The sequence below is a fragment of the Lepidochelys olivacea genome, assembly GCF_965140295.1.
Source record: "Lepidochelys olivacea isolate rLepOli2 genome assembly, chromosome: 3".
Lineage (NCBI taxonomy): Eukaryota > Metazoa > Chordata > Testudines > Cheloniidae > Lepidochelys > Lepidochelys olivacea.
This window is the reverse complement of record NC_140413.1, coordinates 186,504,460-186,565,407: the sequence shown is the minus strand read 5'-3', so window position 1 is coordinate 186,565,407 and position 60,948 is coordinate 186,504,460. Positions and strand designations below refer to the sequence as shown.

General features: G+C 42.4%; 2 protein-coding genes across 11 annotated transcripts; one reads left to right on the top strand and one right to left on the bottom strand.

Annotated features, from left to right (window-relative positions):
* Positions 1-220: 220 nt before the first annotated feature.
* RPS27A (ribosomal protein S27a) lies at positions 221-6,602 on the bottom strand. Of its 2 annotated transcripts, none has more exons than XM_084622499.1 (6): positions 6,484-6,602; positions 6,345-6,406; positions 5,152-5,206; positions 4,097-4,182; positions 959-1,090; positions 221-407 (listed from the first exon to the last, which is right to left on the bottom strand). In XM_084622499.1, exons 2-6 carry the CDS (start codon positions 6,390-6,392, stop codon positions 258-260), a joined length of 471 nt encoding a protein of 156 aa, XP_084478625.1. In that variant the 5' UTR covers positions 6,393-6,406; positions 6,484-6,602; the 3' UTR covers positions 221-257. The 2 variants fall into 2 exon arrangements, with proteins under 2 accessions (XP_084478625.1, XP_084478626.1); XM_084622500.1 differs by having other exon boundaries at positions 6,491-6,595.
* An 81-nt stretch (positions 6,603-6,683) lies between these two features.
* Positions 6,684-40,465, top strand: CLHC1 (clathrin heavy chain linker domain containing 1). 9 transcript variants are annotated; one of them, XM_084622493.1, is made up of 12 exons: positions 6,807-6,900; positions 8,429-8,699; positions 15,981-16,168; positions 17,787-17,917; positions 19,025-19,226; positions 20,186-20,301; positions 21,747-21,834; positions 23,820-23,926; positions 26,074-26,248; positions 28,242-28,444; positions 38,855-39,034; positions 40,001-40,465. In XM_084622493.1, exons 2-12 carry the CDS (start codon positions 8,517-8,519, stop codon positions 40,195-40,197), a joined length of 1,770 nt encoding a protein of 589 aa, XP_084478619.1. In that variant the 5' UTR covers positions 6,807-6,900; positions 8,429-8,516; the 3' UTR covers positions 40,198-40,465. The 9 variants fall into 9 exon arrangements, with proteins under 9 accessions (XP_084478622.1, XP_084478619.1, XP_084478617.1 ...); XM_084622491.1 differs by having other exon boundaries at positions 6,809-7,116; XM_084622492.1 differs by having other exon boundaries at positions 6,811-6,931.
* Positions 40,466-60,948: the final 20,483 nt, after the last annotated feature.

The window sequence follows — 60,948 nt, the reverse complement described above, 5'->3', positions numbered from 1 at the left end:
TTTGTTTGACCCTTTAACATTGTCCCCCATAATTATTTGAGTTTCTGGACCTTGTGGATCCTCCCCTAAGGCCCCTGGGGGAGGGTCCTTTAGCAAGGGGTGGGCACAACCCAACAGGACCTCAGTACACTGATTTGAGGGAATATATCTCCTGAAATAGTGCTCCTGAAGAAGGAGGGATGAGGTAGGTCACCAGAAGGAAAATAAATGTACAGCGCTGCAAAATCTGAGGGTTTTTTTTATTAACACAGATACATTTACTTGTCTTCTGGTTTGTTGAAGCAGTATGTCAGGCAGCACTTGCCACAGTAATGTCTGTCAAAGTGACTGGCCATGAAGACTCCAGCCCCACATTCCTCAGAGGGGCACTCTCGGCGCAGGCGACTGATTTTACCATTCTCATCCACCTGTAAAAGGAAAGGCTCCATAAGTAATGTTGTATCTTTCTAGACACACCTTGCCTCAAAAGTGCCACTAATCCCTCAATGGGAAGCCACGGAAGAATGGTTTATTAATTAGAGAGATCACAACTAAGTCTGTTGTAGACATATGATTTACCATTCCAGGCATCAGTTTTCACCAGTGCAATCAACTTCCAGGTGAGGCTGCAAGTTTACAAACTCAAACTTTTCTGACCAAAATTAGAAGCATTTGATTACACTGGCCATTTTCTCTTCATATTTACAAAATTTATGTTTGTGAATAGGAACAGGTTCATAAAGCAGCCCCAAAAAAAGCTTTGAGGAAGTTTATTGCTCTTACAAGTTCTGCGTTTTCTCCAGTTACTCAAATGTGCAGATGTAAAGAAAATCACCTGGAAACTAGAGCTTATGGATTCAATAAACAAACATCAAGGGATGTACTAAATACCTACATGCTTATTACTGGTGATGCTATAGCTCAAACTCCCCCTTCTATCAAGGAGTCAAGTTTACTCAATTCTTTTAGTTACTCTTACCTTGTAATATTTAAGTACAGCAAGCTTAACCTTCTTTCTCTTATGCTTGTTCTTCTTGGGGGTAGTGTAAGACTTCTTCTTTCTTTTCTTAGCACCACCACGAAGTCTCAGCACAAGGTGAAGAGTTGATTCCTGTTAGAAAAACAAAGATAATATAGTATAGGGGTGGGCAAACTTTTTGGCCCGAGGGCCACATTGGGGTTGCAAAACTATATGGAGGGCTGGGTAGGGAAGGCTGTGCCTCCCCAAACAGCCTGTCCCCCTCCCACTTCCCACCCCCCCCAGAACCCCCAACCCATGCAACCCCCCCTTCTCCTTGTCCCCTAACTGCTCCCTTCTGGGACCCCACACTCCTAACTGCCCCCCCCCAGGACCCCAACCCCCCCTGCTCCCTGTCCCCAACTGCCCTGACCCCCAGCCACACCCCCGCTCCCTGACAGCCCCCCCCTATCCAACAGCCCCTGCTCCCTGACCGCCTCCCCCCACCCAACCTCTGCCCCATCCAACCACCCCCTGCTCCCTGTCTGCCCCCTGGGACCTCCTGCCCCTTATCCAACCCCGCCGCTCCCCGCCCCCATACCATGAAATCAGAGTGGAAGGAGCTTGCAGCCGCATGTCCCAGCCGGAGCCAGTCATGCCACCCAGGGTGCTGGCCGCATGGTGAGGTGAGGCTGCGGGGGAGGGGGGACAGCGGGGGAGGGGCTGGGGGCTCAGGAGCCAGGCAAGATGGTTCCATGGGCCAAATGAGACAACTTGATTCCAAAACATGCAGGCTAGTAAACAGTAGCAGCCTTCAAGCAGAGACTTTTCTTCTTCTTTTTTTTTTTACACTACACATACAGTGATCTGTATTACCAGCACATCTCAAGTCCAATCACTAAGTACTAGTGCTTAGTATAGAGAAATTCTGAGCAGTGTTAAGTGAGCAATGAGTTTGCAGTTGAACAAGCTGCAGAAGTCCTCTTGCACATGCTCTCATAAGAGACTAGATGATTGCAGTGTTTTGTTTCACTTATTCAGTGACTTAATTCCCAAAAAAACAATTGTCAATACACTCATCTGGAAATGCTGCCATAGATCTGTTACAATATGCCCATACTTCTGTGTTTAGATCAAGTTACTAAGCTTAACTAACGTCCTCCAGCTTCTCTGGGAGAATACTGTGCTCATCTTTGCACTCATAAGCTTCCCCTTCCTATACCAGCAGTTGGCCCATATGCCATGGTTCTTCACCACATCATTGCAGTCTTACCATGCTCTCAGGAAATAGGTGTGATGTTGCACTCCATATGCTTTATGAAAATATGCTTGGAGCGTGAGTATATTGTAACTGGAATATGCTTTATACAAAAGGTATCTTGTAAGGTATCATTACAAAGCTTATAATCTACTCAGTATTATTCTTGTATCTAAAACTAGAAATATGAAGTTAACTCCGAGGTCCTATGGCAAAGTGTGGGCCATTAATGGTGGTTTAGAATTTTGACAATTGGCTGTAAATGGCTCTGTTTACTTGTAAGCCTTCCTGTGTTCCTGTGAGTCAGGCCGGAAAGAATGGAGGCTTGGAGTCTCACAAGACATGTGACCATGTCACCTGGTACTGGAATCCATCTTAAACCTGGTGCTTTTCCATTTAGGAGGAGGGGTGAAAACCCAGAAAGACAAAAGATTCCCACCTTGTGCCAAAGCCATAAAAGGGGGTGGAACAGAACAAAGGGGGCTGCAGTCATGAGAAATTCCCTAGTTACCGCCTGAGTTGGAACTAACAAGAACTGTACTAGGGGAAAAGGATTGGGCCCAGACTAAGGAGGAGTCTAGTCTGTGAAAGAAGCGGGGAGGGATAGCTCAGTGGTTTGAGCATTGGCCGGCTAAACCCAGGGTTGTGAATTCAATCCTTGAGGGGGCCATTTAGGGTTCTGGGGCAGAAACTGGGGATTGGTCCTGCTTTGAGCAGGGGGTTGCACCTCCTGAAGTCCCTTCCAACCCTGATATTCTATGAAAGAAGCTTATTGGAACATCTCTGAAGGTGAGACTTACCTGTATTCACTTTCTTTATGTATTAAGAAAGACATGCATATTTTGTTTTATTTTACTTGGAAACTTACTTTGTTCTGTCTGTTATTACTTGAAACCACTTAAACCCTATACTTAATAAAATCACTTTTTTTTATCATGTAACCCTGAGTAAGTAATTAGTACCTGGGGGAAGCAAACAGCTGTGCATCTCTATCAGTGTTACAGAGGGCGGACAATTTGCGTTTACTCCGTATAAGCTTTATACAGAGTAAAACAGATTTATTTGGGGATTTGGATCCCATTGGGAACTTGGTGTCTGGGTGCTGGAGACAGGAGTACTTGCTGAGCTGTTTTCAGTTAAGTCTGAAGCTTTGGGGGCATGGTTCAGACCCTGGGTCTGTGTTGCAGCAGGCTAGCGTGTCTGGCTCAAAAAGACAGGGTTCTGGAGTCCCAAGCTGACAAAGAAAACAGGCTCAGAGGTAGTTTCAGCATGTCAGGTGACAGTCCAAAGGGGGTCTTTGTGACCAAACCCGTCACAGTAGGGTTGCACACCCTTGGAGCTTCTGCAATTCTCCATTATACTTAGGGCCCTACCAAATTCGTGGCCATGAAAAATGTGTCATTGAACACAAAATCTGGTCTTGTGTGTGCTTTTACACCCATACTACACCGATTGTATGGGGGAAACTAGCATTTCTCAAATTGAGGGTCCTGATCCAAAATGCACTGCTGCCTTCAGAGCAGGGCGGCCGGACAGTGGTGGAGGCTGACTGAGTGCCCACCTCTGCAGGCAGCAGCTCCGACTTCAGAGCTGGGCTCCTGGCCAGCAGCCACCGCTCTCCAGCTGCCCAGCAGTGAAGGCAGCATTGCCGCCAGCAGCACAGAAGTAAGGGTGGCAATACAGCAAACCCCACCCCCACAATAGCCTTGTGACTCCCCACCCCAACTACTCCTTTTTGGGTCAGGACCACTGCAATTACAACACTGTGACATTTCCGATTCAAATAGCTGAAATCATGAAATTTACGATTTAAAAAATTCTGTGACTGAAATTGATCAAAATGGACCATGAATTTGGTAGGGCCATAATTATACCATATGCAGTCTCTGAAAGATACGCACCTTTTGAATATTGTAGTCAGACAGTGTGCGTCCATCTTCCAACTGCTTGCCAGCAAAAATAAGTCGTTGTTGATCAGGAGGAATTCCTAAGGAAAAGTGAATCAAGATTAAATAAAAAAATCTACTCAAATTTCCTATAAGAGTAGAGTCAAAAGCAATGCTCACTACAGAAATAAAATTTACAGAACATAGACAGCAGGACATGAAGATACACTTACAAAACTTTTCTGTAAGTGAAATTTAATTTTGATACTAGTGATCATAGAACAGGGGTGGGCAAACTTTTTGGCCCAACATTGGCGTTGCGAAACTGTATGGAAGGCTGGGTAGGGAAGGCTGTGCCTCTCCAAACAGCCTGGCCCCCGCCGGCTCCGAACTATCCAACCCCCCCGCTCCTTGTCCCCCGACTGCCCCCTCCCAGGCCCCCTGCCCCTAACCACCCCCCAGGACCTCACCCCCATCCTACCCCCTGACTGCCCTGCCCCCAGATGGGCCCCCCAGAATTCCTATGCCTATCCAACCCCCACTGCTCCACATCCACATCCCCTGGGACCACACCCCCATCCAACCCCCCTCCCCCGCTCCCTATCCACACCCCTGCCCCCCGACAGTCCCCCCCCCGAGGCTCCCACAGTTATCCATCGCCCCCCTGTTCCCCATCTCTTGACTGTCGCCCCCCCAAACCTCCGCCCCATCCAACCAGCCCCTGCTCCCTGTCTGCCCCCGGGACCCCTTGCCCCTCATCCCCATGCTGCTCGGAGCAGCAGGAGCTCGCAGCCCCACCGCCCAACAGGAGCAGTGGCTCAGAGCGCTGGTGGCGTGGCACACTGAGGCTGTGGGGGAGGGAGAACAGTAGGGGAGGGGCTGGGGACTAGCCTCCTTAGCCAGGAGCTCAGGGGCCGGGCAGGACAGTCCCACAGGCCGTAGTTTGCCCACCTCTGTCATAGAAAATACTCTCCGATTTTTGGGAAATGATATTTGAGGTAAGTTACTCTTTATCTAAAGGAGAATGATCAGAGTAGGGAACACAGGAGTCCAAAGAGTATTGAACTTACCTTCCTTATCCTGGATCTTGGCCTTCACATTTTCTATAGTATCCGAAGGCTCAACCTATTATTAAAAAAAGTGGAAAACCACTGTTAAAACTCTGAAATATAATTATATTAGCTATACAGGTCTATGAAATTTTTTCAGTGAAAGCTACAAGCCAGATTTTCTAAGAGGCATCAAACCAATCTTATTTCTTTGCAGTAATATTGTCATTTGCACAGTGACGTACAAAAACAGACACCAAATTCAAATTGTGGACTCAAATTTTAAGTCTTTCAAGCAACAGATAAAAATGCCTAGGGAGGTGGTGGAATCTCCTTCCTTAGAAGTTTTTAAGGTCAGGCTTGACAAAGCCTTGGCTGGGATGATTTAATTGGGGATGGGTCCTGCTTTTGAGCAGGGGGTTGGACTAGATGACCTCCTGAGGTCCCTTCCAACCCTGATATTCTATGATTCTATGAACGCCTTACAAGTTTGTAAATTAATGGGGCTTTATTATATTTTCAGTGCATTTAGTTTATACATTTGACACTGTGCCTAATCAATGTCTCCTATTTGTGTAGGTCTTTCAGAAAGCAAAGGGAAGCATTTGGCAGAACAGGGAAGTGGGATTACAGAATTACAAAAACACGTAATCAAGGGCAGGCTTAGTGTCTTAAACAGTGAAGTCATTTTTATGCATTGGCTGGATCTTGAATGTTTCCATTTCAACAGTACTCTTTACTCACCAACTATAGAGGAGGCGGATTATATATAAGGCCCCCTCCCCGCGGGAGATATTTAGGGGGTCCTGGTGGGCTTTCCCATTCTGCGCCTCTTTGTGCATACTGCTTCGAACTGTCCCAAAAGAGAGGCCGCCTCACAAGAGGTTTGAAAAAACAAAGCCACCCTTGCCCGAGGACTGTGCCGAGCCCTGGCTGGCAGCGGCGAGAGGCGCCCGGGCCGCGCGTGGCAGCGTTCGGTGGGGAGAACTCGGCCCTCTGCCCCCCCCCCCCCAGTATCCGCGTCCCCTACAGACGGACACTGGCCGTGTGCGCCCAGGGGCCCCCATCCCCACACAGGGCGCCTACACATGGGGAGGGCGCATGGTCCCTCCGACCCCTGCACCGGGCGCCTATAGATGCGGAGCAAGGGTGCATACCGCCCCACGCATAGGGCGCCTACTGCTAGGGGAGGGTGCGGCCCCTGGCGCACTCACCTCGAGGGTGATGGTTTTCCCGGTCAGGGTCTTCACGAAGATCTGCATGGCGCGGCCGGCACCTGCGGGCAGAGAGAGTGCGGTGAGAGGAGCACGCGGTAAGGGGAGCGGAATAGGTGGGGGAGAAGCGAACACTCACCACCGACCTGCTCGCGGAATGGCGGATGCCGGAAAGAGAGCCCTGTTCGGCCCGCACGGGGTTTCCAGCCTAGGGAGAGGAGGGGACTCCAGGCCGGCGCGCCGCTCCGCGCATGCGTTGGGGCGAGACTACAACTCCCAGCATGCACCGCCGGTACAAGACACACCAGGACCGCCTGGGGATTGTGCTTTCCATGTTGGCATGAAGGGGGTCGTATGAACGGGCTGATGGAAGTTGTAGTCAAAAGTTGGGTGCGTAAGAGGGGACGAAACTACATTTTCCACAATGCACCTGACTGAACTCCTCCCTCCCCCACGCTCCATTAGAGCGCAGTGACCGGTAACGGGCGCTGCGGCTGGTCGGGGTGTGAGCCGGCTGAAGTGCCGCCGCGGCCTGAGTGGCGTCTGCAGCGGCGTGGTGCGTCCCGCTGTAGCGGACCAGCCGGAGAGTGGGTCGGCTCGTGCTGCGATTCGGCCCTGGCCCTGGCCCAAAAACCTGGCGTGGGCCCGACTCCTCCCCGCCAGCGTTGGTCGCGGGCTCCCCTTTGGTTTCCACGGCGGCGGGCCCGTGGCGGGGAGCCCTTAGCTGCGCCCCACTGAGCCCTGCTCCTGTGCAGGGGCTGGGGGTAAAGCAGTAAGGAGCAGCGAGGTCGGGTTGTGGGGTGATGCGGGCACTGCCCGTCAGCAAAACAGAAGTGGGGTTGCTGCGGTCGAGCAAACCTGGGGCCCTCAACGAGAGTAGCAGGAAAACATGGCTGGCCTAGAGCACAGTCAGTTCGGCTAGTGCGGCACTTCTGGGAAACTACATAGAGGTGTTCGGAAATAGATGCAGGGGATTGGACTAGTTGACTTAGCAGCTCTCTTGCAGAGTACTTGGATAATGTGTTCTTTTACTCATTGCTTCACTTGATTTGTTTGGTCAAGTAAAATTAATGTATAAATTCAGAAAATGCTTATTTTCTCCAGTTCCCTCTTTCCTTCCACCACTCCACATGTAGATATCAACCATGCAGACTACTCTAGTTGGACAGGTTTCAGAGTAACAGCCGTGTTAGTCTGTATTCGCAAAAAGAAAAGGAGTACTTGTGGCACCTTAGAGACTAACCAATTTATTAGAGCATAAGCTTTCGTGAGCTACAGCTCACTTCATCAGATGCATATCGTGGAAACTGCAGCAGACTTTATATATACACAGAGAATATGAAACAATACCTCCTCCCACCCCACTGTCCTGCTGGTAATAGCTTATCTAAAGTGATCATCAGGTGGGCCATTTCCAGCACAAATCCAGGTTTTCTCACCCTCCACCCTCAACCTCCATCCAGGTGTGCTGGAAATGGCCCACCTGATGATCACTTTAGATAAGCTATTACCAGCAGGACAGTGGGGTGGGAGGAGGTATTGTTTCATATTCTCTGTGTATATATAAAGTCTGCTGCAGTTTCCACGATATGCATCTGATGAAGTGAGCTGTAGCTCACGAAAGCTTATGCTCTAATAAATTGGTTAGTCTCTAAGGTGCCACAAGTACTCCTTTTCTAGTTGGACAGACACATGTTGCCAGGTGCAGTCTCAGAAGACACTGGGGCTCCATGGGTCTGGAGAGCCGCCAGTGTGGAGCAACTTGCAGACTCAGGGTCTTTTGTAGCACAACAGAGATGACTTCCAACCACCCCTCTGATTAGTGAAAAATGGCTAGATTTGGCAGTGATGATAGGGAAATGGTTACAGATCACATAGGAAAGAAACCTAGAACAGATGTTCACAAGATGCAATAGTTTATGTGCAAATGGTAAGAAAATTTTGTCTTTTTTATTAATGAAACATTTGATGATAAGCATTAATAAAGTGCTATAGTAGATGAAGAATAGCACCTCTTGACACATGAATATGAGTTGGTGTCTCATTTATACTACATTATTTTAACAGTCTCATGTTTTGTTTAGGTTTACACTGAAGCATTTACTTCTGTTGAAGAAAAGAGGGAACCGGGCTTAAATTTTCTATAAGAAATGAAAGTGTTGCTTTTCAACCATGTCCACCCATAATATTGGAGTGAGCAGACATTCAGTTCTCCCTCCCATTGTTCCTGACAGTAATAAGAAATTTTTGGACAGTATACAAAGATACATCATTACAGAGATTGAAAAAGTGGGTTGTACAGAACAAGGACCAGCTGAGGAGTATTACATTATATACAGAAATGTTTTTGACAAGGTAACAAAGCACTATAGGAAAATATTTTCTTTGTAAACAAGCAGTGGAAAGGGCTGTCAATCTTAGATGCACTGATAAACAGGAAGTGATGTGTGTCTTTTTTTAAAATGAGACTTTAGATTCAAATCCTCAAAGGTATTTGGCCTAGTCGATGAAATTAATAGATGTTAGGATTCTAAATACCTTTGAGAAGCTGGGCCTTAGTGCTCACAAGAGGTTGGCTTGACAGCCCTGAAGACTGAATAAGTGTCTTCATCCGTAAGACAGGTACAGCACTGGAAGCAGCAGTATAAGCTTCCTCACCAATGTACTTCATCTCTGACCTGGAAATACCGGGTTTAGGGGTGAAAGGGTAGCACTGTCTCCATGGGCATACAAGGCCAGATTCTCCCCCATGTTAGGGCGATTTTGTGCTGCTCTGGTATTTCAGAGCTGCGCTAAAACCAGCATAGACTACAATTATGCATGGATTACATTGTATGATTTCTCTATGCTATACAGTCTTTACAGTGTCTTCTATACCACATCCTTCCTTGCCATTGGCCCAAGGGGTATCACTGAGGGAAGAAGATGGGGCTAGGGAAGGGTGGATAAAAATCAATGATTTAAAAAAAAAAATTCTAAAAGGGCCAATGAAAACAAAAATGGTAAATTGTAAACAAATTTCTTTGCCTACCATTACAAACAAATTACTGAAAGAACTTAAAATAGTGAATATTTAAAAATCACTTCGCAGCATTTTTACTGTTTTTTGTATCGCACTCATTTTGAATCATGAAAATCATTTTCACTTTTGTTTATAATCAGTTTTTCTTTCAGATTTTTGGTGTTGCAACATTTGGATTTAAAAAACTTGAAATGAATGTTTGGGAGAGAGCTGCAATACATCTACATACATATTAATATGTCTTGTAAATCTAAAGTAAATTTTCTATACAGTTGAGTAACCGTCTTATACACAGTAAATTCATCAGTAACAAAGTTTCTATTTGTATAATGAAAATGCTCAAAAATTGCTTTTTTTGTACTTTCAGACAGGGATAAAGTAGTTGTTGGAACTTGTTCATTACCTTCTTTGTAGCTAAAAGCCTATATTGTGAGAGCACAGCACTGATGAATGTGTCTGCCAAAGCTGTGGGTGCAGCTGAATTGGCCGCATGGGGTATGTGGATGACTTCACAGGCTTCCAGTGTGTTCTGTGAATTTTCCTGTAAGAAAGACACTGCAGCTGTCTGCAAGCACAATGTAACTGGACCAGGTTTTCCAATTTCAGCATCATCCCTCGGTTCATTTCTTCACTGTGAATAGAAAAGATACAATGAAATCAGGGTGGATTTGATTTAAATCAAATTGATTTAAAAAATCTGATTTTTTTAAAAAAAAATCAGTGATATGTATCCACCCTGCTTTTTGACATTTCATAAAACTTGTCTTATGTCATTCCAAATTGAATCAATTATCATCCAATCACACTTCTAGAGAGCTATACAATGAATTTACTAGTTTGAAAAATGTCAGTTATATAGACTGAAGATTAAAAGAAAATATATCTACAGCAAGTCCCCAAATATCAGGGTGGATAAAAATCAATGACTTAAAAAATAAAAATCCAATTTTTTATATTTAAATCAGATTTTTTTCATCAAAAATCATCTAAAGATAGTTTTGATTAAGATACACTGTAGCTCAAAGATATCTCATCATGAAATAGGGATTATAAATTCTAATTCTATAGTATGAGACAATATATTCATGTAATGTTTAAGAAAAGTTTTGTAAGTAAGTTCCAATAGTTCATGGATTAGGGACCCAATCTTATGGGCCTCCATGGGCTTTTGTATAGATTATTTAGGTAATCTTTCTATCTACCCAATGGGACTTAGTGCTCAGTCTATATGATACCATCAGAGATGCTTAGTTTTGCCGTTCTTGATTTGTGTCTCCAGAGATAACATATTAGTTAACAGCAAAAATGTTTTACAATAAATAAATAATATATGGAGGTGACAAATAACAGACCTCAACCCTATTGTCCCTCTGCATATTTGTGTACACAGAGTCAATCCCTTACCTCTCTCTAAAAGTGCAAAGTTTCAGAAAGTTCTATGAATAGAAGATTGTTGGGGGTGGAATAGATCTGCACAAGGAGAAGAAGTCTGGAGATAAATGTGAGAAGGGAGGGACAGGCAGTAGAAACAAAAGTGAAACTTTTTGAGCAGCATATTCCAGAAGTCTTGAGGTCTTTCTGAGTATAGCCTTCGTTGATTTGAGATCTACCAATTCTGTTCTCTCACTAGAAGGGAAAGCCTATCATGGCAGCAGGCCGTAAAAGACCCAGTTTGGGAATATTTTAATGAAGTTCCTCTGCCTGTGGGTAAGACAGGCAGGTATGCAAAATGCAAACAGTGCAACAAAGAAATGCAAGGCCTAGTTGCTCAAATGAAACAACATCATGAAAAGTGTTCCTTCTCAAGAGGAAGTTGCGTTGAAGATTATGAAAGGAACATGTCTGAACATGCAGGATCTTCAGGTTGGTAAACTTTTTTATTTCATGCTACTTTCTTAAGGACTGCCTGTCCTCCTTCTGGACTATTCTTGAATTCTCATGTTTGAGCAAAAAATATAGTTGTTAGTTACTCTCTGGTACTATCATTTTAGATGCAGTTGTGATAAAAAATAAATGTGATAAAAATAGCTGAAATAGGCAGATCTTCCTTTTACAATTTCACCTTTAAATTAGTACTTAGTGTCAGTGAATGAAATTAATAATACGAAATGAGCAGTATGGTAATAATAACTGCATTGTCTTATTTTTTTAGGAGAATCCATCCTCAACATACAGGATTCTGCAGATTATCTACCTTCAAGATCACCATTATGTTCTATAGTTTCAGAGTTATCTGCCAATGATAATGTTTCAGTCACATCATGTATGTCACATAGCAACAGTATATCACCTGTAGCAAAAAAAAATCTCCATAATCCAGAAACAACCATAGATATCTTTGTGATAAGAACCAGCAGATTACGAAAAGAGGTAATTGATGGAAAAATTGCTCGGTTTGTATATGCAACAAATTCTCCTTGCCGTATGATTGAGAACCCACACTTCATTAGCATGGTTCAGTCATTCTGGCCAGGATACAGTCCAACCAACGAGCAGATGTCGCAGGCAAATTGCTGGGTAAAGTGTATGAAAGAAATCGAGCAGTGTGCAAAAGGTCTAGAGGGTAGAATTGTTAACCTGAGTCTTGATGGGGGAGCAAAGTCCACAATAATCCTGTTGTATGTACTTGTGTGACGAGAAGAAGGGAACGTCTTCAGGAAATACGCACACACAGCAGCATACTTACAAGAAGTAGAAGTAAAAGCTATAACAAACTGAAAAAAAAAATTCAAATGTCTAGTATGCAGCTTGGTCACAGACAATGCTGCAAATGTATCCAAAATGAGAAGAAATGATTTAGAAGAGTGAAGAGAGTCCCAAGCTAATAACATATGGTTGCAGTGCTCATTTGATGCGCCTCCTAGCCAAAGATTTCAGTGTTCCAGAAATAAAGGCTAATGTTGTTGAAATTGCAAAATACTTCCCTAACCACCATTTTGCAGCGGCTGCTTTGAAAAAAGTGGGAGGAACCAAGCTAACTCCCACAAGACATGCGATGGAACTCAGTAGTGGACTGTCTTGAGCTGTATATCAAGAACTGATGACAGTTTGTGAACAAAATCATGAAAACATAGATGGCACTGTCACAGCCAAAGTTCTCAACATTGGGCTTAAGAGAAATGTTGAACACATGCTGAGTACCCTGAAACCTGTTTCTGTAGCCTTGAACAAAATGCAGGGAAATAACTGTTTTATTGCTGTTGCCATTGAAATTTGGAAGGAACTGAGTGAGATCTGAAAAAGAAAAAAGTGCAATGACAGAGTTTAAATTACAGGCATTAAAAAAACAAATGGGACCAGCACTATCTCCAGCTCATTTTCTTGGAAATATTCTCAATACTTGGTACTAGGGTCAAACCTTAACTGCTGAAGAAGAGTAGTTGGCTACGACATGGACATCCAGCAATCATCCCTCCATGATGCCAACTGTAATAAACTTCAGAGCTAAAGGTGAAGCATTCAAGAAATATAAGTTTGATGTTTTAAAGAAAGTCTCTCCAGTGAACTGGTGGAGGTCACTTCAAGCACTTGGATTCAGAGATTGTTGAAGTGATGATCTCACTTTTAACTGTAGTAGCTTCTGCCGGTGTAGAAATATTATTTTCTTCCTTTTTGGACTAATTCATTCCAAATTGAGAAATCGTTTAGGACCTGAAAAAGCAGGAAAGCTTGTTTTTTCTTTTCCAGATTATGAACAAACAGGAAAATGAAGATGACGATGAATGAGTTAGCTGCAAAAGCCAATATTTTAAGTTTCTCATGTTGACCTGGCTGACATAGTTTGATTTTTTTTTAATTCATCTAACTGTTTTAGTTAAAAACAATTTTAAACAAAAACAAACCTGATTTGAAAAAACTTGAATGTCTAACTAAATTAAAAAATTAATATGCTTGTTTTGTTAAAATATGTTTGGCGTTGAAGAAAAAAATCCAGAATACATAATGTTTTTAGTTAAATAAAACAATTTAAATGTCTGTCTGGTGATGTTCTCCTCCTAATACAGCATGGCAAGAAAATCCTCCAAATATTAATGATTAACCTGTTGAATTGGGGATAGTTCACCTCCCAATGACTTCATAAATATCTGCTTCAGTTATTTTTGGTAAATGAAATAACCAAACAATCATTCCTCTTCTGATGTAGCTGTAAAACTAATCTGAAAAGTTTTCAAAATCACTTTCAAATGTATAGTGTGTACCTTCTAAAAATGAAACCTACATCAATCTCTGAGTTATGAAGAATATGTATTAAGGTTATAACAACCAATGAGAATGCACTTTTATGTAGAAATCCATGATCAAATTGAGTCTTCCTGACGAGTGATTTAAATCAAATCCACCCTGGCTAGGGGGTGTCTGTGATCTCTGGCTGCCATAACTGCCCCTTGGGACTGTTGACAGCTGGTGTAAGTTAAAGCAGCTCTAACTTTTGGTGGGAGATCAGACTGTTGCTTACTTGTTTTAGGATTAATGCGACTTTGCGCTTCCGTCCCTCTAGTTGCATTGAGTACTCTGACTGGAGCCCAGGATCAGGCTATAATGTCTGGCCTTTTATCGGAGAGCCATAACAAATGCTCTCCTTTTGTTGGTGGTTTTGTGATGTAGACATCTAGGAACTAGAGTGAGACCACCAAGTCACTTCACTGCACAGCCATTATAAAATACATTAGAATTGGAATAGCCTACCATTAGAACAATTTGGGGCAATGACACTCATAGAAAGTCTTTAAATACCAGCACAGGTATGCTCCTTCTTTTGCCCTGAACGTTGTCCCTTATGTCAAGATGTGGCAAGATAATGAATTTCCTCAAAGCTTCACACAAACGCTTCTACTTTTTAACATTTCTTCATCAGAGGTTCCATTCCTTATTTCTGAAGGCTTTTTACTTTGATGTTTTTGTATTGAATAGTTCTCCCCTCAAGTAAATGGAGTTTGACTGCTCTGTGAGGGAGCTACTCAGTGAGCTGGCAATTTAAAACCAGCTGATACTCCCCATTGACCAATCCCCAACAGGAAGTTGGGGATTCTTCCTGCTTTGAGCAGGGGATTGGAGGTCCCTTCCAACCCTGATATTCTATGGCTATATTCCATTTTAAAGGTATTTAAAATGCATTAAACCAGTTGATCTGATGTCCATTAATACTACATAAATTGACTCAGTATTCACAGGAAAAATCTTGGCCTCTGCTTTATTCCTGTAAATATCCATTTGACTTTATAAATCAAAATCTATAGTGGCACCCAGCTGATTGGCTACACTGAAAATTAGTTTGTTGATTCCATTATATACTCCCTTCTTGAACTTGGCCATTTTAATTGCAGACAGAACCTGAGACGTAAAGTCTCAGAAGGGTTGATATTTTTCCCCCCTTGCAAACTTTCAAACTGAAAGATCTTAATAACGTACAGTAAATGTCTGAGAAATAAAGGTCTGGTGTTAAACTCCTAATTCCATTTTCTCATGTAAACAGAACTAACTTGTTTTCTATCTTCCACCTTAATTAGATTGGTCTCGTGAGCACTAACCCCCCCACTTGGTAAGGCCACTCCTATCTGTTCCATGTGCAGTGTATATGTGTATATATATATACACACTGCTTACTGTATTTTTCACTCCATGCATCTGATGAAGTAGGTTTTAGCGCACAAAAGCTTATTCCCAAATAAATTAGTTAGTCTCTAAGGTGCCATAAGCACTCCTGTTTGTTTTCGCTGATACAGGCTAACACAGCTACCACTCTGAAACTTGTTTCTTGAAGAGTCCTCTGCTCTGTCAGTGAGGAGCTCTCCCATTTTTTCTCCACTTTCATATCTCTCATATGTCATGCTCACAGTTATGGGGACTCTTCTAGCTGAGGAGGACTGGATATAACACCTTTTGGAGCCCATCAATGCTGCTCTTTAATAAGGTTGAGGATCCTGAAAGCCTTCCACTGTGTCCTAAGGGATTCTCTCTGTATTGTGCTTTGCTTTTTTCAGCTGCCAAGAGAGGTGTAATGTACAGGAATCAAAACTGGGACTTCTGCATACCTAATTTTACATGCATGTAAAATCAGTTTTTGCATCCTTTGCATGCATGAGTAAGGGCTGCAGGATTAACCCCCCCCTCCCCCAAATTGTGAGTTTGAGCTAATGCTTTATACTATTTAAAAAAAACATTGGCATAGCCTGGTCCCTTCCTCCTTAACCTTTCCAGAACTATAAGTGCTCTGAAGGCATCAGGCTTAGTACCTATTGAGGAAAGCATCTCATGTTGCTGAAAAGTGGTTCTTCTAGCTGCATAAAGACTAGTGTTCACATGTCCTGAAAATTATCCCTTAACTTCAATAATATCTGAGATTATTTAAACTGAAAGAAGTGTGGAGTTCATTTGTCACCACTTTATAGTTTGTGCGCTTTCATCAGCTTGGGCAATGAAAACAGACTTTGTCAGTTTTATGTTCTGCTTCTGATGCATTAGCACAGTGCTGCAGTTTGAAGTGTGCACTGTGTCCAGTTGTTTCTATTTACTCTGACTGTTGTGTTGTTTGGAGATTTGCTGGGAGTCAGGAGGGGTGTTCTATTAACCACGTCAGTATATCGCATTGTAGATGGAAAAACATGTCTTCACAGATAATAGAGCATGTTACTGTGTACAAGAACATTCTGACTTCAATCAAACAGGAGTATGATGCATTTATTGAAGCGATAAAAAAGGGCCAAAGGAATGCATTTTATCTTCATGGAAAATTGAAAGTTCTAGCATTTGAGCCTACAACTCTAATATGTTATAGAAAAAGAACAATCCAACTTGAAGACAAGTAAGACCACCTCTAATATATTGTGTAAAGCAACATGTGTGATACTAACTCTGGTGTGTAAATAATTTAAAATGTAGCTAGTTTATCACAGTTGTGATTTTTAAAAATTAGTTTTATTCTTTTATTATTCATTAGGTAGAAGTTCCAAAATGGCTGTGTAATTGTTAAAAGAATAGTTTCACTTTTGTATTTCCAGGCCTGATTCTGCAATTCTTGTGGAGATTTGGCCCCCATAAGTACTGCAGGATCAGGCTCTTGAGTTAAACACATATAGTTTCCCCATTTGTAAAATAAAGACAGTATAACTTCCAAGTGAAGGTTCATTGTCAAAATGTATTATATTAGGATACTTTGTTTAATATGAGAAGTATAAAACAGAGGAAGAATTATTCACTTTCCCTCAGTCTGCTATGTGGCTTTCTTTACTGTCCTGTACTTTACTGGTGTCATATAGTTGTATGTATGTGATAAGATTATCAGAAGGTGCATGCCCATATGCTCAGGGTTTAGCTGATCGCCATATTTGGGGTCGGGAAGGATTTTCCTCCAGGGCAGATTGGAACAGGCCCTGGAGGTTGTTCGCCTTCCTCTGTAGCATGGGGCACGGGTCACTTGCTGGAGGATTCTCTACTCCTTGAAGTCTTTAAACCACGATTTGAGGACTTCAATAGCTCAGACATAGATGAGAGGTTTTTTGCAGGCGTGGTGGGTGAAATTCTGTGGCCTGCGTTGTGCAGGAGCTCAGACTAGATGATCATAATGGTCCCTTCTGACCTAAATATCTATGAATCTATGCCTCTAGTCCAGGGGTTCTCAGGACAACTTTTTTGGTGACCTTAGAGTACGGCCACCAACTCTTGCTGGCAGCCACTCTCACACTTTTCCCTAAAATACTTAATTAGCTTTAGGAAAAACAAATAAATATGCACATAGACATGTCCAAAACATTATTTATTGATTGCTAGCTAGAAATCACTTTTCAGAACAGACTATTAACAAACGTGAGTATCACTTTTCACAGTAGACATACTCAGCCCTGCCAAGCCAGGGGACAAATTAAGCCCTGGATGGGGAGCTGGGAGAGGCAGTAGGGGGCTGGAGTCTGAAGCTCCGGAGCCTGGGGTCTGCCGCCTCATAGCCAGAGCCCAGGGCTGGAGCCCAAAGTCCCTCAGTCAGAACCTTCTGCCCTGCCATCCCAGGGCTGAAGCCCAAAGCCTGAGCCCCACTGCCCTGGGAAGGTGGGGAATTCACTGGCTGCCTGATCCTCCAGGGTTGTGCCCCAGGTGTCTCCAGAGGGGGGCAGAGCCTTTCTGCTGACAGCCCCAGCAATCAACACTAAGGTGGGGCATCCAGGAGCAACAAGGACGGGGACAGGCTGCTATTTTGCCACTCACCCCCACCCCATCACAGTTGCAAGAAAAGCCCCTGGTGGCTGCATTTGAGAAATGCTGCCTAGCCACAAACAGAATCAAATACAATTAATATGGCATGTTAGGGAACACAAGTAACAGAATGACAGAATAGTGTCGTGACAAACTTAGTATAGCATCTGCTTGCCCTGATGATCTAGGATTCTAAAATGTAGAAAAGAAAATGGAGAATCTTTTCTTTATTCCAGGGTAAAAGTTATTGAGAGAAATTCTGCTAGAATTCAAAATCTGATATTGAAAATAAGAAATATTAATAAAGTGCCCTCTACAGAAGCTTTGACTCCAAGAAAAAAGAGAAACCCTGCTAAGCCTATACCAGGTAAAGACCAATATTTTGTTAGGCAGCCTGAGCATTTCTTTTGGATTAAAGCTTTACTCTTAACTAAAGAGAAGCCACATACACAAAAGGCTGCAGTGATCCTGTAAGGCACTAGCCCATGTTTGGCTGATATGGAACCTCGCTGGCCCAGTGGAAGCTCTGGAAGGATTCATGCTTCAGGGAGCATAATGCCTTCCAGAGCTCTTTGGTAGTCCTGGGGAGCATGCTGACTGTTACAGAACTTGTATCTCCTTGATTCTGGAGCAGCTGGGGACCAGTTAAACCCATTTGTGCAACCTGGGGCATCCCTGAGGTCTGTTCTAACTTGTTACTGCTGCAATGGACCCTACTGGCAATTGCAGGAGTGCAGAATCATTAGAGCACAGGAAAGCCTCAACCACTTTTTCTCTCCCCTTCCCTGCCCCCCCCCTTCTATTCCTGTGTCTGTCCCTGGCCTACATTAGGATGTTCGTTATGGCAGGGCGTTCTGCAAGGGGTTGCAGAGCCATCTCTGGGGCTGCTGCACAGACCCTCTTGCACCAGGGGGTTTTCTTAGGATGGGGAACATCCCACTCGGAGTCAGTGCAGCCAGGCCAGCACGAAGGGGTTGTAGAGCAGAGCTGAATTCCCCCACTGCGAACAAGGGTTGATTGTGACCAGCTTGTGTGTGGCAGTGCCAGGGGAGATAGTATCTTTCTCTCACATTGCTCAGAAGGTGGTCACAATCTGGCCAGTAATGTTTGGTCAGTACTCAGCAAATGGAATCTAAATAACTAGATGTGCATTATAGTATATAACACAGCATTTGTACATTTGTTTCTAAGTCCTCACTGCTGGAACATTACACCAAAAACTAACAGATTCAATTACGGCTCTGGAATATTATTGAACCCTAAACTTTTATCACCTTCTATACATTATTCGTTTTCACTTATTAATAGAGATGGGCTCTAAAGTAAAGGAAGACTTGGATTATGTCTGAGCTGCAAAGTTCAGTTTTGATTTTCAGATTAGAGAACCCTAGCAAATTACATGTCCCACAGTTTCTGTATCCACATGTGTTTGTCACAATTAAGAGCTCATTAAACACATTTCCTTCTTCAACAGGTCTGACTGTAGAAGAATCTCTCAGCTTAGATGCTCTTTCTAGACACCTTGCTCAGCTGGAAGGGAGAGTGCGGGAACTGAAAGCTGACATGATATCAAAATACATCCCTCTGGAGAACAAGGCTGGCCTAGAGCAGGAACTCAAGCACTCATTGGAACTACGAGATAAGGCAGAGGCAGTGAATGAGAAACTCAGACTGAGGTACAAGTGTTCATCCTACAACATATTTTTTTTATGTTAGGGATGTTCTCTACAGTGTTCTGTCTGTCACATGGATTTAGCTTTGGTATGTTATTAATTGTTATAGAGGTATTAACAATATCAGTATTAATTGTGCTCAGTACTTTGCAAAATTCCTTGCCCCTAAGAGCTTATAGTCAACTGACAAAGCATGCAGTGTGGTCATTTAGGGTTAGGTCCTGGCTCCCTGTTCTGTCTATTGCTCCAGCAGCACAAAAGAGATAAAGAGCTGCCTCAAGTGTGCAGCCAGAGATTTCCCTGATGTAGGGGGAATACTTGGATGACAGGTGATGAAGATCCCCTGTTGGCAAAGTGGCACTGAGGGGACCACTCTAACTGGTATAATCTAGAGTAGCCCTTAGACTGCTTTAAGTTACACTAGGGGCAATTTTGTCCCCTTCTCCCCCCCCCTCCATCAGTTCTTAGATTGTGAGAGATGAAAGGTGCCTTAGATAAATTGAGTGCAGCTTGCTGCGATCTGGAAATCTAGCTCATAGTATGCTGGTGATTTGAAGATGCATTCAATACAAATCAGAATAAGGCTTTTAATGACATAAATATGACAGCCTTCCTATGTTTGGTGGATTAATGATGCTTGGAAGAAGTGCATTTTCAAAGGGTTTCAAAGGAAGCAGTACCATTTACATTAGGACAGACAAAGACTCCCATCTGTAATGCGCAGCAAAGAGGAAAGCACAAAGATGAGAGTAGGAGAAGGATAAAAGGGAAGCAGTTGGGGAGGAAGGTTTGGGTGGAAGGGAGGGAAGGAGGGATTAGAATGAGAAGAGATGTGGGCAGAGGTCGAGCTTTATAGAACCTTGAAGTTAAGGGTTAGCATGAACTTGATCCTTCATAGGAAACTACTGAGAAGTTACACTGATCCTAATGAAATGTTCGATTCCCTCTTAAACTGTTTATAGTTATAATAGAATTACATTGGTTGCAAATGCTGTGTCTGCCTGGGCAAAATCTGACAAGAGCACCTCCTTGCAAGAACTCCTCTCTCAAGTCATGGAAAAGAAGGAAGTTGTAAAAGGTAAAACCAGTAAAAATAGGCAGACAATATTATGAAGCATGGAAAATATGGGACCAGATTCTCAGCTCATGTAAATTAGTCTATTTCCATTGATATAAGATTGCATGGCTCCATTGATACCAGTTGAGAATCTGGCCTATACATTTTTATTTTATTTTTTTAAATGTGGGTTGAGATTTTCAAAGGGGCCTGAAAAAATTAGGTGTCCAAATCCCATTTAGAGTCAGTGGAAGTTGGGCCCCTAATTCCTTTAGGTCCCTTTGAAAGTCCCATCCCTAATGATCTTGGGTCATCCATTTCCCCTATGCATGATGCTGCATGTGTCTAGCTTTTAGGAAAATAAGATTTTTGCCCAGAAATCTGATAAAGGTATAGAAAATATTCACCAGAGTTATACAGGGGTGAATTTGGTCTATGATGTTTTACTACAGTTAAGATGAAGTTGAGGTGTCCTGAGGTGGTTTATACAGTCTCCACCTCTCATGTGCTACCCAAATCCCTCAGGTTTTTTTCCAGAGTCACAGAGGTCTCCTGCTACTCGTACTTCAAATCATCCAGGTTATTTAGGCAAGTGATGTAGTGATGGTGAAGGATCTTTAAAATGTTTTCCAGTCGGTTGCCTTAGGCCTTCTGACATGATCAGCCTTTTTATGAGCATTTAAGCACACTCCAAACACTGTCAAGATCCTCTCAGGTGCTGCATGAGTAGAGTGCAGTGATGCGCTTGGCATCAAATTGAATCTTACTTGTTGCTCTCAACTTGTATTGTTAGACAGATCAAGGGAGATACCTCTTATGTTCCTCCACTCTGCTCCTTCTAATGGGCTTTTAGATTGTGGGTCAAATTCTGCTCCCATTTATATCCCTGTAAATCTATGCACTGAATTCAGTGGACTTACATGGGTGTAACTGAAATCAGAATTTGTCCCTATGTATGTTGTTTGCTGCTAGTTGGAGTTTAAAGTGTGGTCTCCACTCTTGTCCCAGAGCTAAGGGCCAAACTCTACCCTGATGACATTCTGTGCAGCTGCATTGGTTTCAGGTGGAACTGTAGAATGTTTCAATGAGTAGAATTTGGTCGTTAGGGTGTCACCTCTTATTCCTAATCTCTGGCATGCTAAGAGTATGTGTCTGGGGACATAGACAGGGAAACTTTGTCCTAGAATTTACCTGCCCTCATTGAAATCATTTCCTAATTACATTTCCACTTGTGGGAGACTTCTTCCGTCTTTTCAACGCTTGAAACATGCATTAGTTTATAGAAGGTCCCTTTCCTGCTTGCTAATGCAAAATAGCCTGGCTAAAACTGTAAACCCATCTTTCTTGAAAGACACATTTCTATGGATCAAAATCTATTCTCTTCTTGTACTCTTGCAATGTTAATGCTGATTTTGTCTATTGAAATAATAACACATTTACCTCCCATTGATGTGTCTAACTTTCAGCTGCTGCTGCCTTTAGCATCTCTCATATATTTGAACATGACCCCAGCAAGAGTAAAGAGGCTGAAGATTTGCTTGAATATATTGAAAGGTAAATAGAATGCAACTCTTATACTCTGTGTAAGCACTTTAGAGCATTACAGAGTTTGGATAACATATCATGTTTAATGCAGTCCCTCCAGGGCAAATTAGGATTTTGTAAAAAGAGCACTCTTTTCTTCTTTTTGTGAATGTCTGGTGTTTGTAAAATGTGCTTGCTAGCCTGACAGCCCTGCGGACCTACATAGAATATCAGGGTTGGAAGGGACCTCAGGAGGTCATCTAGTCCAACCCCCTGCTCAAAGCAGGACCAATCCCCAACTAAATCATCCCAGCCAGGGCTTTGTCAAGCCTGACCTAAAAAATATCTAAACAACAGTTGGTTATCCACAGACCAGATGTAGCAAAAGCAGCTTCTCCACACTCCTCTACTCATGTGAGTCAGCCCTGTCCTGGAAGATCACTTTTGGGGAGTAAAGGGTAGTTTTAACTTTACAGTCCATTCCATCCTTTGCCTGTTTGCTGAAACTGCCAACAAAGGTACCAGCAGTGGAGGTGGGTTTGTTTGTTGGTGATATGAACACCTCTGAGGAGATTACTTTGGTCTAGATTTTTTCCTAAAGATACCAATAGGTACCAAGTACGATTTTCAAAAGCACTAGGTGCCTGTTGAGAGTTAGGTGCTTTTAAAAATCCCACTGAGCGCCTGTCTTCATCTTTAGGTGCCTAAATATCTTTAAAACTCTTGCAACTAAGAACTGGAATGAGATCATAAACTCATTTTACACTGTCCACTGAATAACCATGAAATGGTAACAGCTTCCAGGTACTACCAGTCTAGACTGGATTTGACCTCAGTTTGATCCGTGAGCTGAAAGGCCATATTCCACCATACCAGTGCCTCCCAAATCAGCATCTTAAATATAACATTGAAATCTAACTGCAACAGCTTCTTTCTGGAGATCAATATTTGTTAACCCAACAGCAGTGCAGCAAATCAGTCTTTCAGGAGAAAATCTAATTGACACAGTCAGGAGGTGAATGATAATAGAGGCATAGCCAGTTTTAGTAGGGACATTTCAGGGGCTTAATCATAGGCTATCATTATTATAGGCTCTGAGTTCAGATAACTGGACTCCCAGTCTAGATATGGTTCCCCTTAACGGAGTAATTTGGGACAAGATTTCACTCCTACTGCCCTCCGGTACACTGGAAGGGGATGCAGAGAGACCATGTCGTTGATGGACCCCTGAGGAGGAATTCTGGCTGGGACCACATGCCTTAGCAGCAACTTGGCCACCCTTTGAGCAAGTGCAGTGCACTCTGTCCTCCATGCCCAGCTGGCGATAAGAGCCAGTGTGGAAACCACGGCATCAGCTTCCCCTGTCCTCCCTGCCTGATAGCAGCACTGAGGGGGATCAGGGATGACACTATCCAACAGCCATTCTTAGCACAAAGGGGAAGCTTCTTGCACCCTCCCTCCCCTAGGAGCCCATGCAGAACATAATATGGGCAGAATCTCACCATTGAATAGTTAATGCAGATGTAGACAACTTTCTGGGTTACCCTCTTGCGCAGCTGGTGTTGTGTGCTTTGCAACCTGATTTCCTCATTTAAATGCCTTGTCAGGCCTCCTTTCTTTTGGTCCGCTTTCCATTGATGATCCAGTTCCTGAACACCACTGTGGACACTGTATAAGTTGCTAGGCAGTGTGGTCAGCATTCTATGATCCAGTGTGTAGTGCCTATACTGATGATGTGTACCAAAAGATGAAGATGAGGATAAAGGTAATTTGGGGAACTGAGAGACATTCAATACTGCCACTTGCTGTCACCAGATTTGCTTTCATACAGAAGTACTAGATATTTTAATATATTCTTTGTATTAAAGCCGTGGTATTGCCCATGTCTTTGACATTTGATTCTAGGCTTTCTGGAATTCCTTCCTTGGCTAGTTCACCACATCATCAACCGATCATTTCTTTTTTGTTTTTGTGTCAGTGCTATATTACATTGTCTTTTCCTTCATCTGTCCTAGATTCAATGAATTGTTTTCATATGGTCAGTATGAGGCTGCAGCAGTTTATGCTGCAAACTGTCCTAGAGGAATTCTCCGCAATGAAGAAACCATGATGAAATTTAAGGGTATGGAATTTAGATGGAAATACTGTTGGTCACATTCTAAGCTGGTAAAAATTGACATCACTGTTGATTCAAATAGTGCGACACTGACTTACGCCTGCTGAGAATCTGGCTCTATTACTCACATTGAAAGGAGCCTTGAAGGGACAAAAGTGAATTACTTGTGCGTTTGGATTTTACATTTAACACTTCAGAGTAAATATAAAAATAACCTAAGGTATGCTGCAATAAAAAACCCATGGCACAAGGTATCAGAGCCCAGGTTAGCTGACTTGGGCTCATGGGGCTCAGGCTGCATGGCTAATAATAATAGTGTAGATGTTTATGCTCAGGTTGGAGACCAGCCTCTGAGACTCACTCTCTTCACAGGTCTCAGAGCCTGGGCTCCAGTCTGAGCCTGAACATCTACGTTGCAATTTTATAACCCTGCAGCATGAGCTCAAGTCAGCTGACCTGGGCCAGCTGCAGCTGTGCCACAGGTCTCTTATTGTTGGGTAGACTAAGGGTCCAGATTCTTGGTGCCGTGTCTGGTCACTTTGCACTCAGGCAATGCAAAGATGCCACACAACTGGATTCTCCTTGCACAAAGGAATCTTTGAGTGGCATAAAGGTAGCATGGCTGACTTTGCCACCTGCTCTTCCTCCTGTGTTTCAGGGGGGTGGCAGGCTCTGGGTGACGGGGCAGCTCCGAACACAAAGAGTTCCATTCAATTCTTGGCCACAGCCCACCGCAGCTAGCAAAACGTAGAGAAGTCTAATGGCTTATCTACGTTTTGCTAAGTTACGCTGGTGGCCATTTCAGTCATTGGTCAGGCTGAGAATCTGGGGAGGCATAAAACCAACTTTGCCTCCCTATGTGGTGCAGCTCAGTAGTGACCTTAAGGTCCAGTTTGAAGTTGTCTATACTTGTACTTAAACTGTCTTATTTCCACTTATAAATTAAGTGTATGCAAATAGGTGTGCACAACCGTGCTCATATAACTTTGAAAATCTGGCCCTTCATGCCCTATGCATTAGCTAGAAAAGTTGTTTGAATCACCTGACAGTGTTCCATTCAGCTTATAATTAGGGTGTGAAATACGGATCGTTATCAGTCCAGTAAGGATCAGTAATGCTGTTTACATGCCTGAGATAAATACAGACATGTTCCTTGGTTGTTTTTAGTCCTCCATACTCTGTCTTCCTTTGAATTTGAGGACACAACATGCAGTGAGCATCACTGGTGTCAGTGATGAAGCAGTTGCAGCTTGGTCTTTCCCCTGCAGGTGCTGGAGGGAATGCTGAGAATACCACTGAATTTTATTTTATTACTATTTTTTTCTTCTTCTTCCTCTTTTCACTTTATAGGCAATTGTTAAAGACCAAAAGTAAAGAAGTACAAAAGAACTATGTTAAATTAATATTCAGAATCTGAATTACAAATTAGACAGTAAGCTTTATGTTAGGGCCCGATCTGGCAAAAATTTACTCACTTGCTGAAAATTATGTTCCATTGACTTCAATGGCACTACTCATGTGAGCAGAGATAAGTGTATGCACACATGTTTTCAGGATTGGGGCCTTAGATATAAATCTTTGGGAATACAGACTGAGTCTTCCTATGGGGTTTACAGTGCACAGCACAACAGGGCACAATTATGATTGGTGCTATTGCAATACAAATAGTAAGTAATAATATATCAATAATAAAAGAAGGATCAAAGCAAGGAAACTGGGTTAAAGTTGCCTTTACTCTTAACTATAAAACCGACATCCTATGCAGAAAGTTTTATAGTGAACTGTCTGTAGCCTTACCACTAGGAGGTTCATTTTCAAAGTGATATGCAGGCATTTCACTAGGCAACTCTATGTAGCCTCAGTGGTTTAAATCCACACATTTTGCTATGAAAATTTGCCTTTAGGTGTCCACAGATAATGTCCAATCATGTGATGTGCCCACCATCTTCTGTACTGAGCAGCCTCAATTCTCATTGACTAGCATGGCAGCAGTGGGGGCTCAGCATCTTGCAGGATTGAGCCTTTAGTTCAGATTTGTCCAGGAGATTCTGGGGACATCAGCAAAGCAAAAAAAACCACCCCAACTACTGGAAAAATATAAATGCTATTTTCCAAAATATTTTGCTCAGTGACTTTCCTTTTCCTCCTTCTAGCTCTTGGTGCTGTTAAAGGGAGGATTCTCCCTTTGCTGAGATATTTTGAGGCCCTCATAAGCTCAAGTGCTGCAGTTAGACACCCTCTGTGTGCAGCCATGACTCTGGAAGCAATCAAATGTGCATTGTTTGAAAAACAGTTAAATCTAGTTATGCACTGGGTCACACAGCAAAGGTAAGTAGGCCTGTAGTGTACTTGGATTCATATGGGTATGTACCCTTCCCCTGTAAAAGTTGCATTCATGCTTTTTCTAAGTGATCAGGCCTTGCCTGTTAAAAAAGATCACTCTCCTTTTCTTGTGAATTAGAACCATGCAAACACAATATCACAAAATGGCAATCTCGCAGATACAGTTCTTCAGTGCTATTTATTAAATTCACCGTGGCATAAACCAAGAAAAATGAAGAGCATGAAAAGCTATTTTTGCAGAATGCAACATTTCATTTAAGATATCAGCCTTTGTTAGATCGCTGCAGACCAAAATTTTGTTTCAGGCCCCTTTTCTCCTATACTCTAGTAAAAAGTTATATGAAAATCAGATCGTGAGACTGTTTTTTGTTCTGGTACCATTTTTTAAAAATTAAAAACCTTCAGTTATTGGAAAAGCTAGAAGTTTTGTTTTTACTCTTATATGTGACTGTTTCTATAATAACAGCAGTATCTATACAGTATTTAATACAATTACTTCAAGAGACAAACCTGAACTGGAAACTCAAAGCTATCTTCCACCCCCTGTATTTCATTTGTGGGGATTGAAGTATTCAAATTCAAATTTGCAGAACTAATAGTGCCTCTGCAATTTTGCGTTTGGATCAAATCCTAAACTGGAAGGAACCTGTTTTCCAGATCCATTTCAGATGCATTTTAAAAGAGTGGAAATCGCACAAGAACAGTTTGGGAGATTTCCACTGTTCAGCATGGCATTAATCTAATTAGAATTCTGACATATGGGGCATGTCTCTTTATGGCTTTTCCTACCTCATGCGGTAATCTTTCCAAAAGAGCCATTATAGCATATTATATCACTAGAATTATAGTAATTGCTAAATCAATAGGACACTGGAAATTATGTTGAAATGTCAAGCCAGGCCTCGTATGTGGAGGAGGACAGGAGGTCTACATCCTTTTGTCAAAACTATAAGGTTAGTAAAGATGTCTCAGCCTGACGCACACTCTGAAGTGCTTTATTATGACTTTAGAATAGGACTGTAGAAATATTAAAAAATTCTAAAATTACTTGAATTATAGGCAGAGCTGGTAGCAATACCAAAGTTAAGGGTGCTTAACACTTTCCATCATAAGCCCCCATTTTCAGTTTCTTGTACTTTGCAAAGCTTTACCTGTTCAGGCTGAAATTTTCCATGCCAGATGTCTTCCTCAGTCTGAATTTCTTCGCAAAGTTTAAACAAAACCATTTCTGAGAATGATATTAGAGAAAAGTAGGTTGTTTTGCCAATGTTAAAAAAAATTCTTTCTTTGAAGAGTTCTGGAGACTCCATGCATTGGAGTAGGAACTTGAAATTTGTTAGAGTAGCATTGGAGTCAGGGAGGTGTTTTTTCCTGCCTCTGAGGCAGTCCATCCAAATTTGGCCAAGTTATAAATATCTGAAATCTCCAGACATTTTGTCTGCACTGAACTTGCTATAGCCTCACACAGTTCCTTTATGCCAGCTGCACTGATTATCCTCTGAGGTTCTTATGTGTCTACCCCACGAATGCCCTGAGTAGGTTCCCAACTCAGCAGCAGACTCTTTGCCTGACTTACCAGGTGTCACAAAGTGGGCAGAACACACATTTCCCTTCCCCATACACGTTCTTGCACCCCAACTGGAATCACACATATACAGGAGAGCTGCAGGGGCTGCAGTTGCCTGTTCCAACCACCAATGGCTAACATGGCACAGGCACTGATGAAGAGGCTGTCTGTTCCGTGCTCCTAGATCTCTGTCTGCTGTGGCCCAAGCACGTGGAAGGGGAAGGAGGAAACAACCTAACTCAAAAGCAGAGTTGGGGACAAGGGCAGAGGGGCACAAGAGCTGAAGGGGAGCAGTCAGTCTGGTATTTTCACACACAATCCAGTTCCAGTGTAACTGATTCTGAAGTGCTCCAGAGTTATGAAAACACACAAATGACTATCTGGTTTGTTTTATTACCTTGTTTTCTTCAGGCTGACGTTTTGTGAGGCAGCAGGGGATGTGATTTATGACTATGGGGAGGTGGAACCATTCAACAAGTCCAAGTGTTTGGCTTTGGCTCAGATTGCCTACAGTCAGTGTGGCGTGCACAAGAAAGCTGCTCTGTGCTTGTGTAAACAGGGCCAAATTTGTGGAGCAATGGATTATATACAGCAATTCAAACACCTCACTTTCGGTAAATAACAGGGCATTTATTATATTGTCTTTCATCATTTTTCTATCAAATGTTTATCTCAGGGTTAAAAATTAAATCTTATCATGGTAACATTTTGGACTAAATTTTTAAATTGTACATTTTAAATTCACAGTAAAAATCCAATTCTGTTCTCATTGAGTATAATGGAAGCAGTATTTGGCTCTTAAGATGCCACTGCATATGTAAATAATATAAATAACTAGATATGTTACCCTAAAAGCAACTAAAGTGACTAGTTCAGTTGGAAATAGGGAATTTCTTCAGAGAACCATGCTTCAGTAGCTCCCGATTGATCTGCCATAGAGACTAGTGTGAGATTGGTAGAGGACTCCATAGCCTAAAGTTTCAAAATCTAAGAGGCTAGTTTGACCCATCTGTAGTTTAATCATAGATTCATTAATCTGATAACTAGAGGCTGCAGAGAAATTCTTTAAATATGATAATGGAAACTGAGGTAATTGCCTAATGAGTTCTTAGCGTCATTTGCACCTGTGCAAAGTGGTTATAAAACCCTGGCAAATCATAATGGCACCATTTTACACTCGGTACATAAACTGCACTGAAGTGTAGAATCAGGCCCTCTGAGAATATGTCTATAAAGCAGATTCTGATAGTTAATCATTCCCAGCCTCTGTCTTGGCAAAGCCCTTGTCATAAATATAAAGGGAAGGGTAACCACCTTTCTGTATACAGTGCTATAAAATCCCTCCTGGCCAGAGGCAAAATCCTTTCACCTGTAAAGGGTTAAGAAGCTAAGGTAACCCTGCTGGCACCTGACCTAAAATGGCCAGTGAGGGGACAAGATTCTTTCAAATCTGGAGGTGGGGGGGCAAAGGATTTGGGCTGTCTGTGTGATGATTCTGCTGGGAACAGATCAGGAATGCAAGCCTTACAACTCCTGTAAAGTTAGTAAGTAATCTAGCTAGAAAATGTGTTAGATTTTCTTTTGTTTAATGGCTTGTAAAATAAGCTGTGCTGGAGGGAATGTGTATTCCTGTTTTTGTGTCTTTTTGTAACTGAAGGTTTTGCCTAGAGGGATTCTCTCTGTTTTGAATCTGATTACCCTGTAAGGTATTTACCATCCTGATTTTACAGAGGTGATTCTTTTACCTTTTCTTTAATTAAAATTCTTCTTTTAAGAACTGGATTGATTTTTCATTGTTCTTAAGATCCAAGGGTTTGGGTCTGTGTTCACCTGTACCAATTGGTGAGGATTATTATCGAGCCTTCCCCAGGAAAGTGGGTGTAGGGCTTGGGGGGGATATTTTGGGGGAAGACGTCTCCAAGTGGTCTCTTTTCCTGTTCTTTGTTTAAAACGCTTGGTGGTGTTCAAGGACAAGGCAAAGTTTGTACCTTGGGGAAGTTTTTAACCTAAGCTGGTAAGAATAAGCTTAGGGGGTCTTTCATGCAGGTCCCCACATCTGTACCCGAGAATTCAGAGTGGGGAAGGAACCTTGACAGCCCTTCTCTCCAAACTTGACATAGAATGTTGTGAATGAGTTCCTCTGTCTAGTTTGACATGAAAATGTCCTCAGGTTTTTATCTGATGGGCTAAATCCTTAAAGTATCCATCGTTTATTTCTTTTGACACCAGTACATTAGATTCTGTTGTCTCCAAAAGCATCATGTTTAAAAGCTGTCTGACTGCATATGGCATTGTCATTGCATAGCAGACCTGCAAGTTCAAGGTCTTTTAAAGCCTAAGGAATATTGGCCAAACTAGGAGTGTTTTAATTCACTAACCCCTTTAATTTATTTTTGGATTTCTCTGCTAGTTATTATTCACATTTCTCATAAAGCATTTTATTTCTTGCGTTCTCTTGCCATCCTTCCCAACTTTTTATGTATGTTTGTATATATGTTTAATTTATTTGTATATAAATATTTAATTTAATAATTTATGAACACACATTTTGTGGCATTTCAGTATCTTTTATAAATAGATAATGGTGTATATTTTTATAGCAACATCCCTGATGTTAGAGTCCCTGTGAGTAGGGGGGTCTGTTGCAGCTTGTATCTTTGGAGAAGAGAAAATAATTTAGCTGTAATAATTATTCTTTTAAGTTTTAGTTAGGTATAATAGATCTACCCACAACCACTACCCATCTGAGGCGAGGCTTCTTCATGCATTTAGGGATTAATAACAAGAATTTTTGTTATAAGCTGGGGACTCATCAGTTGGAAGTAACAGAGGAGGAGAAGGACCTTGGAGTATTGGTTGATCACAGGATGACTGTGAGCCGCCAATGTGATATGGCCGTGAAAAAAGCTAATGCGGTCTTGGGATGCATCAGGCGAGGTATTTCCAGTAGAGTAAGGAGGTGGTAGTACCATTGTACAAGGCACTGGTGAGACCTAATTTGGAATAGAATCATAGAATATCAGGGTTGGAAGGGACCCCAGAAGGTCATCTAGTCCAACCCCCTGCTCGAAGCAGGACCAATTCCCAGTTAAATCATCCCAGCCAGGGCTTTGTCAAGCCTGACCTTAAAAACCTCTAAGGAAGGAGATTCTACCACCTCCCTAGGTAACGCATTCCAGTGTTTCACCACCCTCTTAGTGAAAAAGTTTTTCCTAATATCCAATCTAAACCTCCCCCACTGCAACTTGAGACCATTACTCCTCGTTCTGTCATCTGCTACCATTGAGAACAGTCTAGAGCCATCCTCTTTGGAACCCCCTTTCAGGTAGTTGAAAGCAGCTATCAAATCCCCCCTCATTCTTCTCTTCTGCAGGCTAAACAATCCCAGCTCCCTCAGCCTCTCCTCATAAGTCATGTGTTCTAGACCCCTAATCATTTTTGTTGCCCTTCGCTGGACTCTCTCCAATTTATCCACATCCTTCTTGTAGTGTGGGGCCCAAAACTGGACACAGTACTCCAGATGAGGCCTCACCAATGTCGAATAGAGGGGAACGATCACGTCCCTCGATCTGCTCGCTATGCCCCTACTTATACATCCCAAAATGCCATTGGCCTTCTTGGCAACAAGGGCACACTGCTGACTCATATCCAGCTTCTCATTCACTGTCACCCCTAGGTCCTTTTCCGCAGAACTGCTGCCTAGCCATTCGGTCCCTAGTCTGTAGCGGTGCATTGGATTCTTCCATCCTAAGTGCAGGACCCTGCACTTATCCTTATTGAACCTCATCAGATTTCTTTTGGCCCAATCCTCCAATTTGTCTAGGTCCTTCTGTATCCTATCCCTCCCCTCCAGCGTATCTACCACTCCTCCCAATTTAGTATCATCCGCAAATTTGCTGAGAGTGCAATCCACACCATCCTCCAGATCATTTATGAAGATATTGAACAAAACCGGCCCCAGGACCGACCCTTGGGGCACTCCACTTGATACCGGCTGCCAACTAGACATGGAGCCATTGATCACTTCCCGTTGAGCCCGACAATCTAGCCAGCTTTCTACCCACCTTATAGTGCATTCATCCAGCCCATACTTCCTTAACTTGCTGACAAGAATACTGTGGGAGACCGTGTCAAAAGCTTTGCTAAAATCAAGATACAATACATCCACTGCTTTCCCTTCATCCACAGAACCAGTAATCTCATCATAAAAGGCAATTAGATTAGTCAGGCATGACCTTCCCTTGGTGAATCCATGCTGGCTGTTCCTGATCACTTTCCTCTCATGCAAGTGCTTCAGGATTGATTCTTTGAGGACCTGCTCCATAATTTTTCCAGGGACTGAGGTGAGGCTGACTGGCCTATAGTTTCCTGGATCCTCCTTCTTCCCTTTTTTAAAGATTGGCACTACATTAGCCTTTTTCCAGTCATCCGGGACTTCCCCCGTTCGCCACGAGTTTTCAAAGATAATGGCTAATGGCTCTGCAATCACAGCCACCAATTCCTTCAGCACTCTCGGATGCAACTCGTCCGGCCCCATGGACTTGTGCACGTCCAGCTTTTCTAAATAGTCCCTAACCACCTCTATCTCCACAGAGGGCTGGCCATCTCTTCCCCATTTTGTGATGCCCAGCGCAGCAGTCTGGGAGCTGACCTTGTTAGTGAAGACAGAGGCAAAAAAAGCATTGAGTACATTAGCTTTTTCCACATCCTCTGTCACTAGGTTGCCTCCCTCATTCAGTAAGGGGCCACACTTTCCTTGGCTTTCTTCTTGTTGCCAACATACCTGAAGAAACCCTTCTTGTTACTCTTGACATCTCTTGCTAGCTGCAGCTCCAGGTGCGATTTGGCCCTCCTGATATCATTCCTACATGCCCGAGCAATATTTTTATACTCTTCCCTGGTCATATGTCCAACCTTCCACTTCTTGTAAGCTTCTTTTTTATGTTTAAGATCCACTAGGATTTCACCATTAAGCCAAGCTGGTCGCCTGCCATATTTACTATTCTTTCGACTCATCGGGATGGTTTGTCCCTGTAACCTCAACAGGGATTCCTTGAAATACAGCCAGCTCTCCTGGACTCCTTTCCCCTTCAAGTTACTCCCCCAGGGGATCCTGGCCATCCGTTCCCTGAGGGAGTCGAAGTCTGCTTTCCTGAAGTCCAGGGTCCGTATCCTGCTGCTTACCTTTCTTCCCTGTGTGCAGTTCTGGTCTCCCATATTTAAGAACATAACAATGGTCAGACCAAAGGTCCATCTAGCCCAGTATCCTGTCCACTGACAGTAGCCAATGCCAGGTGCCCCAGAGGGGGTGAACCTAACAGGTAATTATCAAGTGACCTCTCTCCTGCCATCCACCTCCACCCTCTGACAAACAGAGGCGAGGGACACCATTCCTTACCTATCCTGGCTAATAGCCATTAATGGACTTAATCTCCATGAATTTATCCAGTTCTCTTTTAAACCCTGTTATAGTCCTAGCTTTCATAACCTCCTCAGGCAAGGAGTTCCACAGGTTGACTGTGCGCTGAGTGGAGAAGAACTTCCTTTTATTTGTTTTAAACCTGCTCCCCATTAATTTCATTTGGTGACCCCTAGTTCTTATATTATGGGAACAAGTAAATAACTTTTCCTTATTCACTTTTTCCACACCACTCATGATTTTATATACCTCTGTCATATCCCCCTTTAGTCTCCTCTTTTCCAAGCTGAAAAGTCCTAGTCTCTTTAATCTCTCCTCATACAGGACCTGTTCCAAACCCCTAATCATTTTAGTTGCCCTTTTCTGAACCTTTTCTAATGCCAGTATATCTTTTTTGAGATGAGGGGACAACATCTGTACGCAGTATTCAAGATGTGGGCATACCATGGATTTATATAAGGGCAATAAGATATTCTCCATCTTATTCTCTATGCCTTTTAAAATTATTCTTAACATCCCATTTGCTTTTTTGACTGCCGCTGCACACTGCGTGGACATCTTCAGAGAACTATCCACGATGACTCCAAGATCTTTCTCCTGATTAATTGTAGTTAAATTAACCCCCATCATATTGTATGTATAATTGGGGTTATTTTTTCCAATGTGCATTACTTTACATTTATCCACATTAAATTTCATTTGCCATTTTGTTGCCCAATCACTTAGTTTTGTGAGATTCTTTTGAAGTTCTTCACAGTCTGCTTTGGCCTTAACTATCTTGAGCAGTTTAGTATCATCTGCAAACTTTGCCACCTCACTGTTTACCCCTTTCTCCAGATCATTTATGAATAAGTTGAATAGGATTGGTCCTAGGACTGACCCTTGGGGAACACCACTAGTTACCCCTCTCCATTCTGAAAATTTACCATTTATTCCTACCCTTTGTTCCCTGTCTTTTAACCAGTTCTCAGTCCATGAAAGGATCTTCCCTCTCATCCCATGACAACTTAACTTACATAAGAGCCTTTGGTGAGGGACCTTGTCAAAGGCTTTCTGGAAATCTAAGTATACTATGTCCACTGGATCCCTCTTGTCCACATGTTTGTTGACCCCCTCAAAGAACTCTAATGGATTAGTAAGACATGATCTCCCTTTACAGAAACCATGTTGACTTTTGTGCAACAATTTATGTTCTTCTATTGTCTGACAATTTTATTCTTTACTATTGTTTCAGCTAATTTGCCTGGTACTGACGTTAGACTTACCGGTCTGTAATTGCCAGGATCACCTCTAGAGCCCTTCTTAAATATTGGTGTTACATTAGCTATCTTCCAGTCATTGGGTACAATAGCTGATTTAAAGGACAGGTTACAAACCATAGTTAATAGTTCCGCAATTTCACATTTGAGTTCTTTCGCAACTCTTGGGTGAATGCCATCTGGTCCCGGTGACTTGTTACTGTTAAATTTCTCAATTAATTCCAAAACCTCCTCTAGTGGAGGAGGATGAGTTCAAAGTGGAACAGGTACAGAGAAGGGCTACTAGAATGATCCGAGGAATGGAAAATCTGTCTAATGAAAGGAGACTCAAAGAGCTTGGCTTGTTTAGCCTAACCAAAAGAAGGCTGAGGGGAGATATGATTGCTCTCCATAAATATATCAGAGGGTTAAATACTAGGGAGGGAGAGGAATTATTTAAGCTCTGTTCTTGTGTCAACATTGGTACTAATGGATATAAACTGGCCATCAGGAAGTTTAGACTTGAAATTAGACAAAGGGTTTCTAACCATTAGAGGAGTGAAGTTCTGGAAGAGCCTTCCAAGGGAAGCAGTGGGGGCAAAAGACATATCTGGCTTCAAGACTAAGCTTGATAAGTTTATGGAGGGGATGGTATGATGGAATAGCCTAACTTTGGCAATTAATTGATCTTTGACTATTAGCGGTAAATATGACCAATGGCCTGTGATGGGATGGGATCTGAGTGACTACAGAGAATTCTTTCCTGGGTGTCTGGCTGGTGAGTTTTGCCCACATGCTCAGGGTTTTTAGCTGATAGCCATATTTGGGGTTGGGAAGGAATTTTCCTCCAGGGCAGATTGGCAGAGGCCCTGGGGTTTTTTTGCCTTCCTCTGCAGTGTGGGGCAGGGGTCACTTGCTGGAGGATTCTCTGCACCTTGAATTGAGGACTTCAGTAGCTCAGACATAGGTTAGGGGTTTATTACAGGAGTGGGTGAGTAAGATTCTGTGGCCTGCGTTGTGCAGGAGGTCAGACTAGACGATCATAATGGTCCCTTCTGACCTTAAAGTCTATGACTCTATGAAAATATATGCATCTGATGTTTCCAGATTATGTACATTTCCAATTTGGAAGTTCTGTGCTGGCGCCAATATTGAGCAGTTAAACTATAGAAAACCCCCTCACCACTCTCATGCTAGGAACCTGGGTATTACTACAGCTCTGTATTTTAGATAACTACATTTTAGAAGTAAGTACTTTTCTCTTTTGTCAAACCATAATTGGATTAATTCTGCATCCAAATATATTGACTGAAGTCCTGATTCTGCAGGCACTTAGACACACAGAACGAGTAAAACTAAGCATGTGCCTAAATTTTAGCAGGATTAGGGCCTATATTTGGAAGTGAAGACACTTGATCAGTTATGATGGAAAGCACAGTTGAACACACAACTAGACAATCATGTCCAATACCCACTGGGGTGAAATCCTTGCCCCAGTGAAGTCAATAAGGGTTTTGCCAGGGGAATCAGGATTTCGATCCATATGTTTCTGCTCTCATGCAATCACATTTCCTTATAGCTTTGTATTGAAAGCGCATGGAGTTGCATGTCTATTTAGATGTACACTTGCTGTTTTTTACCTTTACAAAAAAGATGCATCTATGGATTATGCAGCACTTAATTTAATGCTTTTATTTCTAATTGATAGCTCAAAATATATAAGTTTATACTCCAGATTCTCAGCCAGTGTAAATCAGCATAGCTCCACTGATTATAGATGAAACTATGTTGATTTACACCAGCTATGGATCTGGCCTAGAGACTTTTTCAAAAATCACTTTGCCCCTGTGTAATCCAGATATTATGTTTTTGAAAAATACATGGGACAGTCCTATAGTATGACTTTCCAGTGTAGCTTTCACAAAAATTGTTTTTTGTCAACATGGCTGTACAGCGGAACATTCATCCTCTGTACATTGCAATGGGTGGGAAAAACAAAGACGATGGACGAAGTGAAGATATGTTCTGAAAGATCAAAGAATGCTGATTTGTGAATGCAAACTAATGAAAATGTTGATAGATTTTTAAATGTTGGTTGCACAAATTCAAATTGAAAATTGTCGAAACCTCAAGATGATGCTAATCTTGTCAATAATTTTGCCAGCGTATTACATTAAAATAGGATTTCCTTCAGCATCAGGCATGCATGTATATTTGGTCCACCTCTTTTTTTTGTCTTGAACAAACCCATTTATTGTGGCTAATACTGATAAAATCCTGTTCACTATTTATTTTTGAGTTGAGTATCATTCATTGATGTTGACAGGCAGTGGCATATTGTTCCATATTTATGTCCCTAAAGAGGGTGTAATATTGCAGAGCACTGATCCTGAAAATATGTTCTATGGGCACATTCAGAAAAGATAGTGAATGCTGCGGGAAAGGTGAAGGAGTGGGTTATAGAAAGGGATGTGGTTCAGCAGAGGTGATCTCTTTTGTAAGTTGTTCCACAGAATTAAAAAGTTAAGCTACTGGCCTAAAATAAATTGAGGCATCTATTTATTTTCTGTATTAGTGATTACATCATTTGAAAGTTAAAATTGGTTTTTCTTTGTATTGGAAGTGTGGATCGTTCAGCTTCAGAGTTATCACCTTGTAAACAAGATGCAGATGCACCCTCAAATTATCTTGTCCTGTTGATTAGTCTGATTATGTTAGCTGAAGAAGTAAGCAGCATAAAGACTACATCACATACTGGATGCATAGATCCTGATTCTCAGCTGCACAGAAGGGGTATACAACACAACTTGTGGGGGGGAAAGGGGTGCAAAGGTGGCTTTATGGCACCTTTGTGCTCCCCCCATTCCTAAACTGGCTGTACTGGGCTGGTTCCCTGGAGTGAGTTAAAGCAGCCTATATGCTGTTCTAATTTACACTAGCTGGCAATAGCCCCATGCTGCCATCATGGCAGTCAAGGATTGCTGAACTGCAGGGAAGACCTGGTCATGCCCCCTTTCCCCAGGTATATACCTTACACTGACAGTCATGAATGGGGATAGTATATGAGCAGTTAGGCCAGTTCTACAGCAACAAAGCATCCATTGCACTGGGGTGATCCTCTTGCAGGTGGCTAGGTGGCTTTAGGACTGGTGTAGACAGTAGAGCAGCAAAATAGCAGCCCTAACACAGACAAGAATCTGGGGCACGTTCTGTTCCTCAATAAATAGCAAAATTATCTATTTAAACTCTCTTGGTTGTTCTTTTGAGCTTGTCCCAAGACCTTGAATAGAGAAATGTAAAAATCCCATCTGGTCAACTCTTCTTACTTCAGAACACATTATGTATTTGCTCAGATACCATACCATCAGCAGTTAATGTTTATAGTACCCGGGACTGGTCAGTGTGAATTCTCAAAAAAAACAGATATGCAGATTAAGCAGAATCATAGATCCATCAAAATTAGGCTATTAGGCCTCACTGTAAATATTTTTTCTTTGTCCTGGAAATTTTATCATTGACTTTAATGAGGCCAGAATTTCACCCTCCGTGTTTACAACCTCAGATACTTGTCAACAGTATTCATATCCTGTCCAGTCATTTAGCCAAACTATGCATATTTAGGTCCCAGTCATGCAGGAAAGGCAGTAGATACTGAAGATGTTTAGCATGCTGCAGGATTGTGCTACTTGGATCTTATTTTTTCTTCATGCCATTTCCTCCATCCACTCAGTCATTTTTCTTTAAATGATTTCTCTCCGTTATGTCAATATGCATCTGCTGCTGTGGTGCCTATAACTGTTGCAGCATTCTAATATAGGTGCTGTCTCACCAGTGCTATATAGAGAGAGGGGCTGTCACTTCACTGTTCTGGGATGTGACACCTCTGTGTAAGCAAACTAAAATCACATTAGCTTCTCTCTGTGGCAATATAGCAATGCAAGTTCATATCACTTTTGCACTCTGCAGTTCCCTAGGCCCCTTTTCAACAGTGCTGCTTTCCAAGTAACTCTCTCCCATTTAATATCTTTCTTCAGATTATTATTCCTCTGTTCTGTTAGGTTGCATTTTCCAGTCTGAATTTATTTCTTGCCCATATTTCTAACAACTTCAAGGTCTCTCTTATTATTTCTATCCTCTTTGATATTTGCAACACTTCCCTAGTTAGTATCATCTGTGAATTTAATTATTGTGCTGTTTATCTTTTCTTCCAGATAAATGAGACCAAATTCTGATCTCACATATACTAGTTTTACACTAACTTATTTGAACTTTCACCTGATTTACCGTGGTCAGTGAGATCAGAATTGGAGTTATCATGTTTGTGTGAACACCCACAACTGTATAATGACCTGGATAATTGTTTTCAGATGATTACTTATTCCTACTGAAAAACTGTCCTAGTATTGAGCTAATTCATTGTCTAACTCAAGAGTGGAATGAGAAACCAGCATTATTATCCACTGGGGCTACGATCCTCTCACTCATTGATACTGATCACAAAGAGCATGGTTTACAACTGTTAGAGGACATAAACATGGGTGAGAAGAGTAAGTACAATAAGATATAATTAACAGACATTTATAGTGAAGTTATGTAAATGTCACATTTCTCTATTTTCATTGCAGTATCTGGGAAGTTACAAAGCAATTCCATTGTAAATGGCAATAAAATGAATAAAAACAAAGTTATTGAGGTCACAATCATTTAATTGTGTTAACAAATTTAATTCAGCTAATTTAAAAACATATAGTTAATCTTTTCCCTTTTCCCTTTCCATTGATACTTTCCAAAAAACAAACTGCAAATCCATAAATTATTGTGTCGTTGATGCTCCTGTTATCCTTAATCTATACTGGAGAGTGATTAAAATAACTAAGCACCTTCTGTTTACAATGGGTCCAATTCTGCAATCTCAGTATTTATGGTACTCTCTTTGAGATCAAAAAAGTTACTTTTGCCATGTGCTACAGCCTGCCTTGCTCAGTCCTGTGTTCAAATTAGCACTTTTGGTAGGGTCTGCTGCAAATTCCTGTATTTTCTTCTAGAGTTAAGGACCTTTCTTGGCCATGTAATTTGGCAACTTGGCGCATTTGGTTTTTCCACTTGCAGTGATGATTACTCCCAACTGATGGCCTTATCCTACTCCCACTGAAGTCAATAGCAAAACATCCATTAACTTTATATAAAAATAAAAGGCAGAATTGGGCTACACATTCTCCAGTTTTTCTGCTGGTCATGGGGTTTCAGACATGATTTTGAGTGCTGTGGGAGGATGTGGCTTTTAATCTTTATAAATAAAGTAAACACTACTTTTCTATTGGATTTTTGATCAGTTATCTCTTTATTTGGTCCTTACCCTTAGAATTTATCCAACTGGAAAAAGAATTATTGATCTGTAGTCATATTATCCCCTAAGATCATGCCTCTTTTTGTTCTTTGTTTTAATATGAGCAAAGCAGAAACTGATTGAGGGCAAATACTGTGCCACTACATGATATTTTTTTCTTCATCAGATGCACTGGAACAAGTTATTTTAAATGATACGGTCTGTACCTTGGAAGGTTGGAAGAAGATCGCAGATACATGTGCAGAAAATAAGCATGAAAGATTGTCTCAAGAAATCCTCTCGATCCTTACCTCACAGGAAGGAGTGGTTCAGATTTCCCCATTTGATGATGATGCAAAGATAATGGAACATGTTTTCTTGTAGTTCTTCCGTAAAGCAATTGAGGGAGCTCTAACAACATTCAACCGAAGCATCGTTATAGTTATTTGTATGAATTATAGTAAACACTGATCACTCAGAAATAGAGCTGATACTTCTTTTTGCCATCAAATGTAAATTAGTATCCCCTTTTAATACATGTGTGTCTTAACTGGGAAGGTATATTCAGTGTAGAACAAACTTGGCCTATTTAGTTAATGAATATTGTGAAAGTATGTTTATATATTTCCTTGTATTGAATAGTTCCAAGTTTTTCTTTTGTCCATCTTTGTGCTTCAGTCTTTATGCGGGGAGGGAGGGAATCATCATATGAGTCCCATTGCCAATGAAATGAATAAGATTTTGGGACCTCTGGAAGCAAGGAAGACAGTTGTTTCCTGGGGGGCCACATTCTGCCTTCAGAGATATGGCTGCAGTTCCTATTAACTCCAGTGGGTGTTGCACATGCACATCTGACAATTGAATTACACCGTCAGAGGCAATCATGAGAGTCTTACTTGGTTCATATTGCTGGCTAAGAGACAGGCATTACAGCCTTCGGAAAAGGAAGATATTCAAATACGGCCTTTGCCAACAAATAAACTGGGTTTGCATTGGCAGAGATTTTCAGAGGTGTGGGCATGAGAGCTGGAAACATCAAATACCAATATAAACAGGAAGAATGCAGATCTGTTTTTATTTATCCTTCCATTTAGTTTAAACTGAATTAGCTCATGATCACTCAAACCACGGTTGTCCTTTACAGTTCTTCTATGAGGTCCTCACTGTGACAGGTTGGATCACAGAAACCCACTTGGGACTGCCATCTGATGTGCCAAGACTGCCTCTGAGCCTGTTTTCCTTGGCAGCTTAGGACTTCAGAACCCTGCCTGGTTGTGCCAGACATGCTTGCCTGCTACAACCACAGCCCCAGGTCTGAACCACATCCCACACAAGCTGCATGCTTAACTGAAAACAGCTTAAAAAGTGTGCCTGTCTCCAACACTCAGATGCCCAGCTCCCAATGGGGTCCAAATCCCAAATAAATCCGTTTTACCCTGTGTAAAGCTTATACAGGGTAAACTCATAAATTTTCTGTCCTCTATAACACTGATAGAGAGGTATGCACAACTGTTTGCCCCCTCCCCCCCAGGTGTTAATGCATACTGTGGGTTAAATAAGTAAAAAGTGGTTTTATTAAATACAAAAAGTAGGACTTAAGTGGTTCCAAGTAATAACAGACAGAACAAAGTGAATTACAAGCAAAATAAAATAAAACACTCAAGTCCATGTCTAATACAGTAAGAAAGCGATTACAGATGAAATCTCACCCTCAGAGACATTCCAGTAAGCTGCTTTTACAGACTAGTCTCCTTCTAGTCTGGGTCCAGCAATCATTCACACTCCTGTGGTTACTGTCCTTTGTTCCAGTTTCTTTCAGGTATCCGTTGGGGGTGGAGAGGCTACCTCTTGAGCCAGCTGAAAACAAAATGGAGGGGTCTCCTAGGGGCTTAAATAGACTTTCTCTTGTGGGTGGAGACCCCCTCCTGTCTCCTATGCAGAATCCAGCTCCAAGATGGAGTTTTGGAGTCACATGGGCAAGTCACATGTCCATGCTTGACTGAGTTCCTTACCAGCCAGGCCACGTTCCCGGGAAAGCTCAGATGTGGATTGGCGTCTCCAAGTTCATTGTTAGCTTAAGTGTTTCTTGATTGGGCACTTACTGAGAAGCTGACCAACTGCTTTTCTCAGGAAGCTGACCCAACTGCTTCAGTGAGGCTACTTAAAATTGAACTAGTACATAGCCCATATTCATAACTTTGAATACAAAAATGATACATGCATACAAATAGGATGAATATATCCAGTAGATCATAACCTTTGCAGCGATATGTTACATGGCATGTCTAGCATAAAATATATTCCAGTTATGTCATATTTCATAAGCATATTTCCTAAGCACCTTTAATAAGCATATTTCCATAAAACATTATGGGGTACAACATTACACTCACTACTCATCAATACCAAATCTAAAATGGCATCACCTGTTGTTGGTTCAGCAAGTATTTGGTGAAGAAATCTGTCAGCTATCACATCCCGGAAAATCTGGGCCCTACTATTATTAGTAGCACTTGTCCTCCAATCTGTATGTGGGAAGTTAAAGTATCCTATAATCACACAATTCCCAGTAGAATTTATTTAATTAAAAATATTAAAGAGGTCTCTATCCATACCCAGATTGGATGCTGGGGGTCTATAGCATACTCCAAGGACTATCCACAGGAACCTCTAGTACCTTTCTTTTCCAAAGTGATTTTGACCCAAACAGACTGTCTTATCCAGTCCACCCGTTATAATTTCTTTACAATCTACCTCATGGTTAATATACAATACCACTCCACTATCTTTGCCTGTATTTCTGTCTTTCCTGACTATCACATACCCTTCAATATCTGTACTCCAGTCATGACTATTACTCTACTATTTCTGTTATCCCTATTATACCTGGTTTCACTTCTTGCATCAGTACTATTAGTTCCTCCTTTTTGTTACCCAGGCTCCTTTCATTCCTGTACAAACATCTTAATTGTTGCTCCTTGGCCTTGCCTACATTCCTCGCCCAATTGGGTAGTCATTCTGCCAGTATTGCCTACCTGATCGTTATCTTCACTGTTATTGGCAGGATCTTTCCTCTTAATGTCCATTATCCTACCCATTGCTGTATCCTTTCTTACTTGATTTAGCTCCTTCTCAATGTTAAAATCAGGTATGGATTACATGAGCATTTCCCGTTTCCCCTGAGTTCTTTGTTTAAAGCTCCTTTAATTAGTTGTGCTAACCTCCAGCCCAGAAGTCTGTTTCTCTTCTCAGGTGGAGTCCATCCCATGATAACAGTCCACTGTCCATGAATGCCTTCCAGTGGTCAAACATCCCAAAGCCTTTCTTATAGCACCATTGCCTGAGCCATCTGTTGATGATCATCTTGTCTTGCTTTTGTTCTCTTCCTCTAGGCACTAGTGAGAATCCCACTGAGCCTCCATTTCCTTAAGTGTGTTCTCAGCCTGGCATAGTCTCCCTTGATATGTTCTAATGAGAATCTAGCTGTATCATTTGTTCTCACATGAAGGACAATCAGTGGATTCTTTCCTGCTCCCATTAGGATCCTCTTCAGCCTCAGGTCCACATTCTGTATCTTAGCTCGTGGAAGACAGCACACACACCTTTCTGTTCTCTGGATCAGCTCTGGTGACAAGCCTGTCTGTTTTTCTTAGTAGGGAGTCACTAATCACATAGACCTGTTTTTCCTGGTGAAGGTGTTATTCTCTTGCCTTCCTCCTGTTTTATCTGCCTGCAAGTCCTCTTGGCTTTTGTTCTCTCTTGCAATCTTCTGAGTCATCCTGTATTCTCCTGGGGTTCTGAACTCTGGGTATCTCCATTGGCTCTTCTCTTCTTATAAGACTAGCTGCTCTTTTCTTTTTCCTTGCCCTCCCACCTTCAGTTACTGCCTGCTGTGTCCATTCTTCATTTTCCAACTCAGCAAACCTGTTCCTGAGCTCTATTTCTCCTTTACTAGCTGGTCTTTTCCTCTGCCTGGTTCTCGTAGTCACATGCTTCCACTGGCCACTTTCCTTATCCAACAGTTTCCCCTCAGAGTTCTTCAGTCCAGCTTGCATCTGCAAGTCTTAACTTTTCCCTTCAGCCTCCTTTGGCCTTCACTCCATCATCTGCCCCAATCCCCTTAGAAACTCAACCATTGTTTCCACCTGCATCTCCAAGCCTCGGATCTTCTTATAGACTTGGGGGCCTGATTCTGCTCTCACTTAAATTTTACATTGGTGTAATCCCATTAATTTCAATGGAGTTACTTCTGATTTACAGCAGTGTGGGAGAAAAAACAGGCCCTTGTTTTTTTCTCTCTTATTATAGCTCATGCTGACTCTATAGCTTGACTCACATTTAGATATGGATAATACCTTAGTAGTAATAGCACTAAGTTACTTTCTGATGAGCCAGCCACACTGTTAAAAGAATAAAAATGGGGCCAAATTCTGACCAATTACATGGGTGTAAATCCAGAGTAATTTAATTTACCACTAGAATTACTCTGGATTTACACTGATATAACAGACAGCAGATTCTGGTCCTCAGAATCAAGACAAAGAACACAAATATAACAGGCATTCCCACAGTATAAAGCCTGGAATATGCTGAAAAACAGTACCAAAATAATTTTGATACTTCTCAGAGTTATTTCATTGTTTACTATCTGCAGCATCTGAAAGATGTAAGTGAATTCAGTTCCTTTTATTATAGTGAACAAGACACTGACAGGTTAGCAACACAAGAGTTTTATTTCAGAGTAACAGCCGTGTTAGTCTGTATTTGCAAAAAGAAAAGGAGTACTTGTGGCACCTTAGAGACTAACCAATTTATTTGAACATAAGCTTTTGTGAGCTACAGCTCACTTCATCGGATGCATACTGTGGAAATTTAGCCGTATGGAGTGGAAATCTATCAACTGCATGAAAAAACTTGTGCAGATACAGACAGACATCATCTTCCTTTCCAAATGCAAACAGATGGACATCGTACCAAAAGGTATTTTCCACAGTATGCATCCGACGAAGTGAGCTGTAGCTCACGAAAGCTTATGTTCAAATAAATTGGTTAGTCTCTAAGGTGCCACAAGTACTCCTTTTCTTTTTGCTAATACAGACTAAGACGGCTGTTACTCTGAAACCTTTCTACACTCAGACTCTGTGCTTGTGAGTTGGGAAGTATTGCCTCTCAGAGGAGCATTTAATTTTCCTAGGTTACTGGGTGGGGGCTCACCCTCAGAGATGTTCCAATAAGCTTCTTTCACAGACTAGACTCCTTCCTAATCTGGACCCAATCCTTTCCCCGGTATGGTCCTTGTTAGTTCGAGCAGACATCTCGGGTAGTAAGCAGGGGTTTTCTCATGACTGGCAGCCTCTTTTGTCCTGCTACACCCCCTTTTATAGCTTTTGCACAAGGCAGGAATCTTTTGTCTGTGCTTGTCCCCACCCCTGCCTCATCAATGGAAAAGTACAAGGATTAAGATGGATTCCAGTATCATGTGACATGGTCACAGGTCACTATAAGACCCCTAGTCTCCATTCTTCCTGGGTTGGCCCACACATACGTAGGAATGTTTTCAGGTAAATAAACAATTTACAACCAATTGTCCTACTCAATGGGAGCCATCAAGATTCTAAACCACCATTAATGGCCCACACCTTGCAGAATTACAATAGGACCTCAGAGTTATACTTCGTATTTCTAGCTTCAGATACAAGAATGATACATGCATACCAATAGGAGGAATATATTCTGTAGGTTATAACCTTTGTTATGATACCTTACAAGAGACCTTTTGCATAAAGCATATTCCAGTTACATCATATTCTCACTCATAAGCATATTTCCATAAAACATATGGAGTGCAACGTCACACCCTCTACAGTGTTTTTGGAGGAGGTACATAATCCAGATCTGAATTTTGTGGCTTAGTGCTGTGACAGTTATTGCAATCAAAGGCAATGTCTCAGGGGATCATATTGTATTAAATTTCTGTCACTGTGGATTGCTAACAATTCCAGGAGGTCAGTTATCACAGCTCCTCCAGGACCCAAAAAACAGTGGGAGGTGATTAAGGTGAATCACTTAGATTTTGAACACTTAGAATCATAGAATCATAGAATATCAGGGTTGGAAGGGACCCCAGAAGGTCATCTAGTCCAACCCCCTGCTCGAAGCAGGACCAATTCCCAGTTAAATCATCCCAGCCAGGGCTTTGTCAAGCTTGACCTTAAAAACCTCTAAGGAAGGAGATTCTACCACCTCCCTAGGTAACGCATTCCAGTGTTTCACCACCCTCTTAGTGAAAAAGTTTTTCCTAATATCCAATCTAAACCTCCCCCACTGCAACTTGAGACCATTACTCCTCGTTCTGTCATCTGCTACCATTGAGAACAGTCTAGAGCCATCCTCTTTGGAACCCCCTTTCAGGTAGTTGAAAGCAGCTATCAAATCCCCCCTCATTCTTCTCTTCTGCAGGCTAAACAATCCCAGCTCCCTCAGCCTCTCCTCATAAGTCATGTGTTCTAGACCCCTAATCATTTTTGTTGCCCTTCGCTGGACTCTCTCCAATTTATCCACATCCTTCTTGTAGTGTGGGGCCCAAAACTGGACACAGTACTCCAGATGAGGCCTCACCAATGTCGAATAGAGGGGAACGATCACGTCCCTCGATCTGCTCGCTATGCCCCTACTTATACATCCCAAAATGCCATTGGCCTTCTTGGCAACAAGGGCACACTGCTGACTCATATCCAGCTTCTCATTCACTGTCACCCCTAGGTCCTTTTCTGCAGAACTGCTGCCGAGCTATTCGGTCCCTAGTCTGTAGCGGTGCATTGGATTCTTCCATCCTAAGTGCAGGACCCTGCACTTATCCTTATTGAACCTCATCAGATTTCTTTTGGCCCAATCCTCCAATTTATCTAGGTCCTTCTGTATCCTATCCCTCCCCTCCAGCGTATCTACCACTCCTCCCAGTTTAGTATCATCCGCAAATTTGCTGAGAGTGCAATCCACACCATCCTCCAGATCATTTATGAAGATATTGAACAAAACCGGCCCCAGGACCGACCCTTGGGGCACTCCACTTGATACCGGCTGCCAACTAGACATGAAGCCATTGATCACTACCCGTTGAGCCCGACAATCTAGCCAGCTTTCTACCCACCTTATAGTGCATTCATCCAGCCCATACTTCCTTAACTTGCTGACAAGAATACTGTGGGAGACCGTGTCAAAAGCTTTGCTAAAGTCAAGAAACAATACATCCACTGCTTTCCCTTCATCCACAGAACCAGTAATCTCATCATAAAAGACGATTAGATTAGTCAGGCATGACCTTCCCTTGGTGAATCCATGCTGGCTGTTCCTGATCACCTTCCTCTCATGCAAGTGCTTCAGGATTGATTCTTTGAGGACCTGCTCCATGATTTTTCCAGGGACTGAGGTGAGGCTGACTGGCCTGTAGTTCCCAGGATCCTCCTTCTTCCCTTTTTTAAAGATTGGCACTACATTAGTCTTTTTCCAGTCATCCGGGACTTCCCCGGTTCGCCACGAGTTTTCAAAGATAATGGCCAATGGCTCTGCAATCACAACTGCCAATTCCTTCAGCACTCTCGGATGCAACTCGTCCAGCCCCATGGACTTGTGCACGTCCAGCTTTTCTAAATAGTCCCTAACCACCTCTATCTCCACAGAGGGCTGGCCATCTCTTCCCCATTTTGTGATGCCCAGCGCAGCAGTCTGGGAGCTGACCTTGTTAGTGAAGACAGAGGCAAAAAAAGCATTGAGTACATTAGCTTTTTCCACATCCTCTGTCACTAGGTTGCCTCCCTCATTCAGTAAGGGGCCACACTTTCCTTGGCTTTCTTCTTGTTGCCAACATACCTGAAGAAACCCTTCTTGTTACTCTTGACATCTCTCGCTAGCTGCAGCTCCAGGTGCGATTTGGCCCTCCTGATTTCATTCCTACGTGCCCGAGCAATATTTTTATTCTCTTCCCTGGTCATATGTCCAACCTTACACTTCTTGTAAGCTTCTTTTTTATGTTTAAGATCCGCTAGGATTTCACTATTAAGCCAAGCTGGTCGCCTGCCATATTTACTATTCTTTCGACTCATCGGGATGGTTTGTCCCTGTAACCTCAACAGGGATTCCTTGAAATACAGCCAGCTCTCCTGGACTCCTTTCCCCTTCAAGTTAGTCCCCCAGAGGATCCTGGCCATCCGTTCCCTGAGGGAGTCGAAGTCTGCTTTCCTGAAGTCCAGGGTCCGTATCCTGCTGCTTGCCTTTCTTCTTCTGATGAGGCATGCATATACTTGTTCAGGCTGTTATTCCAGAGATACCAACAGACAAACAAAGGTTTTGGGATAAAAGCCTGTGTTTAAACTTACTCAGGGCCTTCTTTCTGATCCAGCAAATAGACAAGACCTTCTTTATCATTTTTACAATGCAAATATTTGTAATAAAAATAATAATATAAACAAAAGAAATAATATTTTTAATTCACCTCATACAAGTATCGTAGTGCAATCTCTTCATAGTGAAAGTGCAACTTACAAAAGTAGACCTTTTTTGGTTACCTAACTGCACTTAAAAATGAAACAATGTAAAACTTTAGAGCCTACAAATGCACTTAGTCCTACTTCTTGTTCAGCCAATCGGTAAGATAAATGAGTTTGTTTACATTTACGGAAAATAATACTGCTCTCTTCTTATTTACAATGTCACCAGAAAGTGAGAACAGGCATTTGCATGGCACTTTTGTAGCTGGTATTTATGTGCCAGATATGCTAAACATTCATATGCCCCTTCATGCTTTGGCCACCATTCCAGAGGACATGCTTCCGTGCTGATGACGCTTGTTAAAAAAATGTGTTAATTAAATTTTTTACTAAACTCCTTGGGGAAGAATTATATCCCTCCTGCTCTGTTTTACCTGCATTCTGCCATATATTTTGTGTTATAGCAGGCTCAGATGATGACCCAGCACATGTTGTTCATTTTAAGAACACTTTCACTGCAGATTTCACAAAACGCAAAGAAGGTACCAATGTGAGATTTCTAAAGATAGCTACAGCACTTGACCCAAGAGTTAAGGATCTGAAGTGCCTTCCAAAATCTGAGAGGGATGAAGTGTGGAGCATGTTTTCAGAAGTCTTAAAAGAGCAACACGCTAATGAGGAAACTACAAAACCTGAACCACCAAAAAAGAAAATCAGCCTTTCTTCTGGTGGCATCTGACTCAGATGGTGAAAGTGAACATGCATCGGTCTGCACTGCTTTGGATCATTATTGAGCAGAACCCATCATTAGCATGGACATGTGTCCCCTGGAATGGTGGTTGAAGCATGAAGGGACATATGATTCTTTAGCACATCTGGCATGTAAATATCTTGTGACGCCAGCTACAACAGTGGCATGTGAATGCCTGTTCTCACTTTCATGTGACATTGTAAACAAGAAGTAGGCAGCATTATTTCCTACAAATGTAAACAAACTTGTTGGTCTAAGTGATTGGCTGAACAAGAAGGACAGAGTGGACTTGGAGGCTCTGCAGTTTTACATTGTTTTATTTTGAATGCAGTTATTTTTTTGTACATAATTCTACATTTGTAAGTTCAACTTCCATAATAAAGAGATTACAATACAGTACTTGTATTAGATGAATTGAAAAATACCATTTCTTTTGTTTTTTACAGTGCAAATATTTGTAATAAAAAATAAATATAAAGTGAGCACTGTACTTTGTGTTGTAATTGAAATCAACATATTTGAAAATGTAGAAAACATCCAAAATATTTAAATAAATGGTATTCTATTACTGTTTAACAGCACGATTAATCACGATTAATTTTTTTAATCACTTGACAGCCCTAATAGGAACACATTATGATCCCAGAATTAAAGGGCAGGAGCAAGACTGCCTTCTTCGACCACATAGAATGGCTTTCAGTCAAGTCCGACATAGTATGGAGAGCAAGTGCTCTGATGCCTGGAAGATGCCCACTAAAATATCAATACTGACTACAGTTCTGTGCCTCTGCTTTAAAATAGGTTTCCTCTCACATGCTCACTTCAAGTCCAGCATTGGTCCTTTTTACAGGCAGATCCTTTTGACCACTGGCTGGAAGTCTCTCAGGCATGTACTAGTGACAAAAAACATCAATCAGTTTTAACTTTTTAGTTCCTCCACAAGGACTTTTAAAGAACAACCAACTTCAAGGATGGATATAAGAACTGGCAGTATTAGCTGATGCATGGCCATGGTTAATCTTCCCAAATAAAGCATTCCTGGTCCATGACTGGGGCTCCTAGGTGTGATGATAATACAAATGAATAATAAAACTGGATGAATTGAGATGATTTAGATAAAAATAGGGCCAAGTTGTGAAGTCAAGGTCTGCATCTGAACTTGCCCCAAAATTTTAAGGGAATTTTAATCACATGTTCTGGTTTGGGCACATCTCCAGCTACAGATAGTGTTTATAACAATGGTTGAATGTATTGGTGGGTATGTCATATCTCCATTTGTTGAGGGTGGGGAAGTGGTGAATGGGACAGGGATATCATACAATTTGCCTTTTCTTTTGTTCTGGTTTTTGAGAACAGATTTATATTCAAGTAACTGAAAAGAGACAGTTTTGAGAGGAAAAAGGTAAATGGGGAGGCAGTTAGAGCATGCCATCAGGAGACCAGGGCTCTAGACCTCACTCTACACACATTGTGTGACCTTGGAAAAGCCACTCATGTTTTCTCTCAGTTTTTCCTTTTGTAAACCAGGATTAATGACACTTGCCAACCTTTATGAAGGCATTTGTCATCTATGGATGACAAGTGCCACATGGTTAGGAACTTTTGCAACGTTTTTCATTTGTTGAAAGGCTGCACTATTATATCAGCTGATAGTAAGAGCTTTATCATACCCAGCACATTTTCTGTTTCACTCACAGGAACACTTTTAAATGGAAGCAGATCCTGCATTGTATCTGTACTCCTTCTGAGAGATATGTTAAAGCTGCATCAAAACGTCAATAATAATCCATTGGTTCTACTAAATTACAGCACAAGAGGATGTGTTTTAATGGTCTTTGTCTAATCAGTGAGGCTTAATTGAGCGTCCAAATTTAAATCCCATTTGTGTTTGTATGTGCCTTTGGCATTATCTCTTGATCCAAATATTAGATGCAGAGCTGTCCTTTCAGAGCTGTCTGTGCTCATTCTTTAATGCACCCCTGAAGCTTGAATTGACCTTTTGAAGTACTAATTAGCCATCTTCCCCACCTTGTTCATCTCACTCCTGAAAGGCCTCTTGTGACTCATCACATACAACACTTGACTACATTTCACTTAAAAAATAATAGAACTAATAAATACTAGGCTGGGAACAGTTTATATAGAGAAACAAACAAACCTGGAATTACAAAGACCTTTACCTGTCATCTCCCTGATCACTGTGTATGTGCTCTAACATGTAAAATGATGGGCTGATCCACCAGCTGGGAAGGTGAAATGATGCTCCAAACAAGTGCACGGTTCTAGTTCCTTTGCTTAGGGCTTTTTCTTTATTAATTTATAAACCAAGATTCAAAATAAAGCAAACCAAACTGTCCTTCTGCCCTTCCAGCCAGCCACTCCCAGTCCCTATTCAAGCCCAAATTAATGGTGTTAAATTTGCAAATGAATTGTAGCTCTGCAGTTTCTCTTTGAAGTCTGTTTTTGAAGGTTTTTTGTTGAAGGATGGCTACTTTTAAATCTGTTATTGAATGTCCAGGGAGATTGAAGTGTTCTCCTACTGGCTTTTGTATGTTACTATCTGATTTGTCTGATTTGTGCCCATTTATTCTTTGACATAGAGACTGTCCGGTTTGGCCAATGTACATATGGGAACAGAGTAGGCAACGGGGTTTGTTACACGATTGGTTCCCGGGTTAGTGTTTCTTTGGTGTCATGTGAAGTTGCTGGTGAGTATTTGTTTCAGATTGGGGGGCTGTCTGTAAGCGAGGACTGGCCTGCCTCCCAAGGTCTATGAGAGTGAGGGATTGTTTTCCAGGATAGATTGTAGATCATTGATGATGTGCTGGAGAGGTTTTAGCTGGGGGCTGTACGTGATGGCCAGTGGAGTTCTCTTATTTTCCTTGTTGGGCCTGTCCTGTAGTAGGTGACTTCTGAGTATTGACACCTACTCATCAATTATTGGGAGCGGACCACATCCACCCTGACTGAATTGGCCTTGTTAACACTGGTTCGCCACTTGTAAGGTAACTCCCTTCTCTTCATGTGTCAGTATATTTATGCCTGCATCTGTAATTTTCACGCTCATCTCTGCTTCTATCTGGCTCAAACACCTTCTCAGGCCATCTCTAGCTTTAACGCAATTTCCATGTACCTCAATGACATTTACTGTACTTGGTTGTTCCAGCAGGTTTAACATTCAGGGGAATGCATTTACTTAGATACAGACCTAGCAGGACATAATTACCAATGGATCATTGCATTTAAAAATGGAGTGCATTGGAGTGCATTGTTGGTTGGAGTGCATTGTTCAACACTCAGACCAGTGTTAAAAATGTTACAAATGTTAGCTTCTGTTTTCCTATTCCATTTCTTTATTTCAAACTGAACATAACTTCAACCTTCTTGTTTTTAATTTTGTAAACTCCAATGTAATCAGCACAAGATGTTAACTGGAAATGATGTGTATACTGATGAGTTTGGACTTGTGCTGCTTTTACTACTTATTTTGTTATCAATAGACAGCATTTAAAACAAAATACTTGAATAGCTGTGTAATTTCACTCTTATTTTCTGCAATTGGGACTGAACCAAAAGCTATTAAAGTTAATGAAAATCTTTGTGACTAAGAGTACAGTGAAAAAGGGTGGTTATAACTGGTTGCAATGGGCAGTGTGCCCAAATTGTTTAATCCATCCTTATCTCTAGACAGGAAGGTAATAAAAACAAATACCCTTATTATCTGGGATTTTAAGGAAACTGTTCTAATAAGTAAGACTTGCAATACTTGGTTTTGATCCATTTTAATCAATAGCAGTCCCCTTCAACATCACAAAACCATTTAAAAATCTGTTAAGTATTTTGTACCCTACTCATTTGTACAATGTCTGGATAAACTTAGTTGATGACATTACAATAACTTCTGTTTAATGTCATGCATTAGTAAAGCACCCATCACTGTAGTATCAGGGGACCCATTGCATAAATTAGTGATGCATTAAATTAAATTAAAGAAAGGGAGACAAATTTTTCTTCCCTTTCTGTCCAACCTGATCTCTTATATCACTGTCAGTTATTTGTATTATAACTTATAACTATGTAACTTTTGAAACAAGGCAGCTAACACATTCAAGATCTATATATTGAATTAGTGCTTAGCCATAGTTTGAGGAAGTGCTGTTCAGACTCAAACTAGATTTAGGCACAGGTTTAGGCTCAATGTGAAATTGAGGGTAAGGCTAGTGTTCAGGTTCAGATTCCAAAGCACTTAAATTTAGCAAGCTGCTTTTATTTTAGGCCATTCTGATCTAATTTCTGAACTGCAGTCTATGTTAGATTGACTGTAAATCCGAACAATCACAGAATCCTAGAAATGAAGGGCTGGAAGGGACCTTGAGAAGTCATCAAGTCCATCCCCCTATGCTGAGGCAGGACCCAGTAAATCAGATCATCCCTATTTGTCCAGCCTGTTCTTAAAAATCTCCAATGATGGGGATTCCACAATCTCCCTTGGGAAGCTTAACTACACTTATAGTTAGAAGGTTTTTCCTAATACCTAATTTAAATCTCCCTTGCTGCAGATTAAGCCCATTACTATTTGTCCTACCTTCAGTGCACATGGAAAACAATTGATCACAGTCCCCTTTATAACAGCCTTTAATATATTTGTTATCAGGTCCCCCTCAATCTTCTTTCTCAAGACTAAACATGCCTAGTTTTTTTTAAATCTTTCCTCATAGACCGGGTTTTCTAAACCTTTTATCATTTTTGTTGTTCTCTCTCCAATTTGGCCACATCTTTCCTAAAGTGTGTAACCCAGAACTGGACATGGTTCTCCAGTTGAGGCCTCACACCAGTGCCATGTAAAGTGGGACACTTATCTCCTGTGTCTTACATACAACACTCCTGTTAATATACCCCAAAATGATATTAGCCTTCTTTGGAACTGCATCACTATGATTCAGGTTCAATTTGTGATCTACTATAACCCCCAGATCCTTTTCAGCAGTACTATCACCTGGCCAGTTATTCCTGCTGGTCTATTACCAAGGGCTTAGTTTATTTTCTCCTTTGAGTCTTTTTTGATTCCTATTCCTGCATTGATTTAAGTAGAGATCAGATCTGTTGTTTTTCTCCTGGCGGAATCCTTCAGACCTGTCATGGAGCCTTGGGGAACTTCCACTCCCCTTTCTTAAATGTTAACTTCTCTTGGTCACATCCCTTTAGCACTATATCTCAGCAGAGGAGGATTCTGAAACAAAGAAACATACTCTGAATTACATCAATGCTACTCCACAATGAGTCAAGAGTCGCTTTTGTATGATACAAGGCACTCCTCCTCCGGGTTGACCTCACTGCTTCTTCTGCCTCAGTCCTAGGCACAAGGAAAGAAGAGGTCAGAAATCAAACAGAGCTTTCCTGCCAGAGTGATAATGCCACTAGGCCAACAGCTTGGCCAGTATTATGCATTTTAAAGGGGAAGCATTAAGAGTAGTTTAGATGTGTTACAGGAGTATGACTAGGACATAAAACGGAAATTTGGAAACAAATTGTGCTAGCTAGGACACCCATTGATGATCTTTGTCAAGACTGTTACTAATCTGATATTGGTTTATTCTGTTTTATTAAATGGAAAACCTTTAGGAATAGGAACGGTATCACTTAGAAAAGTTGATAGATTAAATAGCCTTCTGTGTGAAACAGCTATCCTACAGTGACTACAGGACCCAAATTCTGCCCTCAATTACATCTGTGCAACTCCATTGACTGAGAGCAATATTTAGCCTGTGATGTTTACAATATAGTGGTCCAAATTTATCCCTGGTGTAGTTCAATGGAGTTAAAGCAGGGTTTAATTTTTCCATTGTTTGTAATGTACACAAAGTCAGTTATCTATCCCCACAAGATTCTGCTGATATTGTGTTTATATTAGGGCTGTTGGTTAACTGCAGTTAACTCACGCGAGTAACTCAAAAAATTAACCGCGATTAAAAAAATTCATTGTGATTAATCACACTGTTAAACAATAGAATACCAATTGATATTTATTAAACATTTTTGGCTTTTTTTCTACATTTTCAAATATATTGATTTTTATTACAACACAGAATACAAAGTTGTCATAAAAATAAAGGGAAGGGTAACCACCTGTCTGTATACAGTACTATAAAATTCCTCCTGGCCAGAGGCACAAAAACCTCTTACCTGTAAAGGGTTAAGAAGCTCAAGTAACCTGGCTGGCACCTGACCAAAAGGACCAATAAGGGGACAAGATACTTTCAAATCCGGGGGGTGGGGGAGGAAGAGGTTTTGTCTGTTCCATGTGGCTTTTGCCGGAGACAGAACAAGAAAGTAAACACTCCAACTCCTTAGTAAGTATTTAGCAAGGAAATGCATTAGATTATCTTTTGTTTTGGCTTGTGATTTTCTCTGTGCTGAGAGGAAGGTGTATTCCTAGTTTTTCTTTTTGTAACTTTAAGGTTTTGCCTAGAGGGAAATTCTCTGTGTTTTGAATCTAACTGTCCTGTGAGATTATCTCCCATTCTAATTTCACAGAGGTGCTTCTTTTACCTTTTTTCTTTCTAAAAAAAGTTCTGTTTTTTTTAAGAATCTGACTGGTTTTTTTAGTGTCCTAAAAAAAACCAAGGCTGGTCTGTGCTCATCTTGTTTATTCTCAAGCCTCCTCAGGAAAGGGGGTGTAGGGCTTGGGGGGATATTTTGGGGAAATAGGACTCCAAGTGGTCCTTTTCCTGATTCTTTGTTAAATCACTTGGTGGTGGCAGCGTTTACCTAATCCAAGGTACAAGGGAGAATTTGTGCCTTCGGGAAGTTTTAACCTAAGCTGGTAGAAATAAGCTTAGGCGTTCTTTCATGCGGGTCCCCACATCTGTATCCAAAGTTCAGAGTGGGGAGGGATCCCTGACAAAAGTGTACAGTGCTTACTTTATATTATTTTTATGACAAATATTTGCACTGTAAAAATGGTAAACAAAATAAATATAATTTTTCAATTCACCTCATACAAGTAATGTAGTGCAATCTCTATCGTGAAAGTGTAATTTACAAATGTAGATTTTTTTGTTACATAACTGCACTCAAAAACAAAATGATGTAACACTTTAGAACCTACAAGTCCACTCAGTCCTACCTTTGTTCAGCCAATCGCAAAGAAAAACAAGTTTGTTTACATTTATGAGAGATACTGCTGCCTGCTTCTTATTTACAATGTCACCTGAAAGTGAGAACAGGTGTTCGCATGGCACTTTTGTAGCTGGCATTGCAAGGTATTTACATGCCAGAAATGCTAAACGTTCATATGCCCTTTCATGCTTCAGCCACCATTCCAGAGGACATGTATGCCCGCAAGGGCGGGGGAGATACCAGCGAAAGGATGACACCCAGGCCTAAGAATAGCAAGCTACACTTTATTGAAGGAAGAACTTCTGCTCCAATCTGCGTGGGGAGTCCTTGGGGCACGCGGAGGGGCTGCAGGGGACTCTGGCCATTCGGGACAGCTGATCAGGCAGGACTCCGCTGGGGGGGAGTCCTCTGTGGTGTTATATTCTCCACGCTTATCTCGAGGTTACATGGGGTGAACAGCTGGTTACATCCATTACATTCATGATTTATGCTTATTATATAAACTGACTTGTTTATAGGCAAAAATATGCTGAACTATGCTAAACTATATCTTGGAAGGGTCTGTCGGACAAAGTTCATTGAACTGCCTGCATTCTCCGCTTACATTCAGTCACATCGCAGTCCACCACTTAGTTCCTCGCCAATCTTCCACAACCTTGCCCCGACACTCCACCCCTTGGCGGACTGCGGTGTGTTCATTACTGCCACCAGGGCATGGCGAGTGTGCGCACTGGTTTGGGGGTTGTTAGTCAGGCCAGGAGGGTGGAGGAGCAATTCATGCAACGTTGAAGAAGGACAAACACACATACAAAACCACATAGTCCAATCAATAACAGGAGCCCAATGCATCTTCCCCAGGCGCCGAGATCTGGAAGCCAGGAGGTTAGTCACTGCCAAGGGTCATCCCATACAGAAGTCTCAGAGCCCACGTCATGTAACACCTTCAAGTGGTCCAGCGTATTATGAACATCCGTCTTGATACGCTTATCCTGATTTGAGTAAAAACAACAACTTTCATTAATCAAGGCACAAATGCTGCCTTGAGTGGCTAATAGATAGTCCAATGCCATACGATTTTGTAATACAACTTGCGGTAAAGAGGCTGCCTCTAACTGCAGGGCTTGAATTGTGTCTATGGTTATATTTTTTATAACCTCTAACGTGGCTGAAATATTTACAATAGCACACTCCAATTCAACCACCTCTAGCCAGGGAAGGAAAGCGCGGACAAACTAATGAAAGCCTGTGGGTCTCTGCACAATGGGGTTTGGGCTTCATCGTGGACGTGCCACCAATATGTAATTGTGTACTGCATGAGTGTGCATGGTTTGCATTCCATACGTATATGGGAGGAGCCGTCCCAATGTGCACCATACTTACCATTGGTTGGGTAGGGTTTTATACGCCCAGCGGCTGCATAGCCAGTACAGCCCCAGCAATCCTGCCATGGGGAGCCATGTGCTATCAGAGGCGTTGCGACACCAACTATCAGAGCTTTGGTTACACTGGGACCAGTAATGTGCACGTGGAATTTGCCCGCACCTAACTGTACTGAGGCGCGTCCTCCATACAGGGGCACTGGCATTGAAATAATACAGAAAACCATGGGTATGTAGTCCCCACTCGCAAAGGGTGGTGCCATTGGTATAAGTCAAATTGGTTTCAGAAGAACAGGAACAATTATCACTTGAGACCCATGTCTCTCCAGCCATCCACTTACTCTGCAATTCTGGTGGGCCGGCAGTAACATTAAATTGCCCAGTGTCTGGCAGGTATTCTGCTATCACTGCACATGAGGATGGGGGCAGTTCTCCAATGGGATGAACGGCATCCATTGCCGAAGGCCGCTGAACACACCAATACGCATTCCCCAACACCACTTCCAGTGTCCCTTGGCGCCAGTAAGAGGGCGTTTCATTATACTTGGTGAGAAAGGTGGTGTCGTTAAGGGCCCAGGATTCATTCCACGGCACTGCAGCCCATGGAATGCCAGCGCTTGCCAATTGGGGACCGTGCAAGCAGTACCAACAGTCCGATTTGTTACCTGCTAGCGCCACTGACTGCATCCACTGGATGGCTGAGTTGTCGTGCCATGTGGCTTGGACACCAGTTGCACCTAAAATTAGTTTGAGGATTATACCGTAGAAGACATGTCGTAGAGACATTGCGCAGGTATTGGTTGTTGGGTGGTGTGACTGGGACACTCCGCAGAGCTGCCTGAACTGCAATGCAGTGGTTATGGTTGCCTGGAAAAAAGACGTTTAGAGGGCACATAAGTTGGGGCATCTTCCCCTTTTAGCAGTACGAGATGAGTGTCCCTGGGGCCATTAGCTAGCATTTCCCCTTTGAACGGGTTATGTCTGGTGGGGTTGTGAACCCAAACTGCACATCCAGTTAAGCCAAACTCCCCCCCACCCGAGTGGTGGGTGCAAGTGCATCCACCTCCTGCACATCAGGCAACCCAATGCGCTCGCAAATCAACTGTGCAATACGTTCGCCCTGGAGGAGAGTCATTGCCTGCGGGCCATTATGAACCAAGAACACCTCAACCTCCCCAGTATAGTCAGGGTCGATAACTCCCACAGCAACATCTATGCCCTTAAGCACCAGACTGCTGCATGGGGCAAAGCACCCATTATAGTGCTTTGGGAGTCCAATGGCTAGGCCAGTACTTACAAGGTTTCGGCTATTGGGCTGTAGAGTGAGGCTCTCTTGAGGGACCTGCAAATTGAGACCAGCACTTCCTGGGGTGGCCTGAATGGGGAGGTGGGCTTGTGGGTGCAGACGCTGCACTCGCAACACACGGGGTCACTCAATGACCTCCCCCTTGAATCTAGCGTATGGGGTGGAGCCATACAGAGGCGGTCATTGAGCGCGGCCAGGGCTTGGCAGAGGTTACAGCTCCACCCTGCCAGTGATTCAGTGGGAGATAGTTTGTGTAACTGTTCTTTAAGCAAGCCATTCATGTGTTCAATGAGCCTGGTGCGCTGCAAGTGGTATGCAATGTGGAACACCCACACAATCTTCCGTCCCCTAGCCCATTCTCTTACTTCCACTGATCACTTTGCACCTCTAAGGGGGATCCGTAATGGCGGATGAGTTCTTCCAATCCCTTTATAGTCTGCTCCTGTGTGGCGCTTGCTCATGGGTATAGAAAGAGCAGACCTGAATATGTGTCTGCCACAGTTAGTGCATATTTATGTTGCTGAGTCTCAGGCAGCAGGCTGATGTAGTCCACCTGCCATACTTCCCCAGGTTTCTGGCCTCGCTTCAGGTACCCCTTCTCTGCTTTTAAGCACTGGTGGGAGAGCCAGTGGGCAGTGCTGACAGGTGTCCTGCTGCGCGCCGATTGTGGTCTGCAAGCCACAATCGGTGGCCCATTGCATTGCCTTTTCCCCTCCCAGATGTCTGCTCTTTTGATGTAGCCACTCGGCCATGCTGGGGGCAGCTACTACATATACTGTGACTATGTCGTCTACCTCTCTGTTGAATCGGGCCTCCTCTGATTCCTCCATCAGGTGGGCGTCTACATGACAAACAGCAACGGGCCTCTGACTACAGGCATTCTAAAGGGCCGGCCACATGTCGTAATCCCAAAGGGGTTTGTCACACACTTTCCAGCCAGCTGCATGCCAGATGGCCATCCATTGTGTCATGCCTTTGTAGACTGCCCAGCTGTCCGTGTATAGATAAAGGGGCCCTGGGTTCTCTGTGGTGGTCATAAATGCTGCCCGTAGCTCAGCCCACTGGCTAGACAGGCCGAGACCAGTCTCAAACAGTATTTCCTCAAGGCAGGGATTATATGTGATGATTTAATTGGGTATGGGTCCTGCTTTTGAGCAGGGGGTTGGACTAGATGACCTCCTGAGGTCCCTTCCAACCCTGATATTCTATGATTCTATGTGGCCGCTCACCACCATCGTTCTGCCCCCCTATACGAGGCCGATCCGTCAGTGAATCACGCGGCCTCTCGTTGTTGTTCGGTCAAGGAGGCGTAGGGAGAGGCCTTCATACAGGAGGGTTGAGGCACTTCGACCAGGAGGGCATAAGTGTACTGGCCTCCAGAGGGCAGTTCCTTGAAGGTAATGCTTGCCTGGGTCATTTGTATACACAGCTGCAGGTAATGTTTCCATTTCCATAGGGTTTGGGTCTGGGCTACCCCATTCCACGTGCGCGGGCTCTCGTCCCGGACCCAATCCATAAGTGGAAGGAGGGTACACACCTTTACAGGCTCTGCGCCTGTTATGGGCTCAGTCCGCTGCAGGGCCCATACACTGCAAGCAGCTGCTGTTCAAGGGGTGCATAACGCTCAGCCAAGCCTCATAGGGATTGCGACCAATAACTTATGGGCTCCTCTTGCCACAGCCCCCACGAGGCCACGTGGTCAACCACCGTTATCTCAAGTTCGACGGGGGTGCCTCGTCTGCCTGGGCTCAGCACTGTGTGCTGCCTGAGCACCTTTTTAGCCTGTTGGAATGCAGCACTCTGTTTGGCCCCCAACGAAACGTGGCTTTCTTCTGGACTACTGCTTGTATGGGCTGCAAAATATACCCTAGTTGGGGAATAAATGTGTGCCAATATCCAAGGAGACCCAGGAAAATTTGAACCTGGCACACAATAGTGGGCTCTGGGAAGTGGGTAATTGTTTCAGTGGCCTTTTGTGGGATTTTACGTTGAGGTTCACCAAAGTATGCCCAAGAAGATCACCTCCTGGCTGGGCCCCTGGATTTTACTAGGGTTGATGGCCCATCCCCTGGCCATCAGAGCCTGGAAGACATT

Bases quoted from the DNA above. Each gene is read 5' to 3' on its own strand.
- CLHC1 (XM_084622490.1), top strand. From the start codon at position 11,118: ATGCAAGGCCTAGTTGCTCAAATGAAACAACATCATGAAAAGTGTTCC. The intron at 20,302-21,746 runs GTAAAACCAGTA...TCTAACTTTCAG, and splicing joins AAAGAAGGAAGTTGTAAAAG to CTGCTGCTGCCTTTAGCATC. The intron at 26,249-28,241 runs GTAAGTAGGCCT...TGTTTTCTTCAG, and splicing joins CACTGGGTCACACAGCAAAG to GCTGACGTTTTGTGAGGCAG.
- RPS27A (XM_084622499.1), bottom strand. From the start codon at position 6,392: ATGCAGATCTTCGTGAAGACCCTGACCGGGAAAACCATCACCCTCGAG. The intron at 5,207-6,344 runs GTGAGTGCGCCA...TTTTAATAATAG, and splicing joins GGAAAACCATCACCCTCGAG to GTTGAGCCTTCGGATACTAT. The intron at 4,183-5,151 runs GTAAGTTCAATA...ACTTTTCCTTAG, and splicing joins CAAGATCCAGGATAAGGAAG to GAATTCCTCCTGATCAACAA.